General features: G+C 44.2%; 1 protein-coding gene across 1 annotated transcript; it reads left to right on the top strand.

Moving 5' to 3' along the window:
- Positions 1-15,563: 15,563 nt before the first annotated feature.
- On the top strand, positions 15,564-44,476 carry LOC126267275 (uncharacterized). The gene is made up of 4 exons (XM_049972343.1): positions 15,564-15,771; positions 30,581-30,786; positions 40,254-40,400; positions 44,030-44,476. The coding sequence occupies exons 1-4, from the start codon at positions 15,765-15,767 to the stop codon at positions 44,117-44,119; spliced, it is 450 nt and encodes a 149-aa protein (XP_049828300.1). The 5' UTR covers positions 15,564-15,764; the 3' UTR covers positions 44,120-44,476.
- Positions 44,477-72,089: the final 27,613 nt, after the last annotated feature.

The raw sequence follows: 72,089 nt of genomic DNA, 5'->3' as shown, positions 1-72,089 counted from the left end.
CCCTTCTTCTGACAAACTATTTCATCTCTCAGAGCTAACCATACGTCTTTCTGTCGTCTTCCTTATCCGCGTTTCAGTCGATAGTTGCCTAACGCTTCTCGGCAATTCTCAGCAACTTCTGGCTCTTCTCTCTTGGAGAAATCCAAGTTTTATGACACTGCAAGTTTCCGTATTAATAATTCAGAATCTAGATTTTCCTTGGCCTTGCCCTCGTCCTTCCAGCCGATACACTTCGGCCGGTCACGTACTCATCTTATTTCTAGTACTGGATGCACACAGTTAATTAAACAGATGAGTACTGCATACGTCATATGTCTATTAATGTGTCAACTGAACTGCGCGCGTGTGTGTCTGTGTGTGTTCTGAACTAAAAATTAATGAATTATGTGGACTGTTCGTCCAGTGCGTTTATGGGGCAGAGGGAGGAGACCAGGCTGCGTGTGTCCTACACGGGGCACGGCGTGAACCAAGCGGCGCGCGGCCAGCACATCAGGGCGATGGGCAGCCGGACGCAACTGCTGTTCGTACACCCTGGATCCTTCACTGCACGACAACATGCAGATCTTTGCCGAACTACACGCGGTATGCCAGGGGCAGTCAACTCGACTACAACGTCGCACTATGCGATTTCTTAACTTTTTCAATGGAGTGACGTTCGATGAATTTTTGAGGGTTTATGAAAGAGCAGGGTAGTGCTGCTGTATCCGAGAACAGTTAATTAGAAGGTGGGAGGAGCAGCACGCAAGGAATAATGAAGGGGGGAACGAAGACTAGAATATGTGCAAAACGGATCATATGCCACGCCGGGTCTAGTCGTTGCGAGGAACGAGAAGGTCAGTATGTTACAGGAGAAGTCTGAGGACAGCACGAACTGGCGACTTGAAAAACAAGAAGTCGAATACTGTAACGATTGCGACAGATGGATTTTTTAACGTTAAATACCTTTATGTTCCTTCCGCGTGCTAGTCGTACAGAGGTTCGATATTTTCAGCACACAGCATCTTCAAAAAATCTGTTTCATATAACTTAATCTGAATCTTCAGTGCTCTTCTTCCTGCAGCTACTTACAGACCCGAATTAATTTCTTCTGTGTAAGCTTGGCTACCTCGTCATCCATACGCCGCTAACCCGTGTGTTCATATGGTAATGGAGTTGGATTAGGTCCAACGCACAGCATTTAGTTTTTGACTGTTATGGTACAGAGCAGTGCTTTTTAATCCCTGGTGTGTTGCTTCCGAAACCTGTAATTCTGAATCGAAGTGTGCGTGACGCATAGTCGTTCTATCTCAATGCTGATTACGGGTTATTATTTCCCCAGCTGCTAAGTATTCCTGAGTGTTTATAACGTTGGCCATTTCAGCATCCAATACGCCAAGACTCGCTCTTATGCAACGATTCGTCCCTTAGTTGCCTGCTGTTCGTTAATTGGTGCACTGTCCGTGTACTCCATTTAATTTCTGACTTTATCATTCAGAATTTATCCAATTCCACTTCTTTACAGGCCTCATTTCCTCCTACATAGTTTTTACGTGTCCATACCACTCTAACACATTTCCTGTTACGTGTCTACAATACCTTCTGTCGTTTTTTGTGGTTCTTTATTGTGTGGCTGTATTTGCTACATACGCCAGCAGAGATTTTCTACAATTTCTTCTCAGTACATTAGTATCCAAATTGCGTTATTTTTTAAACTCTCAACCTCCATCGTTTCTGTGGTACAGAGCGGAGTCCCTTCGCTCACTGTGTGAGATATTTATTTCTTACTGCCTTTCGTGTCGATTTTCTCCACCATACTAAGTTGAGTTGTTGTACAGTCTTCTGTCCGAAGCTCGTTTGGTATTCTACATCTTCTTCGCTAACTGGAGCTTGTCAAAGAGTTATCTGATTCCCATGCTAATAATAGGCCCTACTGAAAATCTCCCAAGAAAAGTGTCCTAGATTCTGACAATATGTTCTCGATGCACCCTTTAACTGTGACATCTTGCATAATTTTTCTGCCTCGATGACAAATTTCGTTGACTGCTTCGACTGTGTCTTCTCTACTTGTGCAGTTTAACGATGTTATCCCTTTGTGCTACGGGAAGGTCTATGTTGCAGTCGCGCTCTTTTGTTGTTAATGTAAAATTTCATTTCGGAATTTGCGTTCGCCGAGCAGTAACGCAGAGCTAGAAATCTTACTTTCTGGCGGATAGCCTTAATGACGTCTGCGTGACTTCCGCGAGAAACCGGAAGCGCCGGCAGCCATTGTGTTTGCTTGACGCTGAGGGCGCCGGCCAGCCGCCCAGTGGCGCCCTGGCGGAGGAGGCCAGCTCCACCTCCCCCCCACCATGCTCCTCACCCGACACCCGGCACTGATCAAATATTCAAGTTAAGACCCTTTTTACGACACTATCATCGCGCATCAGTTCGTACTCCTTGTTCTCTGCCTCTGTGACTGAATTCCGATGTCATCGGCTCATCTTAAAGTTGTTCGTTCTACTCCTCGGGCTTCAATTCCCTTTACAAATTTCTCCTTAATTTGCTTCATTGCCTTCTCAATACACGCTCTCTCACTTCCTTCTCATTTATTATCTTCCTCTGTGTTCGTCGACTCTTTATAATAGAAAGAACGAATTCGAGTCAACATGTCAAAAGTCGTTTCTAAATCTACGAATATTGTAGATGTGGGTTTGTTGTTTCCCCGTACCTTTTGCGATAAGTTATTGTAGTTCCTCCATTTCTCTAGAATCCGGAATGATCCTCCACCAGGTCTCAGCCTTCTAAATAATCAATTGTTCTGTATATAGCGCGTATTAGTATTTACAGCCGTATACACTTAACATATGATTTCATAATACTTACATTCGTCAGCAGCTACCTTCTATATAACTGGAATTACCACATTCCTATAGAATTCTGAGGGTATTCCACCTGGAACTGTTTCTCACGACCGTTCTCCAGAGGAACTGAATGAATTGTGAGGGAGCCTTGTCTACTCCAGGTACCTGAGACCTGTAGTTTTAACAACTACATTTGTACCGCTATCGTTCCAGAATGATTGAAAAATGTTGCGAGAGGTCTGTAGAGTAAGTTTTTGTGTGCTATTGACGGATGCAGTTACAGTACAGGACAGCACGACGATACATGCGAGAGCCGAGGGGCGCGGCACGGACTACGAAAACAGCCTCCCTCCTAACCCTCACCACCTACACATTTCCGTCTCTCTTCACACTGCCTTTCTACATACCCATGTTTCTCCTAACTCAGCCTGCCTACATATTCGTGTCCCTCCTCACACTGATCACCTACATAGCCATGCCCCTCCTGAGAAGGCCTGCTTACATACTCGTGTTCCCCTAACATTTGGCACCCTCCTCACACCACCTCTCTATAAATATTCGGGCCCCACAAACACTGCCTATCTACACAATTGTGTCCGCCCTCACACTCCCTTCCTACATACGCGTGTCCCTGATGACTCTCACTGTCCATATGCAAGAGAGACGATCTTTGGCGTACATGCACGAATAATTTCAGTAAACTGTGGGATTATTGCAACGTTTCCTCTAGAAACACGATTTCAAAAATATTTTCTCCTTGGAGCGTCGACGTGACCGAGAGCGAGTCGTGCAGGTACCTATAATTTAAAAAAAATGCAAGTTGCCCCTTTTAATACTTGTAATGCATCCTGTTTAATTTTTATCAAGGTACATGAACAACAAGTCTAATTATAACGAGTTACAATAACACGCATGGAGAGTGTATACTTAATTATACTCACAAAGATAAACTTCTGTATGATCTATTTAATGTTTGCAGGTGGAACAACATTTGTTATTTACTTTACAGTGACGTAATTATTGATATGGTGAGAAGTTGCAATTCAAAAGTTTTAGTACCTCTGTGTGACCAATACGAATGTAACAATTGTTAAGTCATCCACGTTTGTCGTACTTCGTACTAACCATTTCTGAGGATTATACCCACACAATCAAGTGGCTTTGTAACAAAAAAATGGCAGTGTTTGTGCGTAAACTCTGGAACTGTCTTTCAGTGGTCATTCGCCGCTTCTTCATTCGTACTGACGTCAAATAAACGTCATCTGGAACTAGCCAGTGTGTTGCTCCAACCACTTTTAGAGATACGTCCACGTGAATGTTCTCCAGACGGTAATGGAGCCGCCGCCAGCTGGTCTCCGCCCTGCAGTATAGGTCTCGAGGAGCTGTTTCCCTGGAAGACTACAAATTCGCACCCTCCCGTCGGCATTAAGAAGACGGAACTGGGATTCATTAGACCATGTGACGTCCTACCACGATGGTGACGCGTCCATTCCAGTCGTACTTACCGATGTCGTGATATTGACATTATCACATGCATGCGTCGCCGTCTGTGGAGGCCCACCGTTAAGAATGTTTCGTGCACTGTGTGATCAGACTCTTTTGCACTGCCCAGTATTACAAATGATTCAAATGGCTCTGAGCACAATGTGTTTAACTTCTGAGGTCATCAGACCCCTAGAGCTTACAACTACTTAAACCTAACTAACCTAAGGACATCACACAAATACATGCCCGAGGCATACGACAGTACCGGTCGCGCGGTTCCAGACTGTATCGCCTACAACCGTTCGGCCACTCCGGCCGGCCCCAGTAATACAGTGTCACGTTGGTTTAGCCACAGTTCGCCGCATGTCCTGTCTGTATCAATCTGGCCAGCCTACAATTGCCGACATCTGTAATAAGGGGTTGCTGCCCGCACCCACGACGTCTGGACGTGAATTCATCACGGTTACGCCACGCCTTGAAGACACTCACCCAACTCGTGAAGTGTCCGAAATGCTCGTGCCGAGCCTCCGGGCCATCACAATCTTCTCTCGGTGAAACTCAGATCGCTGGCCTTCTCCATTTTGCACACGGACAGCACGCTGACTGATGCTATGTGCACCGTGCGTGAGTGGCATTAGCAGTCGCTCCAGGCCAGGTGACGCTGCTGTGGCCTGGGCGGGTTTGTGTCGACAGCAGGTCGGTGGTCACAACGTTCTGGCAGGTGACTGTACTTGAAGTGCAGCCTCATGTGGAGACTAAACGTGGACGAGACACGTGCAGCTGTCGAAATGTGGAGCTATACAAGAACTTAATTTCATCCATCAAAAATGATGTAATTCGAATGTCTGCCAATAATGATTTAAATAGTAAGATACCCAAGTACTTTAGTATTTAAATCGTTTCAGAACAATGCTGGCGAGATTGCTCGAATAAGTAATGAAGAGATGCTGATCCGAATTGGGTAAAAAAGGAATTAATGCACTACCTGACTAAAACAAATGATCGTCTGATACGAAACGTTCTGTGGCATCGACTAATCATCAGTTTATACTTTTTTTTGCAAATCAAGCTGCCTTTTCCTGCTGCTAGTTACTTACTAATCCCATACGCGTTTCGCCTTCTCCTTTTCCAAGGCATCACCAGTGGGATCTATAATGATACAATTTTATTAGTTATAGACTATCAAACAGTTCAATTCGCGATTTTTTGTAAAAATGTGATTACTTACGATTTGCTGATCTGCTCTTCGTCACATCTGGTCTGGAGATCGACTATGACTTTTATCACTGTTCTATATTCACATCTTTGTGTATTTTTATGATGCGAATATAGAACAGTGATAAAAGTGGTACTGCGGCCTCCATACCAGATGTGAGGAAACGCGGGTCAGCAAATCGTAAGTAATTACATTTTTACAAAAAATCGCCCAGTGATCTGCATGATAATGTATAACTAACAAAACTGTATCATTATAGATCCCACTGATTATGCCTTAGAAAAGGAGAAGACGAAACGCGTATGGGATTAATAAAATAACTAGCAACAGGAAAAGGCAGTTTGACTTGCAAAAAAAAAGTATTTATATGCTTGCTGCGGAGGATGGCCACACAAACAAACTTGTTAATCATCAGTCTGGTGATGGAGGCGACTGCGGGATGCCACACGGTTGGCTACAGTAAGCAGATTCATCTGGATGTGAGTGCCAATAGTTGTTCACAGGTGAAGAGGCTTGCAGAAGAAGGGCTGCTTCGAACCAGTCTTCGGCCTGAAGAACACAGCAACAGCATCACGCCCTCCAGACTCCTGCTGGGAACGAATAGTGTGAGCGTCCGCGGACGACTAATGGTGGGGTGCTGGTCCAAATGGCAGGTGCTCCCCTGCCATTACGCGTGGTGAGCTGGGCGGCGGCTGTTGCGCCACGGCAGGAAAGCGCGCCGGCGTGTCTCTCGGGCCGCTCTTCCCCCTCCCCTCCCCCTCCCACGCCGCCCCCCTCTCCACCCCCCCCCCCCTGGGCTTTGTCTACTCTTACAATGTTGCGCAAGCGCCGACGCCTCGCCGAGTACGCCTTCACGATATGCGGTAGCATGCCATCTCGGCCGGTTACGTCTGTAGGTACTGGAGCATGGCGATGCGAGAGCTACTGTCAGTGAAACTGAATTTCTGTACCCAGCAGCTCGTCTCAGTTCCGGTTTTCCATGTGCTGGATCCCCACAAGTAATGTCAATCCAGACACGATGTCAAACTGCTCCAGTGCTAGCGCGCTGGCGAAACGTCGCCCAACCTCGTTTGTTTGCCTCACTACAACACGGCGGCGTCTTGGAATCACTAGTATGCGAAAGAACACACTTCCCGTTCCTGCGTACACTACTCTATCACGTCAGATATTCCTGCAGAAGAACAAAACAAACTGTTTGAAACCTAGTGCAAAAAACTAGTCTGATCTGGACACTCACAGACTTTTAAGAAAATCAGTAAAGTATAATGACCATAATCCCATAACCAAACATATTATCGTGGAAATTTTTACCTGTTGTTCTAGACAAAATAAAACGTTCGCACTGATGATGGTGGACCTTCGCAGAAACATGTCGCTGAAAATGAGTAAAATTGTATCTGATCCAGACAGAATAATTGTTCAAAACTTTTCTATTCGAAAACAAATACGGATCGACAGGGAGATTAACCATAAGGTAAGTATTCTACTTTATTACATTTACCCGTACATTCTGTTGTCGAGTATATCAATGCTATGACATGCAGAAGAAATCAGTAAATCACGTACTATATCACACTTCATAAAATCACGTTTCGTAAACAATACAGACGCCTTTTCCGTGAAATTAACATCGTTTGCTCTGACATGTCACTACCGATCATGTAAATTACGAATTACACTGAGGTGAGGAAAGTCGTAGGGTGCCTCCTAATGTGGCGTCGGATCTCCTTTCGTCCGGGTACGGTGCGGCAACTGAACGTAGCGTGGACTCAGAAAGTCGTTGGGAGTCCGCTGCAGAGATATTGAGCCGCGGTACCTCCAACGCCCTCCGTAATTGCGAAAATGTTGCCACTGCAGAACTATTGTGGAGGAACCGATCTCTCAGTTGTGTCCCATAAATGTTAGACAGGACTCGTGTCTGGCGATCTGGGAGGCCAAATCGTTTGGTGGAATTGTCCAGAATGTTCTTCACAACCAATCGCGAACAACTGTGGCCCGGTGACATGGTGTATGGTCATCCTCAGAAATTATATCGCTGTTTGAGAACATGAAGTCCACAAATGGCTGCAAATAGTCTGCAAGTAGCCGGACACAATCTTCCCAATCGACGATCGTTTCAGGTGGTTCAGACGACGCAGTCCACTCCACGTAAAGGCAGCTCACCCCATCATGGAGCCACCGTCAGCTTGCTCAGTGCTCGGGTCGATTTCGTGGGATCGGTGGCACACTCGAAGCCTACCTTCAGCTCTTACCAACTGGAATTGTGACTCACGTGACCAGGCCACGGTTTTCCAGTCGTCCAGAGTCCAGCCGATGAGGCCACGAGTTCAGCAGAGGCGCTGCAGGCGACGTCGCGCTCCCAGCACAGCCACCAGTGTCGGCCGTCTTCTGCCGTAGCCCGTTAACGCCACGCTTGGCTGCGCTCTCCTAACGGATGGATGCGTTCGTCTTAGGTCCCACATTGATTTCTTCAGTTATTTCACGCAGTACTGCTTGTCTCTTAACACTGACAACCTGCACTCGGTCGCTAAGTGAAGCCCGTAGTCCACAACGTTGTCTGTGGCGAGAAGTAATGCCTGCAATTTGGTATTCTCGGCGTACTCATGACACTCGAAATACTGAATTCCCAAACGATTTCCGAAGTGGATTGTCTCGTGCGTCTATCTCCAACAACCATTCCACGTTAAGAGCCTATTAATTCCGGACGTATGCTCGTAGTCACATCGGACAGCTTTTCACGTGCATCGTCTGAGTATAAATAACTGCTCTACGAATGCACTGCCCACCCCTTTATATCCTGGGTACGACTGCCGCCATCTGTATGTGTGCATAGTGTTATCCCATGACTTTCGTTACCTCGGTGTACCTCAGCACTACTAAGTATGAACTGATATGATTGGTGGTGGTGGTGGTGGTTAGTGTTTAACGTCCCGTCGACAACGAGGTCATTAGAGACGGAGCGCAAGCTCGGGTTAGGGAAGGATTGGGAAGGAAATCGGCCGTGCCCTTTCAAAGGAACCATCCCGGCATTTGCCTGAAGCGATTTAGGGAAATCACGGAAAACCTAAATCAGGATGGCCGGAGACGGGATAGAACCGTCGTCCTCCCGAATGCGAGTCCAGTGTGCTAACCACTGCGCCACCTCGCTCGGTGATATAATTCGCAACAGTGCCTGCTTTTCAGTCTAAAGCAATGTCCATTTTCATATGTTTCGTATGTGAAGTGACACAATGCCCATCAACATTTATGTTGCCAATTGTAGGGATATGTACCGCAAACGGCACAGTGTGTTTCTCTCAACAGAACGTTAAATCCCTATTTTTCACGAAGATTCTCTCAAAGTGTGGGTACTATATTGGATCCACTTTGACGACAGAGGTACACGTTCAAGGTGGCACCTAACTTTCTTCAGGAACAGTGCATCAAATGCTTGTCTGTTCAGTGTAGGATATGCGGAAGAAAGGAAGAAAGAATAGACTGATAAACATTTCTCGGCACTAATTCTTTATTTACAATTATCAAGTAGAAATCCAGAATAGAGATTGTAGAATTCGTAGCTCGTGTGACGAAAGTATTTGTTCTAGTTATATGGGCGTCTCCTTACGAAGTACTGATCTGACACTTACTTGTTTCAGACACCTTTACCGTTGATGGGATAAGATTCATAACCAGAAGTAAAAGTAAAGAAGTTGTTAATCACACACAGAGCGATGAAAAAATTTTCCCGGTCCCCAACATGGCGGACGAAGTAGGCGACAAGAGTTACACAGGCACGCTCAAGTTCTGGGGTCAGAGGCAACAGCAACCGTCGCTCCACACCAACGACTGATGCAATCCTAAATCATTATCGCATCCCAAAACCCCAAATATGAAAAAGCAACCGTCTAGAACGAAGTACCGTTCTGTTTTCAATATGTGCGTCTCATTAGGTTATCGCACCGTTGTTCGTTGGCTCCGTGGTAAAGTGTCAGATTATAAGCCTGAAGGTCTCGGGTTCGACGGCCGTAAGTCCTAGGATTTTTACGTGTTACTGGTCACACCTTGTCAACTCTGTCAGTGCTTGTTGACGTGGAAAACGCCGAGTTGCACCAAACTGTGAGTCACCTCAGAGGTCGGAGGGATTCGGCGCCACGACTCGTCCAACAGGACGGTGTTCATAACTGTTTTTGGACTGATGGTTGTTTAGAGAGTTGTCAGACAACTCGCGTAACAAGTGTGACAAGAAACTGTTCGTTGTGTCGTTTGGAATCAATTACAATATGACTAAAAGTGTAAATTTTCCTATGTTGTATATCAGCGCTCATTAATACACAAAAGACCAAGACGCTGAAATGGTCGTTAACTTTTACAACACCGATCTGCAAAATAATATTGGAAGCGTTTCTAAACGGACTCGACATAAACCTCGATTCATAAACGGTTGGATTTCAACGCGGTTTCAGAGAAACAGATACGCGTGCACAGAGCTTACAGCTCAGATCAGTTGTTATTTCCTGTTGTCCGTCGTAGCCAGGATTGCAACACGTACTGTCACCGAAGTATTGCACCACTTGGAGGGAGTGACTGGCCGTCACCTTCACGCACTGCTCCTTGTTATTGGTTTTGTGCATTAGCGACATCCTACCGAGACAGTAAGCAGCATTAAACAGGCCAAAGATATTGACAGATAACAGTTAGTTGATAAGGAATTATTGCTTAATATTTCAAGAGAATTTGGACTAAAACCAGACAACATGAATCACACAGGCATTAACCTTAGAACGCCAAAGTGGGATAAATGTTACAGGGTTACTAAACTATCGTAAATTTACTACTCGATATTTTATTCAAAGGCAATCATAATTTATGGTTTATGTACTAATTATTTACAATTATAAGGCCTCCACTGGTGTGTCAATACAATAAAATAAGTGAAAAACTTCCTGTTTTACGACCTACACTGCCAATATCATATTGACGGGAACCACGAATTGAAGCCAGGTGCAGTCGTAAATTTTACGAGTGTTTAGCAATCTACGGTTAACGAATGATTTGTTAAAGGAGAATTTCAGACTCGAATGTCCAAGAAGATGAGATAGGCTTTCAAAATTCTTCTTTCTTCTTTTTTTCAAAATCGTCGTATAAGAAGACTGAAAGTAATAGACGAGAACCGAATGAATGAAAGCATTGCATAACATCTATCATTATTCAGTGGACATGTAAGAGTTGAGGTAACGGCGCTCAGCAAAATGCGAGTCACAAAACATTCATTGGATAAAGATCATTATCTGTAACGTACTAGTACAGAGAATGAAGGGATTAATTCAGCAGTTAAAGAGTTGGTTGCCTCTGACGTAGTATCTCACTGGTGTACTTGGGCGATGCACAGCGTCGGTTGACGTTGATCACGTCACGCAGACTGATAGACTTGACACTTAAGGAAATATTAACTGGAAAAACTATATTTCTTCCTAGAAACTGCTGCCATTACTTTTATACATATCGATAACGAGGGATAAATTTTAAGCACTGCATTTCTTCTGGTTTTGCTCAGAATGCCATTTGCGGTGGTATCGCATCCCTCCTATCGCTGTAACACTTAGCATGCCACGTCTGTCATTTTCACAGACCGTGGTTTCACCATTTGGTCGTTCTCGTCGTCAATACATTTACGAAGGGAGACAACATCTCTTCATGCCACATTCACTTTCCTTGGCTCTACTGTGAGGTGACATTACGTAACATTTTCAGTTCAAACGCAGCTGTCCGAACGACGTGACATTATCACAAAAAATTCTTATAATGCACTTGAAGATGGTAATAGCTCCTCTTGCGAACGTACTTTATAAAAGTCATCAACAAGGGGGTCTACGTTTTTGTGCCCTATAAGGTGCTAGTAGTTTCAGGCTTAATGTAAACTTCACATTAATCTCGAAAGAAAATGGTGACATATCAAATCTGTTACACGAAAGGAAAAAAAAAAGGAACGTAGCGCTTTGTCGTAATACAGGGTGAAGCGAAATTCGCGTACTCGGGCTTCACAGCTCAACTCCTCTAATGCCAGCGATAAAAAAATGTCTCACAAAATTTCGTCCGGCGAATACATCCGGCAGAATATGGACGTCAGAGTGGCAACCTGGCAACACTGTAACTACATTTGTGGTAAGTGCCTCTGTCAGCACTCAGTCCTTCTGCTGTACACTTGGTGCAGTGGACAGAGTTTTGGGTTAGCATGCAGCAGGTACATGGTTCGATCCTGGTTTGGGGCCTTTAGGGCCTTACGTTACCAATAGGACCACCAATGTGCTTTGCGAATAATGTCCAAACTCGATTACTTTTTGTATGGCTTATCACCATGGTCTCATGCGTCTCAACACTGAGTCTGGTAACAGCTAGCTGTTCAGTATCTATTTCAGTGCATTATTATTATTATTATTAATATTATTATTATTCTATTACCGTTAGGGACAGAGTGTAATTCGAAGCAGAACATTTCACAATTAGCGATGTCGGTATGAATCATGCACAACTATATCTGTCAGAGGGGTAATGCGCATTACATGGAGCAGGCGCATCTTTAGCACCTCGAAACAGATATTGTTTTTTTGTAGTTATTGTGTCCTATGAGATGTCATTTGCTTCAACTGTCTATTTCTTATTTGTCAAACCACGTATTTGTTACGTTCAGTGTTACAAAATGTTGTAAATTTAGGATTCGTTTGACCTAAGAAATGGCGTATATTACAGTATGAAATATCAGAATGAAATTAGCAAATTAAAAAAAAATGAAGGATCGAACCCTAGACCTCTTGCATGCTAACCCAAAACTCTATCCACTGCATCAACTGTGCACCACAGCTATTAGGTGCTGGCAAAGGTAATTACGTGATTACAGTGGTGCCAGATTGCCACTCTTTAACGACCATTTTCTGCTGGATGCACTAGCTGGACGAAATTTTGCGACACACATTTTTCTATCGTTGGCATATGAGGAGTCGCGCTGCGAAGCCCTAGTGCGCGAATTTCGCTTCACTCTGTATAGCGTCGTGAATTGTGGGGCGTGCCATACGCTTGAAATGGAACTTTTACTTCCTGTCGTTACTTAAAATAGTAGCTCTGAAACAGAACTATTTTAGCACTTCATTAATTGTATTTTTTACTTGTTTGACATGGTCGAAGTGCAGGTACGCGATATGTGGTACTAAAGCCGTGGATTTGGCCCTAGGTAGTCAAGATAGCAAATTTTATATTATTTGATTACTAGTTTCGGTTTATATACGAACCATCTTCAGATAGGTTACGCAGAAAATTGCGTCTAAGAGGGACAGACGTTCAAATGGTTAATATAAAAATACCATCAGACGAGACACATCACGTATGTTAATTGCCTCATTCCGCCTGTGTGCGTTACACATGACGAGCTGTTACTGTGGGTAACGGCTGCGGTCTCGGCGTGTATTATCTCGTTAAACAGTTTTGCACTGTAATATTATTGTTACGATTTAAATGTTTTGAGGATAATTTACGTTGTCAGTACATTGCACAACAAACGATCCTGCTCGCACAAATGATGACGATGTGTCCTGCCGTTTGGCAGTTGAACACTAATCGATGTATTTCGGTTTGGTATGTATCGTTTGGTGGTATTAACCATTTGAAATTCTGCACACCTTAGATGAAACAATACAACAGATTTGAAGATGGCTTTTATCTAAGTCGAAACCAGTAAGAAAAAAATTTAATTTGCAAAATAGTGTTCTTCTGAATCCACAGCTTCTATGCTACAGTAACTCAGTAGACTGCTGTGTGTTGTAGTGGCAGCGGATACTGCTAGCAAATCAATACGTCCGTTCTGTACGAAGTGTAGGCCCAAAGCGCTACGATCACGATCTGTTCATTTGTCTCTCTTACTGATAGAGGCAGAAAACATTTGTATATATGACGAGGTATAGAATTCAGATTTCGCACCTCGGTGAAGACAAATTATTGCGGAATTACGTGGCACACGTTCCCGTCACAGACGGGCTCGGAGGAAACGTGACGAGGAGGAAACCTGAAATTATTTTTCGATTTAAAATATTCTTTTACTGGCCGGCTTCATTTTTCTGTATAGCGAGAATGGTGACGATTTAGTATCGTGTTCTGGTTTACGTTCCGTCCACATGTTTACTTTACGGTCATAAGGTTTGTCTTTTTTGCATACAACAGAGTATAATTTGTTGGAATGTTTCTCCGCCACTACTAACAAGTATTCATTAAATTCCCTCATGAGCAGCCTCACAGCTCCCTCCGCTCCGAGATTAACTTGGATGCGAGACACAGCGGGTCCAATGTTGCCCGAGTTTGACCGCTCGCTGATTGTTGAGGTTTCTGGAGTCGTTGTCGCTACATTTAATGTTGCGCTGCTTCGTTCCAAGTTGACAGCATACTGCGTTTTACGTTCCTAATTCTTTCTCATTAAATAAAGTCCGGTGTCAACTTCGAACTAGTCATACCACAAAAAATAAAGCTTCGAGGTTTTCCGTATGATATTGCTCTTCTGACAGACTGCAAAAGACTTCCACGTCAGTTGAATGGAACGGAAAGTGTGTTGGAAGGAAGTTAAGAGATGAATGTCAAAAAGAGCGAAACAAGGGTGATGAGAAGTTGTCGAAGTAAATCAGGCGACGTGAGATAATTAGATTAGGAAATGAGATGCTGCAAGTAGTGGATGAGTTGTGCTATTCGGGCAGAAAAGTAACTGATGATGACAGGTGTGACGTGAAGTCGCGTAAGAAGCGTGTGCTCTTTTTTTTACATAATTTGATGCTTGTATTAGTGCTATTGACGCTATGTAAAATACATGGATGTCTCAGGAACCTGTGACCTCCCTGTATTGCGTGTAGCGTGCACAATTACCTTCAAATAACTGATGACGCACGAGGTAGTCAATGTAAAATGCAGGCTCGCAGTAGCAAGAAAAGCGTTTCATAAGAAGGTGTAAGATTAATTTAAGTGTTAGGAAGTGTTTTCTAAAGGTATTTATCTGTAATGTAGGCTTGTAAAAACAAGAACTGTGGACGATGAGCTGTTCAAACAACAAGACTACAGAAGCTTTCGAGATATGGCACAACAGGAAGGCGGTGAGGAACAGATGAGAAGGAGAGAAATTTATAGCTCAACCTGTCTAAAATAAGGGATCGGTTAAGAGGATATTCTGAGGCATGACCAGATAGTTTGGTAATGGAGAGAAGTGTATGTGTTTTGTGCGGGTGCGTGCAGGTAAAATTGTAGACGGATACCTAGGCATGAACAGACCAGGTAGGATCGAGTGAACGTAGCTGGCAATAGTTACGCAGCTTGCATGGCTTACGTGGATTGCACAGGAGGGAGTAGTATCAAAGCAATCTTCTAAGTGAAGAGCGCAACAACAATAGTTTTACAATGGCCTTTCTGTCATCCCGCGCCTCGTCTTCAGTAAACTGTCATGGATTTTGGATAAATAACTCGATCATCATTACCATACTTTTCTGTTTAGTACTCCTCTTATTGTATTATGTTATGTATCAATGCGAAAGCTATGAATTTTAAAATAAGTGCATATGAAAATGACATTGACTAACGTGCTTAGTCGTTCTGTCGCACCATTGTGAAGTACGCAAGCATTCCTTTATTTGATGGTACAAATTTTCATCTCTTCTCGTAGTCGTTCATGCTCAAAACATATGAAGAGGGAGGAGGAAGTCATTCCTGGACACAAAATGATGGAACAATAATCTATGAAGTGTCCGAGACGCTGTTACATCAGGCGAAGTAACTTCTTACGGAGCCGCACGGGACTTGTGACAGCGTGGGCAGGTGTAGCGCTGAGGGCAAGCGATCGCTATCGATCGGTCGATAGCGCCTGCCTGGCGGGCCAGGGCATCGGGCGTCTTCTTCTGGGAAGCGGCCTAGCCCGTCTTGTGGCTCGCGGTTGCTGCGTCGTTTCGCAACTGCGTGACGTCACCGCCCCCCCCCCCCCCTTCAACCGCGACCCGCCAGCTGGCCGCCGCTGCTGCTCGGATCGCACGCAACGTCCGCGACTCCCCGCCGCCCCGCCGGCCTTGCACCTGACAGCCGCTCTCTATAAGAGGGCGACCTCGCACGTGGAGGCAGCCAAACACGCAGCGGCCGCTCCGCGCTGCGGCCGGCGCAGCACGCACCCGCCAACGCACTACAGCACAACACGACACAGCGCGGCAGCCGGCAGGTTCGAGGTCATCAGGCGGGTCCAGGCCGGACGCGCCATGGTTGGTGAGTACTCAGCCGGCAGCTCAGAGCCGTTATACTGCACGTGCTTTTCATGCCCGTGCGCTACTCGCTAGACCTTAATTCTTGAGACACGGCGCGCTCGAAGACTTCAATACACCGCTCGAAGGCACCAATGCATCAACGGGCGATTACTTTTTTTAAAAAAAATTTCCTCGCGGCATTCACCTTGAGCCTATTTGACACGAATAATTTTGTCTTAGACGCTCATTACGAACACTGATTGGGCATTTCCCGTACGACAAGTATTTATGTGAACAACTCGGATCACACTGAGTGACGTAAGTGCACGGAAAACTAACATTTTGTTTTAACGACCTTTCGCGGACAACTGCTAAGCAGCACGTCACCTCTATGAGGACTAACTACCTGCTTTCTCCGTACTCTACGCTACGCATGATTGAAATAAAGAAAAAGACTGACAGTCGAGGTTTGGAAAAAGTGTCTGAGAATAGAGAAATTAAAATATTTTGGAGACTGAGGTTCATGAAAGAGTATAGGAAGACCCAGTCACGTGGAACTAGCGAAAAAGGTAACAAAAAACAGGTACAGCACGGAACTGAGAATAACTGAATGGAAATTTGGAATAAAAAGACAGCTTGGCGAAAAGCAGTTATCTAAGTGTTTTGATCTGAAGTGTGAAATCAATCGTTTAAAGTGCAATGTTCATTGTATCCCCCCCCTAAAATGATGTCACCACAGTGCCAGAGATTAGTTGCACATATTGCGTAATATAAAGGAAATCCGATAGTGAGGCCACAGTTGCGCAAGTGTCAGATGAGGCTATAGAAAGATAAGAGAGGCCGTAAATCAACTGGCAGCAGGTATGACACGTAGCACCCACCAATTTTAGCTTGTTACGAGACAACATCGATTTCGATTAAGTTTGCATGATGACCTTTTTGAGTAGGAAACAGTTGTTAATGACTGACTGACATGCTGATAGTGCCACGCACTAAATAATCCTCTGTTGCTCAACATGCTACGTAAAAACAAAAGGACGAATATGACCGTTTAATATTTTATCCGTAATGGTCACGCCAATATAATGCAAAGGTCACCTCTAAATAAATATCAAATATTCTACTCCCTGTTTTCTGGGCAATATACCCTGTAAGGCTGATAACTTGTTTCACCAGAATACGAAAACAGGTTTCTGAATTGACAACCAACTTCAAAGTACTCTTAACAACATCGTTCTAAATCAAGAGTACACTAATTATTCTGAAGTCATTCTACATCACATTATTTATAACTAATGGAATGACGATTCCAAACGAGATTAACAATACTACTGTTGTATTTGGGTGCAATAATTCGTCCCCAAACTTGAGTAAAGACGTTGCAATCGAAAATAACTTCCATATTATGCATTACGTTGAAATAACATAAAACGGGATCTCAATCAAGAAACAGAAATCTTTACGCATACTAACCAGGAGTCGCAGGATATTTATAAAATGTCATACTGAATCGACAAATACATGTTTCGTGTAAAATTTAATCGGTACAATACCCTCCAGTGAACGACGTTTAACGTAATATTAGGTGCTTAAAACAGTATCATTGTCGCTTGACATAAAATTCCTATATGACTTTTTATACGTGAATAATTACTCTGAATGAACAGCCTTTGATGTTTAAGGGGATGTCCGTACATAATTTTGCCAACTGACACTAATGTTAGATGACTTGTAACAACGAACATTGTTTTGACTCCGGATAGGAACGTCAGCTGATTAAATGCAGTAGTGCAAGTGTCAAACAGTGTTTGAAGGCTATGTGAATCGGTATTTCGTAATATTTCCATAATTCGCAACGTTCAATTCCTCAAGCATTAACATTATTTTAAAGCTCTTCGTTTCCAAATTCGTATCTCGCAATAGGCCAAGGAATCACGCAGCAGTTTGGAGACAGTTCTCTATTGGCGACAGAGAAATAGCTATAAAAGCTGAATAATGCTGTGGTGTTACTGACTACATAAGTAGATGGTAAAATAACGATTGTTGCTACTAGCCTTATGGATAACCGGTTTGTTCCTTTGATGATGAGCAACAGCAGACTGGAAAGCAAATGGATTTTACCTGCATTGAAATCCTACACCATTTCGAAGGACTTTGCTAACGTCTATAAGGAAGCTTAGCTAACAGGCAACAGATGATGGCAGGGGCTGGCAGCGAATTGCGTAACCCATTTTATTCGACACGGAAATAAGTGTTAACAAGGAACCTACGATAGTTATTAAACACAGGAAATGGTGGACGCCACAGAATGTTACCAGGAACCAGAACCGGGAAGCAGTCGAACTGGCGCCGGCGCTTCGGTTCCGCGCAAGCAGCGAAGCGGCCTACTGTGCCGCCATTGCAGTTACGCAGCAGAAGCAGGCGTGTGAGCCGCCGGCCTCGCAGCCGGTGACGTCACGGCGCGCACTTCCCGCCTGCGCGGGCCAGGCTTCCTCCCGTCGCGGCAGCCCGAAGGAGCGCGGCGCTTGCCGACGATTGCACAACGCGTCCGCCACTGCTCGTCTCCTCTCTACGGGAGCGTGCTAAAAACTAAAGCCACCGAATTCCTTATTTTGTTCTCAATATAGACTGCGGACATGGAAGAGCAGTTGAACGGAATGGACAGTGTCATGAAAGGAGGATGTAAGATGGACATTAAGAAAAGCAAAACTAGGATAATGGAATGTAGTCGAATTAAGTAGGGTGATGCTGAGGGAATTAGATTAGGAAATAAGACACTTAAAGTAGTAAAGGAGTTTTGCTATTTGGGAAGCAAAATAACTGATGATGGTCGAAGTAGAGAGGGTATAAAATGTAGACTGGCAATGGCAAGGAAAGCGTTTCTGAAGAAGAGAAATTTGTTAACATCGAGTATAGATTTGTGTCAGGAAGTTTCTGAAAGTATTTGTATGGAGTGTACCATGTATGGAAGTGAAATATGGACAGTAAATAGTTTAGACAAGAAGAGAATAGAAGCTTTCGAAATGTGGTGCTACAGAAGAATGTTGAAGATTAGGTGGGTAGATCACGTAACTAATGAGGAGGTATTGAATAGGATTGGGGAGAAGAGAAGTTTGTGGCACAACTTGACCAGAAGAAGGAATCGGTTGGTAGGAGATGTTCTGAGGCATCAAGGGATCGCAAATTTAGCATTGGAGGGCAGCGTGGAGGGTAAGAATCGTAGAGGGAGACCAAGAGATGAATACACTAAGCAGACTCAGAAGGATGTAGGTTGCAGTCGGTACTGGGAGATGGAGAGGCTTGCACAGGATAGAGAAGCATGGAGAGCTGCATCAAACCAGTCTCAGGACTGAAGACCACAACAACAACAACATCGGTTGCGGTATTACGTGTCACTGTGGTGCTTCGCTCACACAAATTGCAACCCTCTGCCGCCATGTGGCTCCGAATTCTTGACTGTGACACGGCGGTGTGCAACATAACCAAGTTGGCGTACTGAGAGAACCCCAGAAAACTGAAAGCACGAATTCCAAAAGTTGGTTTGCACACTGAGCACTGTCTCCTCTAGCATTACAATGCCACACGAGCGCTGCGACATCCGCAACAGTCCCACGCTTTGAGTTCACCGCAATTCATCACCCTCCATACAGTCTCGACTTGGCCGCATCCGATTTTCATCTGTTCCCAAAACTTAACAACGCCTTCCAGCAGCTCACTTGGCTAGTAATGACGCGTTGATAGTAGACTTACGGTGTGGCTCCGTCAACAAAGTCAGTGACGGTAACAACAAACCACTCTGTCGCTGACAGACACGTGTTTCTCCCAGGGTTAGTCATGAGAACAACCGAGTGATTCTGTTAGTCGTTGTAAAACAATCGACTCATTCGATTGTAACTTTATGTATCGGCATTATTTTGAGGCACACCAGTCTTTGACAGCAAAAGAATGAAAATAATAGTGAGTCAGTTGCAGTATTACATATCAGTGGTATTTTTATTCATTTATTTCTTTCGCTTGAAACCAGTCTCCGGGAGCAGCCGTATGAAAACAGTTGACCCACAGTCCAGTCCTGAGTTATTCATTGCTTCCTTTTCAAGTGAAAGCAGTCCTTAGTTTTTCTGTCAATTGAATCTTGTATTGAACTCGTTCGTTCAGTTCAGAGCACTGTTTAGTGGTTTTGCTGACCGATGGTGGTGGTGGTTAGTGTTTAACGTCCCGTCGACAACGAGGTCATTAGAGACGGAGCGCAAGCTCGGGTTAGGGAAGGATTGGGAAGGAAATCGGCCGTGCCCTTTCAAAGGAACCATCCCGGCATTTGCCTGAAGCGATTTAGGGAAATCACGGAAAACCTAAATCAGGATGGCCGGAGTCGGGATTGAACCGTCGTCCTCCCGAATGCGAGTCCAGTGTGCTAACCACTGCGCCACCTCGCTCGGTTTGCTGACCGAGTTCTCCACTTATTCTTCTGAGTGAAATCAGTCTGTAGTACTTTCACTAGGCGGAGCAAAGCAGCAGGATACGAGATGTGTTCAAAAACGTGAGCAATTTTGTCCACAAAATTTTTCTACGCTCTCGTTTTACTTATTGCCCATGGTCAACATCAAAATACTCTCCTCCAGAGTTGATACACCGCTCCCAATGCCGTTTAGACTTCCGGAAGCAGTCTTGGCACGCCTCTTGCTGAATATCGTCTAACGTTGCAAATCTTTCGCATGGGCCACGTATGGAGAGCACGGAGGAGGAGGCAGCACAGTGATTTCGTTTCTTGTACAATAGTCACTCACCAACAGGGATATATGTGCGTGTGCGTTATCGTGATGCAAGAGCCGTGAATTGTCTCGGCAAATTTCAGACCGTTTCCTTTCCACATTTTCTCGCAGGCGTCGCAACCCGTCCCGATCGTACCATCGTCCCTGTGGCACGAATGCAGGGTGAGCTAATCATTCAAAGTGGCAGAAAATTGTCAGCTTGCCTTTGACATTTGGCCTCTCCTGACGAGCTTCTTTTCGTCTTGGAGAACCTTTCCCGACCCATTGTGAAGACTGAAAGACGGTCTCAGCACCATTAACACCAGACTCACGCCTCATCACAAGTCACGATTCCCTTCGCGACGAACTTGGCGGTAACACGATGCATTCCAAGATGCTGTGTCAAGATTTATTTAATTATTTTTTATTTACTCAAGTTCCGTAGGACCAAATTGAGGTGCATATCTCCAAGGTCATGGAACGTGTCTGTACATGGAATTACAACATAAAAGTAATAACAGATAAAAATAAATGTTCATGAACCTTAAAAAAGTCAGTATATAAATTTAAGTAAACGCCATCAGTAATACAATAAAAATCAGTTCAATTTTTCAAGGAACTCCTCGACAGACTAGGAGGAGTCACCCATGAGGAAACTCTTCAGTTTCGATTTGAAAGCGCATGGATTACTGCTAAGATTTTTGAATTCGAGTGGCAGCCTATTGAAAATGGATGCAACAGTATACTACACACCTTTCTGCGCAAGAGTTAAGGAAGTCCGATCCAGATGCAGGTTTCATTTCTGTCGAGTATTAACCGAGTAAAAGCTACTTATTCTTGGGAATAAACTAATATAGGTAACAAGAAACGACAATAAGGAATATACGTATTGAGAGGCCAATGTCAAAATACCCGGACTCGTGAACAGAAGTCGCAAAGAGGTTCGTGAACGAACACCACTTATAGCCCGATCGCCCGTTTCTGAGACAAAAATATCCTTTTAGAATGAGAAGAGTTACTCCAAAATATAATACCATACGACAATAGCGAATGAAAATAAGCAAAGTAAACTAATTTTCGTGTCGAACGATCACTCACTTCTGATATCGTTCAAATAGTGAAAATGGCAGTATTAAGTCTTCGAACAAGATCCTGAACGTATGCTTTCCACGACAGCGTACTATCTACCTGAACACATAAATTTGAACTGTTCAGTTTCATTAATCATATGCCCATTCTGTGAAATTAAAACGTCAGATTTTGTTCAATTGTGTGTTAGGAACTGTAAAAACAAAGTCTTACTGTGATTTAGCATTAGTTTATTTTCTACAAGCCATGAACTTTCATGACATGATTCAACTAAAATGTTACATACTTCTGCAATCTTTCGAACAGTCAGTCTTCGATTGGCACGCACAGTTTCGTTGAAGTCTGAAGTACCTGACACGAACATCGTCGGTGGATGTCGAAGGGCGTCCCGAATGAAGATCATCTTTAACTTCCGTCCGGCCATTTTTAAACATTTGGTGTGTCTCCGTAAAGGTTTTCTTGAGTTTCTCGCAAATTTAATGCAGACGCGATCCTCCTCTTACTCAGCTACCTCGAAACTCGTGTGTGGTGGTGCGCGCAAACCGGCTGCCACAGGAGGCTACGGCGGTGACGTCACGCGGAGGCCACCCCAAAAACCCCACGGAAAAAGGTGAAGAGTGTGTGTTAGCAAAAATCACTCAGACCCAGAGACTAAGTGAAAACATTCACACAACGGCCGCAACCGACAGAAACTTCAGTTAGTCTGTTCTCTCGCAATAAATGAAACCACTCAAACCTGGTCCGTGAGTGAAAACATTCATTCATATAACGGACGCAACCTAATGAGACTTGTTTCAAAAATTTCTCAAATGACTCTGAGCACTATGAGACTTAACTTCTGAGGTCACCAGTCCCTTAGAACTACTTAAACCTGATTAACCTAAGGACATCACACACATCCATACCCGAGTCAGGATTCGAACCTGCGACCGTAGCGGTCGCGCGGTTCCAGACTGTAGCGCCTAGAACCGCTCGGCCACTACGGCCGGTGAGACTTGTTTCAGTCGGTTGCCTCGCATTGAGTGAAACCACTCAGCACAGTGGATGAGTGAAAACAGTAATGTAGCTGACACGGCTGCAGAGACTAGTTTTCCTCCGTTGTTCCACTCGATTTTGGTAAACATTTTTGGAATACAGTGATCAATAGATTATTATATTTTGACTTAAGTTCAGTCTTGATCACACCATTTAGATCAGTTGACTTCGTAGCAGCTGAGGAGAGCTCCGCCTACCATCTTAAGGAAGCCATGGGTCTGATGATGGTTAAGATATAGAATGGTTCAAATGGCTGTGAGCACTATGGGACTTAACATATGAGGTCATCGGTCCCATAGAACTTAGAACTACTTAAGCCTAACTAACCTGAGGACATCACATACATCCATGCCCAAGCAAGGAGTCGAACCTGCGACCGTAGCGTCGCGCTGTTCCAGACTGAAGGGCCTAGAAGCTCGCGGCCACATCCGCCGGCAGATATAAAAGGATTGTCATTTGCGTTCAGGTAATACATCTGAAAAGGTATCTGACGTCATTACGGATGTACGACGAGAATTAATAGATTTTGAATGTGAAATGGTAGTTGCAGCTGCATCCTTTGGTCATTTCGTTTCGAAAATCTTTAGGGAATTCAGTATTCCGAGTGTGCCGAGAAAACCAAATTTTAGGCATTACCTCTCATGTATTGAAGTGAAACATGGACAATAAAAAGTTTAGACAAGAAGAGAATAGAAACTTTAGAAATGTGGTGCTACAGAAGAATGCTGAAGGTTAGATGGGTAGATCACATAACTAATGAGGTACTGAATAGAATTGGGGAGAAGAGGAGTTTGTGGCACAACTTGACAAGAAGAAGGGATCGGTTGGTAGGACATGTTCTGAGGCATCAAGGGATGACCAATTTAGTATTGGAGGGAAGCGTCGAGGGTAAAAATCGTTGAGGGAGACCAAGAGATGAATACGCGAAGCAGATTCAGAAGGATGTAGGTTGCAGAAGTTACTCAGAGATGAATAAGCTTGCACAGGATAGAGTAGCATGGAGAGCTGCATCAAACCAGTCTCAGGACTGAAGACAACAACAACAACAACAACAACAACCTCTGACCACCGGCAACTCAGTGACCGACCGCCTTCACTTAGTGACCGTGAGCTGAGGCGTTTGCGTAGAGTTATCAGTGCTAACAGCAAGCAACACTGTGTAAAATAACCACAGAAAGTAATGTGGGCCGTATGACGACGTATCTATTAGGACAGTGCAGCGAAATTTGGCATTAATGGGTGATGGCAGCGGACGACCGAAGCGAGTGCCTTTGCTGACAGCACGGCTTCCTCTGCAGAGCCTCTCTTGGGCTCGTGACCATATTGGTTGTACCCTAGACGAATGTAAAATGGTGGCCTGGTCTGATGAGTTCCGATTTCAGTTGGTCAGGGTTCGAGAGTGACACAGAGCCCGCGAAGCCATAGAGCCAGGTGGTCATCAAGGCACGGTGCAAGCTGATGGTGGCTCCATAACGGTGTGGCCTGTGTTTAACGGAATAGACTGGGTCCTCTGGTCCATTGACTGGAAATGATTATGTATGGCTACTTGCAGCCATTCATGGACTTCTTGTCCCCAAACAGTGATGCAATTCTTATGGAAGACACAGTTGTTCGGGATTAGGTAGAAGAACATTCTTGACTGTTCGAGCGAGTGATGTGGCTACCCGATCGCGTGACATGAATTCCAGTGAACACATGTGGGACATAATGGAGAGGTCAGTTCATGCACAGAATCCGGCACCGCAACTGCCGGCAGCTGTAGAGGCAGCATGGCTCAATATTTCTGTAAAAATGATTCAAATGGCTCTGAGCACTATCAGTCCCCTAGAAGTTAGAACTACTTAAACCTAACTAACCTAAGGACAACACACAACACCCAGCCATCACGAGGCAGAGAAAATCCCTGACCCCCCTGGGAATCGAACCCGGGCGCGGGAAGCGAGAACGCTACCGCACGACCACGAGATGCAGGCCTGTAATTAGAAGTAAGAAAACGTGCGTTTTTCATTACGAAATAGCAGATATGTGTTAATTAGCACATATTTGATGATTTTATATCTCAATAACGTAGGTATTCGATGTGAACGAAAAAACTGAAAAGAAAGACCGGAATGAGACTCGATCTAGCGATTAAACGTGTCTTACGCAGACGGTTTTTCTCATTTTTTATGGAAATGTTTGCCAAGCATTCCTCTTTCTGTAAAAAATTGTAGCGGCCAGAAATCAAGCTCAGTCCACCAAAGTGACAGATGAGCGTTCCACTATTGAGCCACGTGGCCCGAGGAAAGTTATTTCTTGTTTCAGTGATTTAAAGGTATTTAGTTATCGCAGATGTTAGGCGATTATTTTACTACATAGCCATGTGGACCGCTGAAAAATCACTTCAGCTATAGTGAACTGCAGCTGCTAGGAAAACTTTAAAGTCAGTTGTCTCGTGAATGTTTAAGAATTTTATCGAACTACTTTGGGTTATTGATATTTGATTTCTGAACTTCGCTTATCATAAATATAAATAATTACAAGAATCCAGTGGTCGTGTTACATCTTGTGAGTTAGTGCCCAAATTTACTTCTCTGAACATTTGAAGCAAGCTGCCATTCTGCATACCACTTTGTAGTCTTATAAGGATAAGTGCATATTCAGACAGTATTTCATTACTCTTAAATGCATCATCTGTCTGAAGTTGCTGTTAATATTTTCTGTCTGGTGATCAATATACGACGTTAACCGAAAGGGTCCCAAACCGTACACCTGGGGGATGCATGATATGTCCTTCCTATCAAGAAATCCTGAATGTGCTCACAAATTTTGTTTTATGCACATGTTGTTGTTGTTGTCTTCAGTCCTGAGACTGGTTTGATGCAGCTCTCCATGCTAGTCTATCCTGTGCAAGCTGCTTCATCCCCCAGTACCTACTGCAACCTACATCCTTCTGAATCTGCTTAGTGTACTCATCTCTCGGTCTCCCTCTACGATTTTTACCCTCCACGCTGCCCTCCAATGCTAAATTTGTGATCCCTTGATGCCTCAAAACATGTCCTACCAACCGATCCCTTCTTCTAGTCAAGCTGTGCCACAAACTTCTCTTCTCCCCAATCCTATTCAATACCTCCTCATTAGTTACGTGATCTATCCACCTTATCTTCAGTATTCTTCTGTAGCACCACATTTCGAAAGCTTCTATTCTCTTCTTGTCCAAACTAGTTATCGTCCATGTTTCACTTCCATACATGGCTACACTCCAAACAAATACTTTCAGAAACGACTTCCTGATACATAAATCTATATTCGATGTTAACAAATTTCTCTTCTTCAGAAACGCTTTCCTTGCCATTGCCAGTTTACATTTTATATCCTCTCTACTTCGACCATCATCAGTTATTTTACTTCCTAAATAGCAAAACTCCTTTACTACTTTAAGTGTCTCATTTCCTAATCTAATTCCCTCAGCATCACCCGATTTAATTTGACTACATTCCATTATCCGCGTTTTGCTTTTGTTAATGTTCATCTTATATCCTCCTTTCAAGACACTGTCCATTCCGTTCAACTGCTCTTCCAAGTCCTTTGCCGTCTCTGACAGAATTACAATGTCATCGGCGAACCTCAAGGTTTTTACTTCGTCTCCATGAATTTTAATACCTACTCCAAATTTTTCTTTTGTTTCCTTTACTGCTTGCTCAATATACAGATTGAATAACATCGGGGAGAGGCTACAACCCTGTCTCACTCCTTTCCCAACCACTGCTTCCCTTTCATGCCCCTCGACTCTTATTACTGCCATCTGGTTTCTGTACAAATTATAAATAGCCTTTCGCTCCCTGTATTTTACCCCTGCCACCTTTAGAATTTGAAAAAGAGTACTCCAGTCAACATTGTCAAAAGCTTTCTCTAAGTCTACAAATGCTAGAAACGTAGGTTTGCCTTTTCTTAATCTTTCTTCTAAGATAAGTCGTAAGGTCAGTATTGCCTCACGTGTTCCAACATTTCGACGGAATCCAAACTGATCCTCCCCGAGGTCTGCATCTACCAGTTTTTCCATTCGTCTGTAAAGTATTCGCGTTAGTATTTTGCAGCCGTGGCTTATTAAACTGATAGTTCGGTAATTTTCACATCTGTCAGCACCTGCTTTCTTTGGGATTGGAATTATTATATTCTTCTTGAAGTCTGAGGGTATTTCGCCTGTCTCATACATCTTGCTCACCAGCTGGTAGAGTTTTGTCATGACTGGCTCTCCCAAGGCCGTCAGTAGTTCTAATGGAATGTTGTCTACTCCGGGGGCCTTGTTTCGACTCAGGTCTTTCAGTGCTCTGTCAAACTCTTCACGCAGTATCGTATCTCCCATTTCGTCTTCATCTACATCCTCTTCTATTTCCATAATATTGTCCTCAAGTACATCGCCCTTGTATAAACCTTCTATATACTCCTTCCACCTTTCTGCCTTCCCTTCTTTGCTTAGAACTGGGCTGCCATCTGAGCTCTTGATATTCATACACGTGGTTCTCTTCTCTCCAAAGGTCTCTTTAATTTTCCTGTAGGCAGTATCTATCTTACCCCTAGTGAGATAAGCTTCTACATCCTTACATTTGTCCTCTAGCCATCCCTGTTTAGCCATTTTGCACTTCCTGTCGATCTCATTTTTGAGACGTTTGTATTCCTTTTTGCCTGCTTCATTTACTGCATTTTTATATTTTCTCCTTTCATCAATTAAATTCAATATTTCTTCTGTTACCCAAGGATTTCTAGCAGCCCTCGTCTTTGTACCTACTTTATCCTCTGCTGCCTTCACTACTACATCCCTCAGAGCTACCCATTCTTCTTCTACTGTATTTCTTTCCCCTATTCCTGTCAATTGTTCCCTTATGCTCTCTCTGAAACTCTGTACAACTTCTGGTTCTTTCAGTTTATCCAGGTCCCATCTCCTTAATTTCCCACATTTTTGCAGTTTCTTCAGTTTTAATCTACAGGTCATAACCAATAGATTGTGGTCAGAGTCCACATCTGCCCCTGGAAATGTCTTACAACTTAAAACCTGGTTCCTAAATCTCTGTCTTACCATTATATAATCTATCTGATACCTTTTAGTATCTCCAGGGTTCTTCCACGTATACAACCTTCTTTCATGATTCTTAAACCAAGTGTTAGCTATGATTAAGTTGTGCTCTGTGCAAAATTCTATTAGGCGGCTTCCTCTTTCATTTCTTAGCCCCAATCCATATTCACCTACTATGTTTCCTTCTCTCCCTTTTCCTACACTCGAATTCCAGTCACCCATTACTATTAAATTTTCGTCTCCCTTCACTATCTGAATAATTTCTTTTATTTCATCGTACATTTCTTCAATTTCTTCATCATCTGCAGAGCTAGTTGGCATATAAACTTGTACTACTGTAGTAGGTGTGGGCTTCGTATCTATCTTGGCCACAATAATGCGTTCACTATGCTGTTTGTAGTAGCTTACCCGCATTCCTATTTTCCTATTCATTATTAAACCTACTCCTGCATTACCCCTATTTGATTTTGTGTTTATAACCCTGTAGTCACCTGACCAGAAGTCTTGTTCCTCCTGCCACCGAACTTCACTAATTCCCACTATATCTAACTTTAACCTATCCATTTCCCTTTTTAAATTTTCTAACCTACCTGCCCGATTAAGGGATCTGACATTCCACGCTCCGATCCGTAGAACGCCAGTTTTCTTTCTCCTGATAACGACATCCTCCTGAGTAGTCCCCGCCCGGAGATCCGAATGGGGGACTATTTTACCTCCGGAATATTTTACCCAAGAGGATGCCATCATCATTTAATCATACAGTAAAGCTGCATGTCCTCGGGAAAAATTACGGCTGTAGTTTCCCCTTGCTTTCAGCCGTTCGCAGTACCAGCACAGCAAGGCCGTTTTGGTTAATGTTGCAAGGCCAGATCAGTCAATCATCCAGAGTGTTGCCCCTGCAACTACTGAAAAGGCTGCTGCCCCTCTTCAGGAACCACACGTTTGTCTGGCCTCTCAACAGATACCCCTCCGTTGTGGTTGTACCTACGGTACGGCCATCTGTATCGCTGAGGCACGCAAGCCTCCCCACCAACGGCAAGGTCCATGGTTCATGGGGGGTTTATGCACATAGGATGGTACTTTTGTTGCCTTGGTGCGGCAATGAGTCAGATGCTGTATACGTTTCAGTAAGTAATGCGACACATATTTTTTCGCGGCCAGTTTCGTTTGAAAAAATGCTGAGTTTGTTGTGAGACATCGTGGAATATTCCCACTTCAGACTCTATAGTTTCATCAAGTTCAGATAGGTGGCGGCGCTGTACGTAGTCTTCAAAATGGCGTCTGTAATGGAGTTACGTTCCAAGCTGAGGGATGTCATTGAGTTTCTTTTGGCGGAAAACCAGCGTGTCACAGATATACGTAGTTTCTTGCAGAATGTCTACGGAGACCTGGTAGTGAACAAAAGCATGACGAGTCGTTGGGCGAGGCGTCTGTCATTTCCGCAACAAGGTCGCGCAACCTGTCGGACCTCCCTCGCGGCGCCTGGCCGTGCTTCTGCAGTGCTGGAACGTGCAGACACTCTCATTCGAGGTGATCGGTAGGTCACAATCAAACATCCGCTGCACAACTCGACGCCTCTGTTGATAGTGCTCCTGCCGTCCACCAGCTAGAGTACTAAAAAGTGTGTGCCCACTATGTTCGCCGACGCCTAGAGAACAACAAAGGAACATCTGTGCGGAATTTATTACGTGTTACGAGCCTGATCGTGGCAATTTTTTATCGAACATCGTCACAGGCGATGAAACGTGGGTACATCATTTAGAACCGGAAACGAAACAGCAATCCGTGGAGTCTCGCAACGCTACCTCTCCTCCGAAGTTCAAAGTTTCTGGGACCCTGAAGGGGTTATTCTGTTTGATGCCCTTCCTGATGGTGCACCGATCAACTGTGGAGTATAGTGTGCTATCCTCAGGAAAGTGAAGAAACGACTTCAGCGTGTTCTTCACCACGAAAATGCGAACGAACTTCTCCTGCCGGCCCGATTGGCCGAGCGGTTCTAGGCGCTACAGTCTGGAACCGCGCGACCGCTACGGTCGCAGGTTCGGATCCTGCCTCGGGCATGGATGTGTGTGATGTCCTTAGCTTAGTTAGGTTTACGTAGTTCTCAGTTCTAGGGGACTGATGACCACTGAAAAGTCCCATAGTGCTCAGGGCCATTTGAGCCATTTTTTGAACTTCTCCATGACAACGCGAGGCCTCGCACAGGTCAGCTCAGAACATCTTCCTGCACTCCGCAGGACGCAATACCTGGATGACGGGTGGTGAGTGGTTACCTATGCAGGCAGACGATCGCTCCGATGTCGAGCAGTAGAGTGGAATTATGCGGACATACAGGAAATGTCACTAACGTGCCGTAAGGCCGTCGAACTGAAATCAAATGGTTCAAATGGCTCAGAGCAGTATGGGACGTAACTTCTGAGGTCATCAGTCCCCTAGAACTTAGAACTACTTAAACCTAACTAACCTAAGGACATCACACACATCCATGCCCGAGGCAGGATTCGAACCTGCGACCATAGCGGTCACGCGGCTCCAGACTGTAGCGACTACTAGAAACGCACGGCCACTCCGGCCGGCACGTCGGTGTATACTTTCAATGTTTACATTGCTCTGGTTCGTCCCTTACCTTACTCTGTATGCCGCGTCGATGTCGGTGATGCACAAGCAGGCTCGGGTGCCGTCAGCTCACACTGTAAACAGAAATGCATCTACTACCAATCCTACAAATATCGATCTCTTAGAAATTGAAAAATAAAGAAGTGATACAAAGGCATTTCATTAGACTTTTGTTTACAGCGCACCGAGATGTACCTCCTGTATAATTTTGACAGCTTGTACCGTGTCACTACGCTAAGGCCGGGATCAATCTGCAGCACTGACGCAGGACCTGTGTGCTCGTGTCGCAGAGGGCAAGCACTACCTGTGGGTGGAGCAGACGCTGGGCTACGCGGAGGAGGGCGCCGTCGCGGCCGGCGTCGACGCGGCCGGCTGGGAGCTGTATGTGTGCCGCAGCCGGCACGAGGGCGACCTGGTGCCAGGCAGGCTGGCGCCCCGCGACGGCTGCGCCTACGTGCCCTGGGGTGGCGCCGAGCACGTCAAGCTAGAGTACGAGGTGAGCTGCCTGCCGGACAACACTTCTCTACACCTACAGATGCCGTCTCCCTTCGTACCATCTGACAGAGATTCGCCTCTAATCGTCCCGTCACCGTGGGCAACCTCCCAGTCGGCGTCACAGAGTTCTTGCTCGTGGTCAAACTGGCACGGACCCTTAAAGTAGGCAACCAGACTTGCATCGTCACTCCCTGAGGCGGCTGGCCTGTCATAAGGCGCACGAAATGTCTCCTGGGATAGTTTATTCGCTCACAGTGTTGATGAAGACGAACGCGAATGTTATGTCGAAACCAAAAGGTCGAGACTAGATGGCCAACTTAGGAACTGATCTTAGCCAGAATGGATGTGTGAAGTGTGACTCTGTGACGGACTGACCTTTTGAGAGAATACGACGCCAAGGGCGCTCCCACAGCGGCTATAATGGCCACTTCCCATTACAAAGAAAGAGAGCCACGCAAAATTAATTTGATAGTTGTTACCAAAATTTCGAAGTCTTTGTTAATTTTCAGGGACTAGACAGATCTCTAATTAATAAGGCATAAAAATAAATAATATATTTCACATGTCGCACACTGCTGCTACAAGTTTATCTGTTTCCTTGTAAGAAAAAAAAAAATGGTTCAAATGGCTCTGAGCACTATGAGACTTTACTTCTGAGGTCATCAGTCCCCTAGAACTTAGATCTAATTAAACATAACTAACCTAAGGACATCACACATATCCATGCCCGAGGCAGGATTCGAACCTGTGACCGTAGCGATCGCACGGTTCCAGACTGTAGCGCCTAGAACCGCTTGGCCACCCGGTCGGCTCCTTGTAACAGGTATTCGCTGTTACCTTCCAAACCTTTGGAAGGTAGGAGACGAGGTACTGGTGCAATTAAAACTGTGAGGACGAGGCGTCAGGCATGCTAGGGTGGCTCAGGTGGTGGAGCACTTGCCTGCGAAAGGCAGAGGTCCCGAGTTCGGGTCTCGGTCCGGCACACAGTTTTAATCGGCCAGGAAATTTCAATAGTTTCCAGTCCGTATCTTCGAAATTATGTAGCGGGAGCAATACTGTTAAGCACGCTCTATTGCTATGTTCTTGATATCTAGAAATTCTACGAAAATGGTACGATATTATGGCAACCCATGCGAAACTACATGTGTTCTTGTAATCACAGAGTCTGGAGATCAGTGCAGAAACGCCAGCAAGCAGACAGGTCTGGAACAGAAACAGTAACATGTTTGTACCGAGAGGGGAGCGGGGGAGGTGGGAGGAACGAGCCAGTCTTTGCACAACAGTTCTGAGAGTGACTTGAATCCACTGACGGCTTTCTGATGTAAAAGGGATGATTTTGTATGCCGGAGGATATGAATTGTATGTTTACTACACTGACATGTTACGCAGTGATATATTGCACGATTGAAGATCGGTTTCTCACTCTAATATTCAACCTCCTGTAATCAGTGGCATAGCCGTGTTATTGAGTAACAGTCTTTCCGTATTTCACAATGTGCATCGCACTTTCCAAGGTTTAGTTGTCGATGCAATATGACGGTCTGTGTAAAATAGTTTTTGCCACAGAAAGTCACGTCTGTAGAAAGAAAGAAAAGGCAGCGGTGCTTCCCTAGGACTGAGGAGAATCGTGACATATAGCCAGTGTTGATGTAGGCATACCATAATTTTTTTGGATGCTGTACAGATGTAAAAGATAACTGCACTGTATGTGTAAAATGTGTATATATTGCATTATAAAGTTACTGTGGCTTATGTTGTGTAAAAATGTGTATGTATTGCATTGTAAAGTTATTGTGGTTTATGTTGTGGCATGACTAGAGAAGATGACTGTGGGTCCTATCGTGAGGGATGTATAGATTCAGCACATCGATAACCACGAGGATATGAGAGAGACATTTTACACGGAAAATTATGTGTGCTGTATATACTGAGATTCGTTCCAGAAGCACAGCCGTCAAGAGGAGACATTACCTGTACATCGAGCTGTGTCAGACTGTAAAAGCAATCGTAATATTTCATTGTAGTTATATTGGTAAACGTGTTCCTGCTTTCCAATATTCTTGTGAGTCTCGTATGTATTTGATGATCTGTAGACAACTTGGCGAGTTCAACTGTCAATGCAATTTAGCGATCTGTGCATGATAATTTTACTGCTGAAAGTCTCATCTGCTGATGAAAGAAAAGGTGAATGGTGCTTCGATACAGGTGGCATCAATAATTTGGTGGGTAAATTCGATAAGAGCCAATCATTATTTTAGATAGCCATGTGGTTTAAGTATAACACTGAGAACATTGCTAGAGGCACTTGCGATGGTATGTAGCTACGTGCGGTGACCTGTCAGCCACACGTCACAGATGGTCAGTTAGTCACTAGGGAGGGAGCAGCCTGTGCTGTTCTGGAACGGACTTCTGCAGCACCACTTGGCAATTGGCTCTTCACCGGACAGGTGGGGGGAGTGTAGTGGGGAAAACAGGCACGTGTGGCCCGTCATCTGTGCTCTGTAAATTAGTCACGCTCCTGTCTGGTCACGTCATCAACGGCGCCGAGGTGATCACATATTACGAGAGGGATTTCTCAAGTACCAAGTATGAAAGGAATGTTGTGCTGCCTCATGTGTGTGGGTCACTAACGAGCATCTGTGCCTCACTTTGCAGGGTGTATCGGTGAATCCTGACTTCTGGGAGCGTGTGCAGTAGCCTCCTGTGCGGTCCAATGAACAGGTGGGAGGCGGACAGTGTCTTCCTACATTGTTTGTGTGCAGGTCTATAGGCTGTGCCAAGCATTATTTTGACAGTTTACGGGTACTGAACGTGTCCACACATTACTGTGCTGCATTATTTAGGAGGAGTTTGCAGGTCTCTATTGAAATTATTTTAGTAAGATAGGAGTGCCTCAGCGATACAGATAGCCGTACCGTAGGTGCAACCACAACGGAGGGGTATCTGATGAGAGGCCAGACAAACGTGTGGCTCCTGAAGAGTGGCAGCAGCCTTTTCAGTAGTTGCAGGGGCAACAGTCTGGATGGTTGACTGATCTGGCCTTGTGTAACAATAACGAAAACGGCCTTGCTGTGCTGGTACTGCGAACGGCTGAAAGCAAGGGGAAACTACAGCCGTAATTTTTCCCGACGGCATGCAGCTTTACTGTATGGTTAAATGATGATGACGTCCTCTTGGGTAAAATATTCTAGAGGTAAAATGGTCCCCCATTCGGATCTCCGGGAGGGGACTACTCAGGAGCACGTCGTTATAAGGAGAAAGAAAACTGGCGTTCTACGGATCGGAGCGTGGAATGTCAGATCCCTTAATCGAGCAGGTAGGTTAGAAAATTTAAAGAGAGAAATGGATAGGTTAAAGTTAGATATAGTGAGAATTAGTGAAATTCGGTGGCAGGAGGAACAACGTGGTAGGAGGAACAACACATCTGGTCAGGTGACTACAGGGTTATAAATACAAAGTCAAATAGGGCAATGCAGGAGTCGGTTTCATAATGAATAGAAAAATAGGAATGCAGGTAAGCTACTACAAACAGCATAGTGAACGCATTATTGTAGCCAAGATAGACACGAAGCCCACACCTACTACAGTAGTAAAAGTTTATATGCCAACTAGTTCTGCAGATGATGAGATAAAAGAAATTATTCAGATAGTGAAGGGAGGCGAAAATTTAATAGTCATGGGTGACTGGAATTCGGTAGTGGGAAAAGGGAGAGAAGGAAACGCAGTAGGTGCATATGGAATGGGGCTAAGATATGAAAGAGGAAGCCGCCTGATAGAATTTTGCACAGAGCACAACTTAATCACAGCTAACACTTGGTTCAATAATCATGTAAGAAGGTTGTATACATGGAAGAAGGCTGGAGATACTAACAGGTTTCAGATTATATAATGGTAAGACAGAGATTTAGGAACCAGGTTTTAAATTGTAAGACAATTCCAGGTGCAGATGTGGACTCCGGCCACAATCTATTGGATATGAACTGAGGATTAAAACTGGAGAAACTGAAAAAAGGTGGGAATTTAAGGAGATGGGACCTGGATAAAACGACAGAACCAGAGGTTGTAGAGAGTTTCAGGGAGAGCAAAAGGGAACAATTGACAGGAATGGGGGAAAGAAATACAGTAGAAGAAGAATGGGTAGCTTTGAGAGACGAAGTAGTGAAGGCAGCAGAGGATCAAGTAGGTAAAAAGACGAGGGCTAGTAGAAATCCTTGGGTAACAGAAGAAATATTGAATTTAATCGATGAAAGGAGATAGTATAAAAATGCAGTAAATGAAGCAGACAAAAAGGAGTACAATCCTCTCAAAAATGAGATCGACAGGAAGAGCAAAATGGCTAAGCAGGGATGGCTAGAGGACAAATGTAAGGATGTAGAGGTTTATCTCACTAGGGGCAAGATAGATACTGCCTGCAGGAAAATTAGAGATATTTGGAGAAAAGAGAACCACGTCTATAAATATCATGAGTTCAGATGGAAACCCAGTTCTAAGCAGAGAAGGGAAAGCAGAAAGGTGGAAGGAGTATATAGAGGGTCTATACAGGAGCAAAGTTCTTGAGGATACTATTATGGAAATGGAAGAGGATGTAGATGAAGATGAAATGGGAGATACAATAGTGCGTGAATAGTTTGACAGATCTGAGTCGAAACAAGGCCCGGGAGTAGACAACATTCCATTAGAGCTACTGATAGCTTTGGGAGAGCCAGTCCTGACAAAACTCTATCATCTGGTGAGCAAGATGTATGAAACAGGCGAAATATCATCAGACTTCAAGAGGAATATAATAATTCCAATCCCAAAGAAAGCAGGTGTTGACAGATGTGAAAATTACCGAACTATCAATTTCATAAATCACATGCAAAATACTAACGCGAATTCTTTACAGACGAAGTTAAAACCTGGTAGAAGTCGACCTCGGGGAAGATCAGTTTGGATTCCGTAGAAATATTGGAACACGTGAGGCAATACTGACTCTGCGACTTATCTTAGAAGCTAGATTAAGGAAAGGCAAACCTACATTTCTAGCATTTGTAGACTTGGAGAAAGCTTTTGACAATGTAGACTGGAATACTCTCTTTTAAATTCTGAAGTTGGCAGGGTTAAAATACAGGGAGCGAAAGGCTATTTACAATTTGTACAGAAACCAGATGGCAGTTTTAAGAGTCGAGGGGCATGAAAGGGAAGCAGTGGTTGGGAAGGGAGTGAGATAGGGTTGTAGCCTCTCCCCGATGTTATTCAATCTGTATATTGAGCAAGCAGTGAAGGAAACAAAAGAAAAATTCGGAGTAGGTATCAAAATCCATGGAGAAGAAATAAAAACTTTGCGGTTCGCCGATGACATCGTAATTCTGCCAGAGACAGCAAAGGACTTGGAAGAGCAGTTGAACGGAATGGATAGTGTCTTGAAAGGAGGATATAAGATGAACATCAACAAAAGCAAAACGAGGATAATGGAATGTAGTCGAATTAAGTTGGGTGACGCTGAGGGAATTAGATTAGGAAATGAGACACTTAAAGTAGTAAAGGAGTTTTGCTATTTAGGGAGTAAAATAACTGATGATGGTCGAAGTAGAGAGGATATAAAATGTAGAATGGCAATGGCAAGGAAAGCGTTTCTGGAGAAGAGAAATTTGTTAACATTGAGTATAGATTTAAGTGTCAGGAAGTCGTTTCTGAAAGTAATTGCATGGAGTGTAGCCGTGTATGTAAGTGAAACATGGACGATAAATAGTTTGGACAAGAAGAGAATAGAAGCTTTCGAAATGTGGTGCTACAGATGAATATTGAAAATTAGATGGGTAGATCACATATCATCATTGACCTATTCACAGCGAAAATTCAAACTCGGCGGCAGTTCATAGGACGAGGTGGCAGTTGGATGACTTAGGGTAGTGGGGGTAGCCCTATTGAACTATTTTCCTGCCATTTTCTTAAGTTAGTAAGGATGAATGTGGTGTGATGCATTATCCTGTTGGAATTTGAACGTCCTGCCATTTTTATGGGGAAGGGGAGGGGAGGTTGGTTAGGTTAGTGGAGGTTGCCCAATTGACCTATCTTCGCACCAACATCAGCCATCCTGTCATCTTGGATGATGTCATGCACTGTTGCTAAGTTTACACACCGCCATCTTGGATGACGTCTTCTCCGCCAACTTGGATACATCTGGCAACAATTCAGAGTGGCTCCGAAAAGGCTTTGCCCCAATACATTCCCTACTATTTGTGAGCTCCGTCTGCAAAATGTGTTGCAAATACAGTAGTTAGCGAAGAACTGGTACATTAAAAGGTCATGTCTGGTGCCATAGTTTTATCGCATGAGAAAGTATAGTAAGCTATGAGCTTTTTTCCTTTCATTATTTTATGGAAGGGGGCAGGGAGGGGGGAGGGCGGGATGGTGGTATGACAGAACAAAAGTCTCATAAATGTTTGAAAGTACGTGTAAAGTGCGTTTCAGCACTAAGTGCTCTCATTGTCAAATACTGGATGAATGTAATCTGACTGTTTGCACATTGTGAGCTATGGTACCTTTTAACCCCCATCCCGTTGAGAGGTAAGTGGTTCTTACTGACCCAGCGGTTTTTCTGACGTTAAGTAATATAAACATCAAAAAAAGTTTTTCATCATCTCGGTTCCGAGAGTTCCAAAACCTGTACAGAAAATTGGAATAGAGATGAACATAAACATCATTTCCGCCCATTTTATTGGTCATGAAAGCCACACATTGCATCTTGTACCACCATACAGCGAGACCTTCAGAGGTGGTAGTCCAGATTGCTGTACACACTGGTACCTCTAATAACCAGTGAAAATCCTCTTGCATTGACGCATGCTTGTATTCGTTGTGGCATATGATACACAAGTTCATCAGGACACTGTCAGTTCAGATTGTCCCAGCCATCAATGGCGATTTGGCGTAGATCCCTCAGAGTGGTAGGTTGGTCACATCGTCCACAAACAGCCCTTTTGAATCCACCCCAGGCATGTTTGATAGGATTCATGTCTGGCCCCTCTATTCGAGCGATGTTGTTATCCTGAAGGAAATCATTCAAAAGATGTGCACGATGGGGGCGCGAATTTTCGTCCATGAATACGAATGCCTCGTCAACGTGCTTGTCTCCGACGATTGCCTGGTTGAAGGCAGATACGACACTCATCGGTGAAGAGAATGTGATGCCAATCCTGAGCGTTGCATTCAGCATGAAGTTGGGCTCATCTGTACTGCACTTCATGATATTGTGGTTGCAGAGATGGATCTCACCATGGACGTCGGGAGTGAAGCTGCTCATCATGTGCATAGTTTGAGTCATAACAGAACGTCCTGCGTTTGCACAAAAAGAAATATTCAATATGGTTGCGTTGCTGTCAGGGCGCCTCCGAGCCATAATCCGCAGGTAGCGGTCATCCACTGCAGTAGTAGCCCTGGGGCAACCTGAGCAAGGCATGTCATCGACAGCTCCTGTCTCTTTGTATCTCCTTCATGTCCGAACATCTCTTTGGTTCACTCAGAGACACCTGGACACTTCCCTTGTTGAGAGCCCTTCCCAGCACAAAGTGACAATCCAGGCGCGAACGAACTGCGGTACTGACCGTCTAGGCATGGTTGAACTGCAGACAAGATGAGCCGTGTACCTCCTTCCTGGTGGAATCACTGCAACTGATCGGCTGTCGGACCCCCTCCATCTAATAGGCGCTAGTCATGCATGGTTGTTCATATCTTTGGGCGGTTAGTGATATCTCTGAACAGACAAAGGGACTGGGTCTTTGATACAATGTATGTATATGTATCAAGTTAGGTTGAAGTCAATCAAGTGGCTTAGGAACAGATGTGGAACATACATAGATACATTCACTTTCCTAATATCTGCAGGCATTATGCAACTTGTATAATTAGATTCTCTATCAAAGGTATGACCTTATTGTACAAGTGTGGACTGAGAAAGACAAAATCCTAGATCTCCAGGTACAAGTGCTTACTTGATGTAAATGGTTCACTGGTTTTCACCACCTTTCTCAAACGATAATACGTAAGTGGCTACAAACAACTGAAACAAAGAGCTATGTAAATGGCCATGAGACATACACCATAGATTTGATCCATTTTGCTATTTCATTGTACTCAGTCAAACTCTTAGTTGGTTGGCTTGATTGGTAAACAACGAATTTCTTATGGTCTGTGTTAATCTCCCAACTAGTTTCATTGAACGAATTTTATTCTGGTCTGTTGTTGCCTCTACAACACAACGCTTGGCTGACAATGTAGGGTACTACATGCCTGCACCAAATCACTACACTTCGCACTGAAAATCAGAGCTGCCACAAGGCACCATCTTTCCCCAGTGTACTTCTGGATGCAAAGTAGTGGTCTTTTCTGCATGGGGCTCCACGACTGTTCCCTATAAATCCTCGAGTTGAGTGTAACTGAAGAGATCTGTTCAGCGCTCAACCTTCTTATTGATTCAGCTGCCTCTCCTGCTAGCCTCATTGTCCCCCTTGTTATTGGTTCCTGGTATGACCTATCATCCATATTATTTACGTTATAGTCTTCTGAAATTTTCCCGCTGACATCATGCAAAAATCCTCTTCCAGAGCCAGTCTTTTGAAGGTGCTGCATGAGTAACTGTATGAGTGGTCAAAAACTGTTGCCAAGATCCAAACTTGGAGGATACTCCATCTTATACGTTAGCAGTTGTAGCAAAAGAGATGTGTATTGGTTGTGGACAGACTAGAAGCCCATCTCATGCAAACCCAGCTGACACCTGCACAACTCGCCTCTGTACGAAGAATAATATTACACTGCTAATGTCTACAGCATCTTTCTTAAATTTACATAAAATTCCTACAGTGGCTTGTCACACTGTGAATCCTTTTTGTTGAAGTGGCAGGTTGTTTATTATCATTAATATGAATGTTATAATGCAACGCAAACTGTGGACCTGGCCAGTATGCTAACACTGTTGTGGTTATGTATGAGATCAAGGAGGGAGAGGTGGAGGAGACAATAAAAAGCACTGTACACCTCCGTATTCTTATGAGTGGACTATTGTGACACATTAGATCACTATGTGACAAATATCCTACATTGCATACCACTGGCCAGCACTCCTGTTTGACAACACCGCACGTGTTAGGTGTGTGAATCTACATTTTGAGCAGGCCATGGTGGTCTAGCAGTTCTAAGCGCTCAGTCCGGAACCGCGCAACTGCTACGGTCGCAGGTTCGAATCCTGCCTCGGGCATGGATGTTTGTGATGTCCTTAGATTAGTTAGGTTTAAGTAGCTCTAAGTTCTAGGGGACTAATGACCATAGATGTTAAGTCCCATAGTGCTCAGAGCCTAAATGTTTCGAAAAAAATTCAAGTACAATGCACTTTTTGAAACCGTGTCATTTTGTTTGCAGTCATGGGGACTGTTTATTCTGGTTCCACGTTAGATAATTTGGTGTGAGTTTGTGTGCTATCTCTGTCGGCAGGTGCTGGTGGTGGTGGGGGGTGAGGGTCGGTGGGTTGCGACGCGGGGTGGCTGTGTGCCCATTGAGGCACTGGAGGCTGGTGCTGCCGGCAGCGAGCCACTCTTTGTGGGCAGGGCCTGCTTCGACGGCTTGCTGGTGCCTGGCAAGGTGAGTGAACAAGCTTCTGAGCTCTAACATGCCTGTCTCTTGGAGGTCCGACCACCTCGTTCCTAGTACGGAAAACTTTGTCTCATAAAATTACATAGAAAGCCCTCTATCAGTGGTCTCAGGCAGTACAGCTGAATAAAGTCGTCTCAAGCAAGTGGTTATACATCCGTGCTCTTTCATCTGGATGCTTGTCAGCTGTTCTCATGTGGTGACTGACTGCCATGTGGTTTCTGACCTTGTGTAGCCCAAGTACTGGGTGTGACATCAACAATGTTTGTGTGTCACTGTATAGGCAACATTCAACACTCCTGCAATGGAGAGGGCAGCAACTGTCAGCACACGACAGCGCCTGAAGAGCACTCAGCTCAAAGCTCGTAGACTCGTAATCACTTGAGTGGGCTCAGAGCCAGAGTATTTTATATACTTTCTGTCATTATTGGTAACTCCTCTTCCTTTTTAGCTCGTGAATCTGTATGTTTGCACACTGAACAAATGGGTGAATGACTGAGTAGGCTGTGTCTTGCCTGAAAGCAGACAGACTTTTACAGGTCTGACACTTGTTGTCTAGTTGATCATGCATTAGTGTGTTCATTATGTAACTCAGTCTTGCTAGAGACATGACTTCACCAATTTCTGATAGTGTAAACCTGATTGGAAGAGGAATGGGTGAAATTATTGTCAGGTATCTTTGAGTTTCTGGATAAGTCCTTGTGAGTTCCTGTTCAGGTAGTGCTCACTTTCTTATTCTATTCTACTTAGGATCTGATGAGGCTATCATAGGATTTTAGTCACGTTGAGATTCTGTGACCCCTTTTATCCCATATGTCCAAGTGTTTCTTTCCAACAAACCAGATATTTAATGTTTCCATGTAGATTCTTACTTTATTTTTAAGCTTTTTTGTTCTTCAAAAATAATAATAAATATTATTATGTTAAGCTGGAATTCGTAAATAATGGTACCATGGAAAACTGTGAAACATAAGATGTATTTTATGAGCTGTTTTAGCTAACTATGAAATGAGTCACCTAAGTAGATAGCCATAATAATCACCACAAATAAGTCAACACAGTTAAATGATAGTACATGTCCTTTGCATTTAGTAACTGGTGACAAGTTATGGGTTTAAAATTGAATATTGCCCTGAGAAAGATTAGTCCTTGCCAGATCCACCTTATTATTAATCCACAAAACTGCTACTTGTTCATCTTTCCTAATTTTGTAAAAATTTAGAGTTTTTCATAATATGAGCAGTTTACAAAAGGAATAAATCTTGTTTATCATATTACTTGTACAGTGGGTGAATTAATGCCACTCTCCATTCAATTGGGATAGTTTTATTTTACAGACTTCTTTCTAATTAATATTAGATCTTTTATGATTTTTTGTTGAGACAATTTCAAATATTAAGCAGTTATAATGTGTTATCAACAGCTTGATTTCACTGGTAGTAATGATCTGAAGATGGTAGTTTCACTCCACTTTCCAAGCAGCTAGTCAGCAGAAAAGTGAATGGTGAAAGGCTGCCAAGGTCAGTATGATATGCAGTGGCACTGGTTTATAGGTTTTTGGATTTTCTTGGAGCCATCCTTCTGACTGGTTGCATGCAGCCCACCAGGAATTTCTCTCTTGTGCCAACCTACTCATCTCATAGTAGCACTTGCATCCTATGTTCCCAATCATTTGTTGGATGTCTCCCAATCTCTGTCTTCCTCTTCAGTTTTTATGCTCTACATCTTATTCCTTCCATGTAGTCTTTCCACTTATCATCTCCCTAGCATTAGCAGTGGAATTTATGATCATTCTTAATGTTGCCATCCATGCATTTAATTTCACTGAAGGTTGTTTTGACTTTTCAGTATGAATGTAGTCATTTCAATGATATTGTCTTTTTTTAATGGCTTAAATGGCACTGAGCAGTATGGGACTTCATATTTGAGGTCATCAGTCCCCTAGAACTTAAAACTACTTAAACCTAACTGACCTAAGAACATCACACACATCCATGCCTGAGGCAGGATTCGAACCTGTCACCATAGCGGATGCACGGTTCCAGACTGAGGAGCCTAGAACCGATCAGCTGCAACGGACAGCTCTTTTCTGTTTCACCTTGGCTTACCTGCACTTCCTATTTATTTAATTCATAAGTAATTTACAATCTAATATACCTGTATCTGTGAACATTTTTTACTTCCATCTTTCATCTAACATTTAAAGTATATCTTTGTTTATCCAAGGTTTTTTCACAGTTACCTTTGTACACCCATGTTTGTCTTTCCAAGATCTGTGGTTGCTCATTTTAGAGATGTCCACTACTATTTAACTGAAGTGTCTACTGTGATATTCAGTATCACAGTATCCATCTATCTCATTATTCCTTGGTACTTCAGTATCCCACTTCCTTACACACAGATTCTTCCATATGATTCTCTTAAAAATTAGTCTACTTTTCATCATACTATGATTAGAGTATACTTACAATCCAATATTTGATTGCAGAATCTTTGTCTGACCTTGATGTAATTCAACTGCAAGTTTCCCATGTCTCCGTAACTTTTCCATGTATAGGCCCACCTCTTAACCTTGTGATTCTTGAACAGAGTATTCATTATTATGAACTGAAATTTATTGCAGAACTCAATTAGTCTTGTTCCTCTCTCATTCTTTCAACCAATCCTATGTTCTCCCATAAGCCTTTATTGTACATCTTCCCCTAAAAGCACATTTTAATCCCTTAAACCTAATAGTTATTTTGTGTACTGGACTATCCATTCAATATTTTCATATATTTTCACTACCGCTTTATCATCTGTTGGCATGTACACCTGAACTGTTGTTGTTGGTGATGGTTTTCATTTCTGATGAGAACAACCTGTCACTGCATTGTTTGCAGTAACTCATTCTCTGCCCTGCTTCGCATTTCACTTCTCGGTTTTTCTAGCTTCCCTCCCTCATTCAAACTTCTGATATTCCAGGCTCCAACATATAGACTGTTATCCTCTCATCAAGTATTCCATCTGCAGTCTGCTCCCAATTATCCAATTGGGGTACTAATCCAGAATCTTTTGCTGGTGGAGGGATCATCATGACACATTTTCAGTTACAGGCCACATGTCCTGTGGATACACATTATGGTGTCTTTAATGTAGTGGTTTCCTTCCATTGTCTTCTGCATCATCATGCTGTTAAGCATACACTTTTTAGGGTCAGTTTCCCACGCTTAGGGCAAGAGTGCCCTTAACCTCTGTTTACTGCTGCATGCTTTTTCACAAGACCATTGGCAGAACAAGGGTAGCTTCTAATGCTTTTATTGAAACTTTTTGTAGTGGCTAGGTTTGAACCCAGGATGCTTTGGTTAATATTCAAGGACGCTACTCCTAGACCACAAGTTATGTTGTTTGTTTTTGAAATATATGTGGTCTTCCCTCACTAATTCAGATGACTACTAAACATTAAGTCAGCCAGTGCAAAATAGTGTCTACTGAGGGTTTTAAAGTAACTACAACAAAAAGTCATGGAGGATGTATGATTCTGGAAAGCAGAAAGATAAACCTAAAATCTGTAAGCCACATATTTCATCAAGAATGCATGACAGTGTTGCAGGAATTGCATTGTTCACGTTGTTTTGCAGGTACACCCAAGCCACGGTGTCTGCTACATCTCATACGGTGGGGCAGAGATTGCTTGCCCCGAGTACGAGGTTCTCGTCATACACATATAAACAGTGCCTCCTTGTATCAGACTGCTACATCTGAGGAGCATCTCAACATCTCCTCACTCATTACTTCCTTCCATTTTAAGCAAACGAGTGTCACTGTCGATCTCTGAAAATGTCCTGTGATATATAATTTTATGTCTTATTTAATACCAGATGGAGCTTTTATCCATCTGCAATGCCAAACAATGCAACTCCTAATTTTAGTACACATTTTTCAATTTTTATATTTTCTTACTGATTCCAAGCAGCTTAGTGAATCCTATTGATCACTGAGACAAGTGTTTTGAGTGGAATGTATATTAATGTGTTGCACATTACTACTTGTTATAGGAAATAAAGTTCTTTTACAACTTCAGTTAATCCATTGCTTTACTCACATTCTTCCAATAATGACATTATTTCTCTTATAAATAATGACACACAAATATTTGAATAACGTAAGATAAAAGTCTTAGTGTAGGATAAAATGTTCCACTTGGAGGTGAGTGCAGTAATATGAGTAGCAGTTACATACATTCAATGTTCATCCTTGTTAGCAAGTTTGTTGAAGCTTTTTGTAATATATATTTGTTTTGGCAACCATGGTCACTTAGTTCTATGGCAACAAGAAAAAAGAAATTTGTGAATGTAATAAAGGATCTAATCACATTATGTCCATATGTACAAAAATATAAACCTAGTATATGGAAACCAATACAGTGCTAACACATCAAAATGAAATGAACCCTATTTCATTGTAAGTGTTCACAATTGTGCCTTAATTCTGTGTTGAACTGTTCTCTTTTTTGTAAAACTACCGCATATAGCAATATTTCTCTCTAACAGATTGTTTAAATTGTACACAAATTTATTTTCACATCTGAATTTAAGTCCCTAGTTCTGTATTTAAAGAATATGGCATGTGAGCTCTGCACTAATGTGATAAATTTCCATTTCTCTATCTTTGTTATCTAGTCACCTTCCCATTTGGCCTCAGTAATTTTCCCTGTCATTACTGAGACATTTGTTGTACTTGTAACTAGAAGACTATATATAATGAACTAAAAGAAAAAGAAATAACATTCTATTCTGCAAATATCCTGCTTAATATCGGTCCTCTATATTTAATTATGTTTTCGGTTTTCGTAAAATATCTCTGTACGTGTTCGCTTTGATTTTTTCACTGTTAAATGTTATATGTTCCGTCTTTCTCAAAGTGAAACTTTTGCATGGTTATTGGTGTGACGCTACAGAAAAATAATATTCCTGACGTAATATATAACACATAAGGCATCCATTGTGGTATATATATCCTTTCATAAATGTAAATATTTTGCTACTAATTGTTGGAGGATCATCATTGTATTTCTATTTTTGCTTGCACAGATTAAGATGAAATTGGTGAAACGTTATAAGCTGAAATAAATTTGTTATCTAGATTAAACATTGGTATGAAACACTGATGTGGCAACATCCATAATTAATTGGTACATTGAGTTAAATTATTTTGAAACACGCTGTGCTGCTTCTTGCAATTATCGACCTGCATGATGATGCCACGATACATGCACACGTTCAAACATGTACAGGTTTTAAGTGGTGGCACACTGTTAAATCGTGGTTAGCTTATTGGCTGACCGAGGTCATGTATATGATACATTGGAAGCATTGCTTCAGTAGTGGGCAATGGTGGCAAGAGTGACATGCGAGAGATCACCAGCAACGGAGGTGGATGACAACCCAGTCGTAGGGGCTGTGATCATTGCCCTGTGTACAAGGTTGTGAGAGAGCAGAAGGCTGAAGCTGGATGTGGGACTCCAGAAAGCAGGAGCACTAGAGGAAGCTGAATCCCGCAGAGTACCTGCAACCTGGAGTTGCACACCAGTCTGCCTGCCTCAACACCGTACAAGCTGGGATAAATAAATGATTTTATCTCAATGTATCTTTTTATTTATTAAGAAAAGTATAATACTTTTTGTCACCACTGCTTAGCACGTAGGCTGGATTATGCAAATGGAAAATTATTTAGGAATAAAGTACCATACTCAGTAAACATTACTGCAGATTTGTTCCAGGTCCACAGTAATTTTATCCAGGGATATACAGTTAAACTGGTCACTGATTGAGAATTTCACTGCCACCAGTGATGTATTTCCTAGTACTAGTGATATGATTTCGTATGTATAATTTTAAGGAAACGTTTGCTACATCAGTGGAAAACATAGTGACAACAATTGTAAATGTCACAGGCACAAACAGTGCCTACTGTGTACAAATACCCTACTGTCCTTTTCTTAGCACTTGTACACCATCTGTAACCTAAACCTGGAATTATTTGAAATGACACAGAACCTAAATTTAATTGTCACATGGGTAGTTTGATTTGCAAATGTCTTGAATTAATAATGTTGTAATTCATTACGAAAATTTCTGTTCTGTAGAAATTTCTGGTTTCCAATACCTTCGCTTTTAATGTGCAACTGGCTTTCTTCTGTATGTGTGCCAGGCAACTGACAGAGAAGAAAAAGTGCTTTACTTTTTGTTCAGATAGCTTTCTGAACTTATCAATAGCACATTTAGCTTTGGTCCTATTTGCAGGATCCCTACACAGCTGCTAATTCAGTGCTGTATATCTTGATGCTTAGCTGACTATTCAAGCTGTCACACGAATGTAATTGCAGAATAAATGTTCACAGCAGAGGAAGTTAAGCTCGGTGTAATGACAGCACCTACATGCTGTTACATGCAATTTTACACAGTCGGCAGTCCACATGGCAACAATGACTTCTTGATCCGCACTACCTTACATACATAACGAAGAACAGAACAATGTCAGCTTTTGGCTTATTATAGCGTAATATTTGTTGGTACCTATACTGCTGTAGTATGTCAGTGTGTGGGAGGCAGGGTGTCAACTTCCATGTCGTGTGTGCTGCCTCTGATGTTCAGAAGAAAGTGTATTCACCACTTAGATCCACAGAGAAGTGGTGCTGGCGTCGAAATGAAGAAAAAGAAGTGGCTGTCTACACTGAGCACATGTACTTAATGGGATTGTTTTCCATATAATCGATGACAGTGCTTGATTTGGTTTGTTTTGGAGTTTTGAAATAGCAAAATGATATTAATTACTAGAGAGACTGTTAATGGCAGTAGGTTGCATAGAGGCTTCCCTCCTTTATACTGCTGTTACATCAGCTCTCCATCAGGAGATTTTGGCAGTTTTTCACAGTGATGAGATATGACATTGCAGTTCACTATCCTTCCCACAAATCACCTGGTTTGGATGGTTTTCCCAAAGAATTTTATGTTCGGTTTTAGCCTCTAACAAGAGATACAACAACACATATGGTGAATGAAGTAGTGCAAGGAGTCAGAAAAATTATTTTCATTCTGTGGATCAGATCCAACCAGTAACGTTACTCAATTTTGGTTATAAAATAGTAGTCCAGGTGATAAATAGTTATTTGTCAGTTTTGTTTGCTGACATCATTGCACATTATCAGAGCTCTCTCCCAGGATGTTTTCTCCTGACTACCATAGCTGAATGTCGTAATCTCGATTGTTTCCACTGCCATAGCTGAATGTCGTGATCTGATCTTGATTGTTTCCATTGTTCATGTGTCAGGAGCTTCATGCATTGGACAAAGTTAACCTTGATTTCTGTTCTATGTTGATGGCTGTCGGTTTTAAGGATGCTGCATGGTGGATGTTCACCTGTGTAGTTACTGGTATTCAGGCATCTATTTATGTGAATGGTTGTCTTACTGCCCCATAGACGTGTATCAAGGTGTCCTGCAGGGAAGTTATACACGCTATTTTGGTATTCCTTAATGTAGACCCTATTAGTACTGTAGAACTGGGTGGCTGGTCAGCACTGGGAGGTGGTCTTATCGTCTGCACATTTGCCGATGATGCTATTGTACTTCTTTGTAGTTCATACTCATGCCCTATGGGGCTCACAGTTCTTTCGTGAGTTCAGCTGTGGTGCACACAGGGCCCTGAGCATTGCAGCGCATTCTTTCTTCCTGGGCTGCTTTTCCTTCACCAAGCCCCTACCTCGCCATCCTTGTTCTTCCTCGCTGCCCCCCCCCCCCCCCCCACCTTCCCCTCTCTGTGTTTTTATTTATGTCGACCTGGCTATCCACCTGGTTTCCTGTATTCCCTGCGGTTTTGTTCTTCTTACCCATCTCTTTCATTCTTTATTGCCACTTGGTCCCCCCTTGGAGTTCTAACCTTCACTTCCAAATTTTCTGTCTAGTGTGAGCCATTTGGGCAAGAACGCCCTCCCTAGCATCTATGGTGGGGATTCCTTTCCCTTCCCTGCAATAGCCCCCCTCCATCCCACTAGCTCACCAGCACATGTAGCCAGCCCATGTGGTGTGGCTGTTATGTATCATCTGGCTGAGCCCCCTGACAACAAGAGGATCACACTACTGATAACTGAGCTGTTGCCTCCCCATGAATTCCAAGAAGTGGTTGCTTGTCATCCTGGAGCGTTGGAACTCCTGGCAATGGCTGCCATGCCAGAGGGCTTTTGCTGTGGCTGGGTGGTTCCCATGGGGAGAGCCCCTGATTGGAGTGGGTGGTATCAAAGTGGATGCTTGGTGCATGAAGTGTATCAAGCTGCAAAAATCTGGTTGTTCTCAAACATGCATCTCTTTGAGTGGTAATGGATCATTGAATGCTGCTTTGTATGGCCCACCAGCCTTCTGTTCCTTGGCTACACGCTGGGAGACGGGCCACGCTCACCATCTTAGGATGAAACACTTTCTCTGACGCCTGGTCTGTACTAGGACAGACGGAGAAACATTCACCGCCACAAAGCCATTGTTTCTTACAGATAATGCCGAGGACAAGTATGGTTGAGTATCTCAATAAGATGTAGTCAGGCTTTCCATTGATCAAAGCTTCTTCTGTCCCCCCATCCCCACTCCCTCTCACGATTCTGCAGCTCTTCGTGTTTTTAATCGTCTGGGTGGTGTCCCAGTTTCTATTATCCCCCATGAATCTCTGAATATGGTTGAGCAATTGATTTTTCATAGTGACCTCATCCTTCAGACTGATGAGGAACTCCGGGCTACTCTGGAGTGATGCGGTTTTCATTTTGTCTGATGTGTATAGAAAGGCTGTCAAGAGAACTGCACTGATACAGTGCCTTTCTCGCTTTTGAGGAAGATACCCTCCCAGAGATGGTCTAGGTTAATGTGTAGCCGATGTAACGTGAAGGTGTAGGTATGCCTCATATGAGGTGCTTTCAGCACTTGCATTTTGGGCATAAGTCTTACTGCTGTACAGTGGACCCTGTGTGTGGGGGCTGTGGACACCCACTCCATTAGGGTAGCTCCTATGTTCTGTCACCTTTGTTTTTAAGTTGTCATGACCTCCAGACTCTACACTCGCCAGATTGCTCAGCTTACAATAAAGAAAATAAGATACAAGAGTGTACGTACCTGACACTTAGGCTCATTAAAAATATGACTGTCTCCAGCCCATGTCAATATCTTCCACTTTGGCCCCTGTTACATCCTTTCCGCCTCCTACCTGTTCTTTACCCCAGCCCTGTGCCCCTCTCCACTCTCCCCTAACCTGCAGTTTCCATGCCCTCCCCTTCATGTGTTGCTCCAGCTCTCTGGCCAATGCCCTTCTTCAGTGCCTGCTGGTGATGGGGCTCCCTCTCAGGACCCCACCCTCTGGCATCTCTCAAGTCAGAGGCCTGCTACCACAACTCGACCATGTGTTGCACAGTCTGTACGCTCCAAGGTGCCCCACTCTCTTTCAGTTCCAAATCTTCCAGAAGCCTGCTCTCCCTTGTGCCTACCCTCCTAAACGTCTGAAAGGGAGGAAGAAGAAGATGAAGAAGAAAAGTAAGTCTCAGGAGAAACCCTCTTCCCTGGCAGTGCCTCCCCCCTCGAGATCCTTATTTATGGATGTCAGCACATCCTTGTCAGTGAGGATCACTGACCCAGTGACATTACCTCCCCTTGGCTTCTTTATATCTAACCTGGACTCTTGCTACATGATAATCTAGTCGACTTGCAGCAGATACTGCTGTCACTTACTGGAAATACAACAACTTGCTTACTCTTATTATGATTTCTGTCTAGCTCTTCAAGAAACGCACTTCTGTGATGACCACTCTCCAATCTTTCATGGTTATCAGGAGTTCTGTCAGAACTGTGCCAGCCCTGAGGTAACATCTGCAGGGCTCTCCACTTTGCTTTGCACCAATGTCGTTAGTGACTGGTTCCCCCTTTGTACCAAACTGGAAGCAATAATGGTACGAGTGCAGCCGATGCAGCATTCACTGTTTACAATGTTTACCTCCCCCCAGGTAGGCCATTTCGTTATGTTGACTTATATACCTCAATACAATAACTCCTCCCTGGTGACTTCAATGAAGACCACCCTTTGAGGGAGTATCGCTTCAGTAAGTATGGTCTTCTAGTTGACCAACTTTTTATGGACTTTGTTTTGTGTCTTCTACATGCTTCAGTGTTGTTCACGGCACTTTTCTGACATCGATCTCACGATCTCCTTTCCTGCTCTTGGGGCTTCTCTACTCTGGTTACCCCATGATGATCTTTCTTACAGTTAGCACTTTTCGGTGATTCTATCGTTCCCCTGCCGCTGCCAGGCAGACAAGCCCCCAAGTTAGGCATTCCACAGAGATAATTGGTCTTTATATACATCTGCTGTGCACACTCTCTCTCAGACTACATCGATGCAGGCGTCCAAGACTTCTCTGACATTGTTCTTCATGCTGCTGGCACTGCTGTCCCCCTCGCGTCGACCACTGCTGTGGAGGACCAATGTCACATGACTCGCCAATCAGGACAGCCATCAGGTGCTGCAACAGTTTAAACGACACTCTCACAGACTAACCTTATCACTTTTAAGCGTCGATGTGCTAAGGCTCACTCTCTAACTAAACAGAGTAAAAAGGAATCCTGGAATCTACGCCTCTTCATCACAGGGCTGGTCCAAGCTCTGTAGCCTTTTGGCCCATCAGTGACAATTACGTGTCCAGCGTCTTGCCCTACTGGGCGCTCTATGTACTGATCCACTGGTCCTTGCAGAACACCCTATGGCACACTTTGTGATGGTATTGGCATCGTCTTCCTATTCTGTAGCCTCTGGCAGAAACAACGAGCTGAAGAATCCCCTCTATTTCAATCCCCGCCAATCTGATGCCTACAACGGATCGTTTACTGAGTAACAAGTCTTGCAGGGTCTAAAACATTACTAGGCTCCAGGCCCAGATTCCATCCACATCTACATGATGCAACACTTGGACGTTACCCAGAGGCAACATCTACTCAGGGTCTTCAAGCACATTTGTCTCAAGAGTGTCTTCACCTTGCTATGCCGAAACAGTGTAGTTGGCCCAGGGAGAAGCCAACTTCCCTCGACAGCTACCGACTGGTTAGCCTGACCAACTTCTTTTGTAAACTGCTCAAGAGGATGGTTAGTTCTGATTTTGTTGGGTACTCGAATCTCAGGGCCTTTTGTCCCTGTATCAGTGGGTCTTCCAGGAAGACTGATCATTTACTCAGATTGGAAACACCCATGTGACAAGCTTTCAGTAAACTCTGACACCTTGTTGCGGTCTTCTGCGACCTACATAAGACATATGGCTTGGTGCCGTCATATTTTAGTAATCTTCCATTACTGGGGCTTTCGCGGCCTTCTCTCGATTTTATCGGCGAATTTTTATCCCACCAGCTCTTCCGGGTTAGAGTTGGCACTACAATCACCTCTGAAAGCGGTATTACCTTGGCGTATCATAAAATGCCTAAAGGACTAAGCGAAAGGACTAGACCTCAGGGCAGGGCAGCATTCATCTTTTATTGTTCACAATATTTATTAAAGTCAGTCAACAGAAATAACAATTGTCATAAATTTCTAGTGAGAGAACATTTGTACATGAATCCCATCAGTTGGCTTTCAGTACCAAACCAAATGTAACCACTTTTCAAATGAGAAAGATAATACCTTTTCATAAAAAAATAAAATACACTGAGCGCCCAAAGGGCTACAGTAAGTTCACTTACAGTTTTAAAAACACATTCGTTTGGAAAAAAGAGTAACTTTACACATGAACTGTGTATATCTGTATTTTTTATTAGCAAATAGTGAAGAAATAACATTTATAATAATAAACTCCCACTCAGAGAACATTTATACATGCAGTGTATCAGTTACTAACGAATGTATAGCAACTTTTCAAATGTTGGCAAATATCTCTGAGTACTTAACAGCTGAGGTCATCAGTCCCCTAGAACTTAGAACTACTTAAACCTAAGGACATCACACCCATCCACGCCCGAGGCAGGATTCGAACCTTCGACCGTAGTGGTCGCGCGGTTCCAGACTGAAGCGCCTAGAACCGGGCTTTTCAAATGTGATAGGCAATACCTTTCCATAGAAAACACTGCACGCCTAAAGGGCTATCGTAAGTTTACTTTAGTTTTAAAACCTTGCCCAAATATATTCATTTTAGGGAAAGAGTAACCTTACATATGGACTCCCCACTGGACAAACAATAATCTACCAGATGATCAAAGAGTCAGTATAAATTTGAAAACTTAGTAAACCACGGAATAACGTAGATAGAGAAGTAAAAATTGACACACATGCTTGGAATGGCATGAAGTATTATTAGAACGAAAAAAATATTGTTAGACGCGTGAAAGATCTCCTGCGTGCGGCGTTTGGTGGTGATCGTGTGCTCAGCCGCCACTTTCGTCATGCTTGACCTCCCAGGTCCCCATACCTCAGTCCGTGCGATTATTGGCTTTGGAGTTACCTGAAGTCGCAAGTGTACCGTGATCGACCAACATGCTGAAACACAACATCCGCGCCAATGCCTCACCATAACTCCGGACATGCTTTACAGTGCTGTTCACAACATTATTCCTTGACTACAGCTATTGTTGACGAATGATGGTGGACATATTGAGCATTTCCTGTAAAGAACATCATCTTTGCTTGACCTTACTTTGTTATGCTTATTACTCCTACTCTGATCAGATGAAGCACCATTTGTCGGACATTTTTTGAACGTTTGTATTTTCTTGGTTCTAATAAAACCCTATGTCATTCCAAGAATGTGTGTCAACTTGTACCACTCTATCTACATTATGCCGTGATTTATTCAGTTTTCAAATTTATACTGACTTTTTAAACACCCAGTACATTAGACACTTCTCTTACAAATACTCTCATGCACATAAATTAAGAATAATGTTGATACATGGTGAAACAACTCTTTGGTGGGCGGTTTGCGGGTTTAAATCACCTCGGGGTATGACCGTGCGGTGCATCTGATCTGGGGTCGTTGCACGGTAGCGCTGGCAGCAGTCCACATACGCAGAAGTGTGTTGGTGCATGTCAAAGGATGGTGCAGCGAGTAAGTGTACAGACGTTTCCAGGCGAGCTAATGGTGACTGTGTGTTGAAAATGGCTCAAAGAACACACATTGATGACGTTATGAGGGTTAGAATACTAGAGCGACTGGAGGGAGGTCAAACACAGAGGGTCGTACTACAGGCCCTCCGTGTGCCACAAAGTGTGATCTCCAGATTATGGCAACTGTTTTAGCAGACAGGAAACGTTTCAAGGCGCTACAGTACGATACGTCCACAGTGCACAACACCGAAAGAAGACCGATATCTCACCATCAGTGCCCGCAGATGGCCACGGAGTACTGCAGGTAGCCTCGCTTGGGACCTTAACACAGCCACTGGAACAGTTGTCTCCAGAAACACAGTTTGCAGACGACTGAACAGACATGGTTTATTCGCCTGGAGGCCCTGCAAGGTGCATTCCACTAACCCCTGGTCACAGGAGAGCCCGTAAAGCCTGGTGTCAACAACACAGTACATGGTCACTGGAACAGTGGTTCCAGTTTATGTTCATGGACGAGTCCAGGCATAGTCTGAACAGTGATTCCCGCCGGGTTTTCATCTGGCGTGAACCAGGAACCAGATACCAACCACTTAAATGTCCATGAAAGGGTCCTTTATGGAGGTCGTGGTTTGATGGTGTGGGGTGGGATTATGATTGATGCACGTACACCCCTACATGTCTTTGACAGAGGAACTGTAACAGGCCAGGTGTATCGGGACGTCATTTTGCACCAGTATGTTCGCCTTTTCAGGGGTGCTGAAGGTCCCACCTTCCTCCTGATGGATGATAATGCACGGCCCCACCGAGCTGCCATCGCGAAGGAATGTAGAGGGCTGCCTGTTCTCCAGACCTAAACCCCACCGAGAACGTCTGGGACGCTCTCGGTCGACGTATCGCTGCACGTCTTCAAATCGCTAGGACACCTCAGGAGCTATGACAGGCACTGGTGGAAGAATAAGAGGCTATACCCCAGCAGCAGCTCGACCACCCGATTGGCAACGTGTACGTGTGCATGATGATTATATCCCATATTGATATCGGTGTTCATTGGTGGATGCCGACATTCAAACCTCCACACAAGTGTCTCACGGAGTTAGCGTGGTTTGGTATATCATACAGTTCAAGATACACCAGACTGTCCGGAACAAAGTAAACACTCAGTTGTAAAACATTATACACAATAAACCTAGCGGTCTGGATGGTAAGGCAGAATGCCGACGTTAAAACTATCTCCTGTACAATCCTTTTCAAAACACCTCTTCACCCACAGGGTTACCTCCTCTCCTCGTGCAGTCCCGCCGTCTTCTCTCCACTTCCCAACAATAACTCACTCCAGCCGGCCGGGGTGGCCGAGCTGTTCTAGGCGCTTCAGTCCGGAACCGCGCTGCTGCTACGGCCGCAGGTTCGAATCCTGCCTCGGGCATGAATGTGTGTGATGTCCTTAGGTTGGTTAGGTTTAAGAGGTTCTAAGTCCAGGGGACTGAGAACCTCTGGTGTTAAATCCCTTAGTGCTTAGAGCCGTGTGAACCACTTGAACAACTCACTCCCGCTCGCCAGTCCGTCCCCTCACCGCCGCGCCGCCTCGCGACCGACTCATCAGTGCCGAAAAGTTAGCATCTCTGAAGAAATATCGATAGCCGCCAAGCCTAGAATGGTTCGAGCTCTCACCCAGCGTTTTGTGTGAAGTTCCACTCTCTTCTTCGTCACCATCAATGGGCTTGTAACCTCTTTTGCGTCTCTGGTTACACCAGCGTTGTATGTCGACGATTATTATCTGGTGCAACTCCCAGTTGGTAGTGTCTGCTGAACGCCAGCTACAACGCGCAATTCGATGGGATTCTGCGTGGGCCCTTTCTCATAGCTTCGAGTTTTTTCCCTCCAAAATGCGGGTTATGTTTTTTCGCTGTTGACCCTGATGATGATTTAGCCAACCAGCACCTGATTGTTGTAGCACAGTCCAGTTTCACAGGCCCTCTTTTTGACAAAAGCTTACTTTGTTACCCCATATTCGCCACTTGAAGACTACTTGCATGGGGAAGCTTAATACATTGATTGCCATAATGAAATGTGGACTATGCTTTGCTATGCCACACTGAAATCACGAATATTACTTCTGAAGCCAAATTGACTTTTTGCATCAGGTGTCTTCTTTTGGACATGTAGAATTAAGTTACTTGACAAAATGTTAATTTATGACTGATGTGGACGGATAACAGGCGTTAGCCACATACGACTCACGTGGCCCAACAACCACATTTTAACACAATTATAATCTGTGGCCACATGACCCACATGTGATTTAAAACTAAGACTTATATTAGAAGCTAGATTAAGGAAAGGCAAACCTACGTTTCTAGCATTTGTAGACTTAGAGAAAGCTTTTGACAATGTTGACTGGAATACTCTCTTTCAAATTCTGGACATGGCAGGGGTAAAATACAGGGAGCGAAAGACTATTTACCATTTGTAGAGAAACCAGATGACAGTTGCAAGAGTCGTGGGGCACGAAAGGGAAGCAGTGGTTGGGAAGGACGTGAGACAGGGTTGTAGCCTATCCCCGATGTTATTCAATCTGTATATTGAGCAAGCAGTGAAGGAAACAAAAGTAAAGTTCGGAGAAGGTATTAAAATCCATGGAAAAGAAATAAAGACTTTGAGGTTCGCCGATGACATTGTAATTTGTCAGAGACAGCAAAGGACTTGGAAGGGCAGTTGAACGGAATAGACAGTGTCATGAAACATCAACAAAAGCAAAACGAGGATAATGGAATGTAGTCGAATTAAGTCGAGTGATGCTGAGGGAATTAGATTAGGAAATGGGACACTTAAATAAGTAAAGGAGTTTTGCTATTTGGGGAGCAAAATAACTGATGATGGTCGAAGTAGAGAGGATATAAAATGTAGACTGGCAATGGCAATGAAAGCGTTTCTGGAGAAGAGAAATTTGTTAACATCGAGTATAGATTTAAGTGTCAGGAAGTCGTTTCTGAAAGTATTTGTATGGAGCGTAGCCATGTATGGAAGTGAAACATGGACGATAACTAGTTTGGACAAGAAGAGAATAGAAGCCTTCGAAATGTGGTGCTACAGAAGAATGCTGACGATAGGTAGATCATATAACTAATGAGGAGGTATTGAAAAGGATTGGGGAGAAGAGAAGTTTGTGGCACAACTTAACTAGAAGAAGGGGTCGGTTGGTAGGACATGTTCTGCGGCATCAAAGGAGCACCAAGTTAGTATTGGAGGACTATGTGGAGGGTAAAAATCGTAGAGGGAGACCAAGAGATGAATATACTAAACAGATTCAGATGGATGTAGGTTGCAGTGGGTACTGGGAGATGAAGAGGCTTGCTCAGGATAGAGTAGCATGGAGAGCTGCATTAAACCAGTCTCAGTACTGAAGACCACAACAACTACAGTACAAAAAAATCGTTTTTCAATAAATGATTCAAACACTTAGTTTATTTGATTATATTACCTACATATTATATTAATTACAGTTTTTTTATTTGGTGTGACTATTTGATAACTAAAGATCTTAGAATATTCTACTTCTTCAACACAGCATTGTCAACGTCACTAAAACACGCACTGCACATAAAACTGTCACATTTATTGCACTTAGTTCACACCCTTCACTTTTTTAGGAGCATCCTTCCTTTCTTCTATTCTTCACAAGCGTTTACAAAAGCCCGAACATCATCTTTGGCTGCTCTGCTTTGGTCCCTCTACTGTCCCAAGGCGATGGCTGTTATCTTCGTGCAATGGTTGCAATGTTGCTCGTGGTTGTGGATCTTTGGCATTGAACAGCAGTAGAGTCTCGCCCTTAAAGGGATTATTTGTATGCCAGACTTTGATCCTTTGTTTGCCCAGTTGTACAGCAATTGAGCATTTAAAAACATGTTCTAAAAAAGATTTAAAAAACGATCTTTCTGTACCATTTAACCGTACGCCGACGTTAGGAATTACCATGGCTACCAATTGTAACAATACTGAGTGCTACGAAAATGAGAGTGTTCAGTGGAGTCACCACTTTTAAATCCATAATTGAAACGCAGTATGTGTGAGCCCTATGAGGTTCACGAGGCCTCTAAATACAACTCTGCATGTGAGCCACTTATGGTTCACACGGCCCGTAGTACAAGGTATACATGAAACAACATGGCTAACATGGCGTCACAACCCGTGTAATTGTCGCAGTCAATGTGTTAATTCTCTCCACCTATTGACCCACATGCCTTGGGGGGCAAACTGTGCTACGCTTCTCCATCTTTACCCCACTCTGGTTTTGTGCACACTAGATTATGGGTCTTAGGCTTACAGCTCAGTCGCTCCTTTTACTCCGAAACTACTTGATCCTGTTCATCATTACGGGGTGCATTAGACTGTCAGTGCCTTTTGCATTAGTCCCGTCGACAGTGTCCTCGCAGAAGTAGGGACTGCTCCTCTGAAAATATAGTGGGACCAACTCCTGGTTTCTTACGCAATCGTCATTCAACAATTCCCTGAACATCCCATGTACCCTGAATTTGCAAACGAGGGATGTGCCCCTCCTGATACCCGCACTTGAAGGGATTCCTGGTTTCAATACATCTTACTTCCCTCTGTTTGGATCTCCATCTGCACTCACTGGAATGTGCCCTGTATTTCCTCCCACACTTGGATGGTGCCTAGACCACAGTTTAGGACCGACCTGTTCCAGGGTCCTAAGGTCCCTGTAGCACCTACGACATTCTGGAGCCTATATGTTCCATCCTTGAAACGTTCCAGGGTGCTACCATCTTCTACACAGGTGGTTCTAGAACGATAGATGGGGTGGGATACACTTTTACATCTCCCACTGGCACGGAATGCCATTTACTGGTGGCATCATGTCGTGTGTTCACGGCAAAGCTGCTAGCCATTCTGTTACTCAGGCCTCCATTATGTTTGAATATGCACAGACTCAATTAGCAGCCTCTAGGCTATAGACAGATGCTACTGTCATCACCTTTAGTCCCTGCTAGCCGAGACCTTCTGTCTGCCCTTGGAATGCCGCCTGCTAATTTGTCTTTATCTGGGTTCTAAGAAATGTGGGCATCCCAGGGAATGAACTGACTGACCGTTTGGCTAGAAAGGAAGATACTTGCCTTCCATTCTCTTTCATGATTCCAGATGCAGATATGCTGATACACATCAAATCTCCCTTTGACCGAAAGTGTAATGACATCAGATGCACTACTGCTCTCAGTAATAAATTCCCCACAATCAAGGAGACTACTGCAGTCTGGCGCTCTTCCTTCTGTTCCTCTCAGGAGTCTACCATGTTATGCTGTCTATGCATCTGCCATACTAAGCACACCCATTGTATTCTCTTGTGTATCCAGCCACCCCCACAATGTGGCTGTGGGCCAGACTGACGGTATCCTGTATATTGGTGAGATGTTCCCTTATTTTCGCCGTCCGTACTAAATATAGCCTTCCAGATTCCTTGTTGTTAATATACATTAGCAGACAGTTCGCGGATGGTTGAAATGATCCTCAGTTTGCTACATGAAAGTGGTTTTTATTATCAGTTATAAGATTTTGCTTTACTGCTGGAGCAGGGGCAGTGTGGTCGTGCTTCGGGCCTCTCTTCGTGTTTTCTGAGTCCAGGACCCATGACCAATCCCCTTGCCAAGGCCGCTCATTTATCTCTCTGTGTTTTTCCAGTTTTTAGGTTTGGCCTAACGTTTTATCGCTTCCTCGCTTGATAGTTTTACCCCTCTGACTGGATCAGCCGACTTTTAGCAGGCTTCTCTATCTTACACAAGTAACTGTCGAGTCACAGGACTGCTAACCTCGCCGTTTAGTCCCATAACCCTACTCAGTCAATCAGTTCTTCATACTCATAATGACACGCGGTGCTCAAGGACGTTTTGGATGCATTTGTCTTCTTATGTGACCACAGGTTAACGGCGGGAAATGTCGGTTACTCTGTTTGTGGAGATTTGACACGGTTGGAACTCCATGGGCTGTGGTGGTCACTGACCATCCATCGTTCGGTGTTGTTACCGATCGTTGTCCCAGCCCCCCCCCCCCCCCCCACCTGAGGATCGCCACTTTTAGGCGGGTTCGTTACCACAGGGCCCCAGCCTTAGCAGCATTTTTTCCCTTCTGTGTTGCATGTCTATCCTCTAGCCATTCTTTTTCCCTTCCCTTGGGGAACATATCTGGGATGTTATTGGGAATATTCTGCATTGTGTCTGTCGCTGATGTAACAATAGTCTCACCTTTCTTTTTCGATCCTTTTCTTTTCTTTGTTCTCCTCTCGTTGGAGTGCGCCATCGGAGACGCTGGCAATCATGGGGGATTTACTCGCAATAAGACAGTCACCTACCCAATCAACGTCTACAAAACGTAATGAGGTTAATGATTAAAAGACCGTTCCCGCTGCACCACGGTTTCTCGTGGTCTCACGTACTGAAGATGGTCAGTCCTTCACCACAGTCAATCCATTTATTATTTAGACAGGTGTTGACACAGTTGCCGGCCCTGTGAAATCCTGCTCTCCTTTACGGAATGGCACTTTGATTTTAAAGACTACTTCTGATTCTCAGGCACAACAACTGCTCGCTGTCTCGCTTCTCCACAGCTACCTTGTCTGTGCCAAGGCCCATAGAACTTTAAATTCTTCCCGAGGTGTAATTTACACCAGGCTGCTCGACGGTCTAACTGATAATCTTTGATAGAATGGTGCTGCAGTCCAAGATCAAAGCAGGCTCTGAAATTATGACAGTCAGGCTGTACATTCTGAACCTGATGCACTGCTATCAGTTTCAATCACGCTAGAACGTCTTGTCGACACCCAGCAAAATGTGTCACCTGTGGTACGGATGCAAACAAGGGTGATTGTGCGCCTCCTTGTCCCCGCGGTCATGCCGCCTCCTCTCGGGATTGTCCTGTGTATGTTGATGAGCGGGCTGCCCAAAAGGTCTGGGTGAAGGAAAAAGTACCTTACACAGTCGCTCGCAAGTTACTGGCTAGCCGCAAACACTGTGTTCTCCCGTTTGGCACCTGTAGTTCTATTATCGTTACCCCTCGCTCCATGAACGACATGGCCAAGCAGACATGTGACCCTAAATTCAGCTGTGAGGTTGTGAAATCGCCCAGTGTCAAGGTAGCATCACCATCCCCCCCCCCCCCCCCCATCCAGCTGTGCAACAAACCGTCAAACTCAAAGGGCGAAGCCACCAGGTACACAACCAGTAGGCTGGAAAGGACAGAAGGAGTACTCCAATGTAGACTTCTTCTGTCCCTCCAGCCAAACGACACCCGAGTCTTCCTTTAACCAGAAATGCTCGAAGAAGTCAACGAAAGGCAAACAATCTTCTCGTTAGTCAACTTGGACATCCTCTTCGATGGTGTCGTCACGTGGTACCTTAGCCTGGCCGGCCTCCGTATCGCTGGTGCACTGTTTTTTAGCGTTGGACTCCACAGACTGACCAGCCAATGCTTTTGTGGCCACATGGAGCAGGATCATCCTGCTCATGTGCTCTGTAGTAGCGACTCTACACCAGCTATCACTAGGCAGCCAACGAGTTGACATCCCTACATCTCTTCCTCATCATAACTGTCCTCAAATGGAACGTTCTCGGCCTTCGGTCCCACAAAGAGGATTTACAGCCGCTTCTAGCATCGCAGCATCCCCTTGGGTTCTGCTTTCAGGAAACGAAACCGCGCCCTCACGACCGCATTGAGCTTTCACATTACGTACTGAATCGTTTTGACATTTCCCCTGAGGTTGGAATTTCATCTCATGGAGGCGTCATGCTGCTCATATTTGATGACATTCATAGTCAACCTATCCCTCTGACTACCCAAGCTGCCGCAGTTCGCGTTTTCCTTCCCCACCTGAGTTTTTCCCTGTGTACCATTTATGTCCCTCCATCATTCGGTGACACCAGGGAAGGCTTCCTTTAGCTTATTGGGCAGCTACTTCGCCCATTTACTAATCGGTGATTTTAATGCGCATCATCCCCTTTGGGGTTCTCCCAGGACCTGACAGGAGGTGCCTTCTTGGCTGACCTTCTTAACCAACTTAACCTCTTCCGCCTTAACACTGGAGCACGCACTTTTCTTTCCGACTCCTTGCACACCTATTCCCATTTGGACCTGTCACTTTGCACAGCCAAGGTTGCCCATCGTCTTGAGTGGTCCATTCTTTCTGACACCTACTCTAGAAACCATTTCCGAAGTGGCATCTGTCTGCTGACTCCTACACCACCCACACGCACGCCCAAATGGCAGCTTACTAAGGCTCACTAGCAGCTTTACTCCTCCCTGTCGTCCTTCGAAGAAGAAGATTTCCCCAGTTGCGATGACCAGGTGGAATATCTCACAAACGTTATCCTTACTGCTGCAGAAAGTTGCATTCCTCGCACTTCCCCTTTACCATTTTGTGTCACAGTGGGCTGAGGCGTGCCACGACGCAATTTGCGCAGAGAGACGTACTCTCCGCGTCATGGGCAAACTGCATTATTATAAACAGACGCAAGTAAAGTGTCGTCACGTTCTTCAGGATAACAAAAGAGCTAGTTGGATTTCATTCACTAGTTATTTTAACAGTTCCACCCGTTCTGTCGTATGGGCCAGCCTCCGACGGCTGTCTGGGACTAAGATCCATCCTCCAATTTTGGGCTTGACAGTAGCAGGCGATGTTATCGTGGACCCTATTGCTGTCTCCAACACTTTGGGACACCATTTTGCGGAAGTTTCGAGCTCTTACCACTATCAACCTGCTTTCCACCATCGGAAACGAGCGGAGGAGTCTCAGGTGAGACCCTTCTCTTCTTCAAATCGTGAGTGCTACAATGTTGCCTTTTCTATGAGGGAGCTAGATCGTACTCTCAGTTCATCCCGATCCTCCACCCTAGGTCCAGACGCCATCTGCATTCAGATGTTACAGCACCTTTCTCTTGCAGGCAAGCACTTTCTGCTTAACGTGTAAAACCACGTCTGGGCAGAGGGCACATTTCCAGGACGCTGGCGTGAAGCCACTGTCATGCCCATACCTAAGGCCAGTAAGGGCTAACACCTTCCTACTGGCAAACGCCCAAACTCTCTTACCTGCTGCGTTTGCAAGAAGATGGAAAGTATGATTCATACCCGGCTGCTATGGTGGCTCGAGTCTCACAATTTACTAACGAATGCACAGTGTGGATTTCTAGCGCGGCGTTCTGCAGTTGACCATCTCGTTACTTTGTCCACCCATGTCATGAATGGATTTCTGTGGAATTCCCAGACTGTGGCCGTGTTTTTCGATTTGGAGAAGTCCTATGATACCTGCTGGAGAACTCGTATCCTCTGTACTCTTCACACTTGGGGCTCCCATGGACGCCTGCCATGTTTCCTTCAGGCATTTTTAAAAGATCGACTTTTCAAGGTGCGTGTGGGTTCTGCCTTGTCAGACTAGGAAAATGGTGCGCCTCAGGGTTAAGTCCTGAGCGTCGTCCTCTTTGTTATCGCCACTAACCGTATAAGGGCGTGTCTCCCACTGGGCATCTCTAGCTCCCTTTTTGTTGACGATTTTGCGGCCTATTGCAGTTCTCCACGGACCTGTCTCACTGAGCGGCGTCTTTAGCAATGTCTTAATCGTATTTACTCTCGGAGCATAGCAGTGACTTTCGCTTTTCCACTGACAAAACCGTCTGTATGAATTTCTGGCAACGCCTGTTGCCTTTTCGTTTGTCGAAACTACGAAATTCGTAGGGCTCATACTCGATAGGTAACTCTCTTGGTCCTCCCATGTGTCTTACCTTGTAGCCCGCTGTATGCAGTCCCTCAATGACCTACATGTAATCAATGGTACTTCTGGGGTGCCGATCGAACCAATTTCCTCCGTTTGTACTGGTCTCTTGTCCATTCGAAACGCGACTATGAGTGCTTTGTTTATGCATCTGCACGACCGCCCCTCTTTCGCCGCCTCTACACTGTGCACCATTGTGGCATCTGTTTGGCCATGGGCATCTTTTTGACTAGCCCAGTTGAGAGTCTGTATGCTGAAGCTGCTGAAATACCACTGTCCTACCCCTGTGACTTTCTTCTCAGCAGGTATGCGTACAGTTTGTGTGCTATGGGTGGCCACCCTTCCTATGCCTCCTTCTTTGATGATTCCAGTGATCGTCAATATGGGGCGCGTCCCTCTTCTCTGTTACCTGCTGGACTCCGCTTTTAGCATTGCTGCGGCGACTTTTCTTCACACTACCTGCAACTTTCCCGGTGGGTGCGAACCTTTACCACCTTGTCTTCGTGAAGCGGCCCATTTTATCCTTGGTCTTCATTCACTTCCTAAGAACACTATTCCAGCCTCGGTCTGTCACCTTCAGTTTCACGACATTCGTATGGAACTTCACGGTAGTACATTTGTATACGCTGATGGCTCTCAGACTGACTGTGGGGTCGGGTGTGCCTCCGTCATTGGCACCCGTGTCTTTCGATATCAGCTTCTGGCATACTGCTCAGTACTCACAGCCGAGATCTTCGCCTTGTACCAGGCCACAGAATACATTCGGCGGCACAGTCTTTTCAATTGTGTCATCTGCTCAGGCTCACTCAGCGCCCTTCAAAGTCTTTGCGCGTTGTACACCGCCCATCACTTAGTGCAGCGGGTCCACGAAAACTGTCACCTGCTCACTCTTAGTGGAGCCAGTGTGATGTTTCTGTGGATTCCTGGTCATGTCAGTCTGCCAGGAACGAGGCTGTTGACGCTGCTGCCAAGACTGCAGTCCTCATGCCTCAGCCCACGAGTACCTATATTCCCTGCGATGATCTTGCTGTCTGTGAGGAGGTGGCGTCCATTTAGCATTGCCAATGATCCTTCCTTCACGGAGAAAGCTCCGGCTTATTAAGCCTCTTCCAGCGGCTTGGACAACCTCCTGTCGGCCTCGCCGGGAGGAGGTCATTTTAACTAGGCTGCGTATTGAGCACTGTCTTTTTAGCCATCGTCATTTGCTAAGTGGTGCTACCCCACCACTTTGTACACATTGCTCCCAAGTTTTAACTCTCAGCCACTTTTTTTAACCGTTCACGTTCACGCTTGGGTATGCCGTCTGATTTATCGCCCGTTTTAGCAAATGACGCGCGGGCTGTCGTCAGTGTTTTACATGTTACCCGCCAAAGCAATATGGCGAAAGCCATTTAACTTTTAGTTTTGGATCTCCGCTTCTGTATGGTGCCTTTTTTAGCCCTTGTTTTTAGCTGTCTTCTATTATGTCTATTGGGACTGCCGTATACTCGTTTTTTTTTTTTTTTTTTTTTTAACTCCTCTCTGTCTTTGTGTTATATAGTTTTGACTTGGCCGCGTATGACCCCAGTTGTTTTTAGCGCCCTAAAGGAAAACAAAACAATCGATCGCTGTCCATGGAAGATAGCTGGGTTAAACTGGAAGTCCATCACGGATAGGATTTAAGGACCGATCCTTGAATACGAGTGTCGCTTCGACTCGTTGCATCATAAGCTACGGATCTTGCAGACTTAACGTGTTGAGTAAAGCCTATTTTGTTGCACAAATTTTCCCCTTCCTGCGATAATGTCCCAAAAGTTACAACGAATAACGGAAGTTTACATGGCGAAATAGTATTTTTCGGATGGCGAGACCCCAGTTAATGTTAGGTTTGGCTCAAAATTGCTCTGAGCACTATGCGACTTAACTTCTTAGGTCATCAGTCGCCTAGAACAAAGAACTACCCTAACTAACCTAAGGACATCACACATATCCATGTCCGAGGCAGGATTCGAACCTGCGACCGTAGCGGTCGCTAGGCTCCAGACTGTAGCGCCTGGAACTGCACGGCCACTTCGGCCGGCTGTTAAGTTTGGACCTTCCTGATGTTCAGATCAAGGCTCCTGGGGACCCATATTTTCACGTGTCTTCGCGTCCCGCAATCACTTACAGCTCTCCTTTTTGCCCGACTCCAACCTGCGGGCGGACTCCCTCCAGTAGGCGTTGGTAGCATAAATAATGAATAAAGACATATTCGCGAATTTTTTATTCATGTCAGTTATTTGGGGTTTCCGTTCTTTCCCATTCACATCTTTCTGTAAAGTGCTATTATGTCGCTGGGCGTTTCCAAATCGTGCTTCCTCTGAGGAGTATCTATTGCCAGAGGCAGATTGCAAAGTTATCTGGTCCGACGTCAACCTATCTCTTTTTCCGATGGAAGCGGCGTCCTCATGTACCAAGTGATCCATAACCTTGTCCCCAGCAACGTTCGACTTTTTCGCATTGGCCTTAGTTAGACAGATCGATGCAGCTGTTGCGTGAAACGGATATTTTATGTCATCGGTTGCCCTCCTGCGAACACAGACGTTGGAGTTGGCTCCGCCGACAACTGGCATTTCTTGCCGTTGGGATTCTCCTGATTTCCACTTGAACCTTCTTTCCCAGAGCGAAGAAAAATAAGCTTGGTTTGTCGCGTATTATGTTCATTACTTGCTTACGGCCCACTGGACATGGCAAAAGATGCCACGCTATCATGCGCTTTTTGCGAATATACTGTATACTATGTTTAACCGTTGAGCTGGATTATGTGTAAAACCCGTTTTCTGTTTGTTTCATGCCTGTTGCCTTTCTTTTGGTAAAACTGACATAAAAAAAGAGGTGAGTTAAGCGGTCTTCATGGTACTTTCGTGCCGGCCGCGGTGGTCTCGCGGTTCTAGGTGCGCAGTCCGGAACCGTGCGACTGCTACGGTCGCAGGTTCGAATCCTGCCTCGGGCATGGATGTGTGTGATGTCCTTAGGTTAGTTAGGTTTAAGTAGTTCTAAGTTCTAGGGGACTGATGACCACAGCAGTTGAGTCCCATAGTGCTCAGAGCCATTTGAACCATTTTTTGGTACTTTCGTGATGGTCTGTTTCAGGTGTATTGTTATACACTTTATTTCATCTAGCGTTGCTACCTCTGGATCACGGGGTACGGGGTTCGATTCCCGGTCGGGTTGGAGATTTTTTTCTGCCCGGGGACTGGGTGTCTGTCTTGTCCTCATCATTTCATTATCATTCTTGACAGTGGCAAGATTGGATTGTGTAAAAATTGGGATTTTTGTATGGGCCTTGTGGCCGCGCAGTTGAACGCTCGACAAACCAAACGCTATCATACACTTTATTTTATTTTTGTTACCTTTTTTGTCTTGTTTATTTAATTATTAACGAAAATTAAATAAAAATGGTTCAGGCAACAACTAGCAAAGATTTTTTTAAGTGATAGAAGACAAGTGGGATTAACGCCGATATTTTTCTTCCTTTTTCGAGTCACAAGTTTAAAAAAGAAATAACAACAGTAAGAAAGGTCAGTATGATGTGAGAGAGTAGTGCAGTGAGAGGTGGAGGGCGCCCGGGCCAGGGCGCGGGGTTCGGCTCCTGCCCGTCTTGTCTGCAGGCAGCCTCAAGCTGACTGTGTCCGCTCATTTCTGCCGCAAAGCAACGAGTAGTGTTATAGGAGAAGAATTTGATCGATGGCCGGGAGTTGTAGTCCGAGGAAGTTCGGCCGCCGAGTTGCAAGTCTTATTTCAGGTGACGCCACATTGGGCGACTTGCATTTCGGTGGGGATGAAATGATGACGAAGACGACATGACACCCAGTCCACGAGTGGAGAGAATTTCCAACACGGCCGAGAATCGAACCTGGACACGCTGCGCGGTAGGCAGACACATTACTACTCAGTTAAACAGGCGGAAAGCGTTACACAATAACGTGAAGAATAAAATGACGTGTAGCTGGTTCACATCTCACTAGATCCAAACATCTTTTTAGTAAGAAAATAAAAAAAGTTCAGGAATGCACAGTTTGTGGAGCCTTTGAAAGCGCAAATTGTGAATAGTTAAACACTAATTTACGGCCAAACTACGGTTCTTAGAAATTATAATGAAACATGTTTTTGAAGTAGAATTTTAGCACGCAGCTAATGGCGCAATCGGAATTTCAATTAAATTTAAGTACACAAAGTTGTAAATTTATGCTTGTGGTCACACACTCGACCAGCTGCCTCGTGGCCTGTGTTGCCATCCGCCGCAGCCTGGTTGTCGGCCTGTCCGGTTCCTGAGGTCCGTGGCTCGGTACGAGCGGTGCTCCAGCCGCAGCTTTTGTGCCGTTTTCGATGTAGCACAGTCGCAGCTCTAAGCATTATTCAGGCTCACTTTGGACTCTGATAGTTTTGAAGTGTGCAACTGCAGTTAGTGCAAACGTTATTTTAATTCCATATCTAATCGAACTATGGGACAATTAAAGTTGTCGCTTTTTTGTGAAGATATTGTGTCTTAGTTTTTAGCTGTGAACTCAGATTGTTGTTTCTCCAACTAGTCTATTAGTTTATTACATTTAAGGTCCGTTGTTATCCACCACTGAGAGTTTGAGTCATTGTCATTTATTGCTGCACAATAGCTTCTGTTGATCACCAGAAACAATAATGTGTGTTGATGGTATTATATGTTTGATTTGTGGAAACTCCAGTAGCTAGTAGTGGTTGCGTTAATGATTTAAAAACTGCACCAATGATTCAGCCTGGTAGTTAGTGGAATTCTGACCAGCTGTCAGCAACCATTCTACAGTATCACTGTAAATTAAAGTGACGCATTTTACGTAAATAAACCTGCTCAGAGATGAACAGAAGCAGAGCCCAATTTTATCAACAACAAAAAATGGCTCTGAGCATTATGGGACTTAACTTCAAAGGTCATCAGTCTCCTAGAACTTAGAACCATTTAAACCTAACTAACCTAAGGACAGCACACACATCCATGCCCTAGGCAGGATTCGAACCTGCGACCGTAGCGGTCGTGCGGCTCCAGACCTAGAACCGCTCGGCCACTCCGGCCGGGCCAATTTTATCACTAAATTTTAATTTAACTCCTGTAGCGTGGCGATATCTCTAACAGTAAACTGTTTCTTAAATTAGCATTGCGTTATTTAGATGTTTTGTTTTGTATGAGATGAACAAAAATTTTAGCCGAGGGGCCAACTACAATTTTTTCGTGCTTGGAGACCTCATTCTGAAGTACGAAATAATATTGTGTCTCGTGAGTTAAATTTACGACCTCATCCTGCCCTAATTTCTGGTGTTTAAGCCATTGTTGCCTTATGAGTTCAACTGTTTTATTGGTAGGTTCATATAGAGAGTGATCCTTCCCACTGTTTACAAAAACTCTAGGGATTCATCAATGAGAGGGTACGGAACAAAGGAGTTCTAATTATGTACGGAAATGAATGGTTTCCATGCTACACAGCATTCATTTAGTCATACGTTGTCACAGAGACTGCGGTCCAACACCCGCTCTTCCATGCAGTCTCAGTTACAGTATGCATGGTTTCCTCCTAGAGGATAGTAGACCCAACTGTTCCTCTTACGCCACGCCCTAGCTCTCTCTCCTGCCATTGTAGTTGGTAATGTTGTGTCCGATTCACTTCTCTTGCTGACTCACCTTTTAATGGATGTGATACAGCGTTGTATGCAGTGGTTCCGTATTCGAGTTGAGAGCTTGCCGATATGTTGGTTACTGACGGAAAGGCAAATAGCAACGGGCGGAGAGCAGTAAGGTTGTATCAGGAAACCTATCCCCAGCCGGCCAGGGTGGCCGAGCGGTTCTACGCGCTACAGTCTGGAACCACACGACCGCTGCGGTCTCAGGCTCGAATTCGGTATCGGACATGGATATGTGTGATGTCCTTAGATTAGTTAGGTTTAAGTAGTTCTAACTTCTAGGGGACTGATGACCTCAGAAGTTAAGTCCCATATTGCTCAGAGTCATTTGAAACCTATCCCCGCCGATAACAACGAAAGCATTCAATGTTTGCAACAGTGTTCCGCCGCTTGTCTGAGGCAGAGTCGTTCCAGGAAGCAGGAAATGACGATGTCCGTACCCGAAATGTTCGGACACCAGACTTGGAGGAAAATCTGATTAACACTGTGGAAGGCGACAGCCGTGTCAGTACCAGCCAGTTGGCGCACCAGCACAGGGTCAGCCAAACGACCGTGGGAAACATTCTTCATGACAACTGTTACTACCCTTATCGCCTACAGCGTGCGCATGGCTTACTACCGGTAGACTTTCCACATTGGGATGGTTTTTTACCAGGCAACCATTATTCCCGGATTTGTGTCATCCATCCTATTTACAAATGAGGCCACATAAAACTTTCGTAACACTCAGCTGTGCGATAGTATGCAGAGCTCAGGATCATAAGCATCGGTGCAGGCTAAATGTGTGGGCCGGCATAACTGGCGACCGTGTTTTGGGACCATCATCAGTTATTTTGCTCCCCAAATAGCAAAACTCCTTTACTGCTTTAAGTGTCTCATTTCCTAATCTAATTCCCGCAGCATTACCCCACTTAATTCGACTACATTCCATTATCCTCGTTTTGCTTTTCTTAATGTCCATCTTACATCCTCTTTTCAAGACACTGTCCATTCCGTTCAACTGCTCTTCCAAGTCCTTTGCTGTCTCTGACAGAATTACAATGTCACCTGCGAACCTCAAAGTTTTTATTTCTTCTCCACGGATGTTAATACCTACTCCGAACTTTTATTTCGTTTCCTTTACTGCTTGCCCAATATACAGATTGAATAGCATCGGGGAGAGGCTGCAACCCTGTCTCTCCCCCTTCCTAACCACTGCTTCCCTTTGATGTCCCTCCACTCTTATTTCTGTACAAATTGTAAATAGTCTTTCGCTCCCTGTATTTTACCCCTGTCACCTTCAGAATTTGAAAGAGAGTATTGCAGTCAATATTGTCAAAAGCTTTCTCTAAGTCTACAAATCCTAGAAATGTAGGTTTGCATTTCCTTAATGTTTCTTCTAAGAAGAGAAATTTGTTAACATCGAGTATAGATTTAAGTGTCAGGAAGTTTCTGAAAGTATTTGTATGGAGTGTAGCCATGTATGGAAGTGAAACGTGGACTATAACTAGTTTAGACAAGAAGAGAATAGAAGCTTTCGAAATGTGGTGCTACAGAAGAATGCTGAAGATTAGATGGGTAGGTCACATAACTAATGAGGAGGTATTGAACAGAATTGGGGAGAAAAGGAGTTTGTGACACAACTAGACAAGAAGAAGGGATCGGTTGGTAGGACGTGTTCTGAGGCATCAAGGGATCATCAATTTAGTACTGGAGGGCAGCGTGGAGGGTAAAAATCGTAGAGGGATACCAAGAGATGAATACACTAAGCAGATTCAGAAGGATGTAGGTTGCAATAGGTACTGGGAAATGAAGAAGCTTGCACAGGACAGAGTAGCATGGAGAGCTGCATCAAACCAGTCTTAGGACTGAAGACCGCAACAACAACAATATTTTGGGACCAGTCTTCCACGTCGCCCAGCAGGCAGGAGCTATCGGCGGTTTTTGGGGGTAACTTTGCCTCCCCTACTGGAAGAAGCGACACTGATGATTCGAAGGGTTATGAGGCTGCTACATAATGGTGCTCAAGCCCACTCCGCCGTTGACGTCTGGAAGGATGTCAATCGCGTCTTCTTTGGTCGATAAATCACACGAGGAGGTCCTGTTGCATGGCCTCCTGTCCACCGGACCTCAACCCGTGCTATTTCTGGTTATGGGGCCATCTCAAAAGTATCGTGTATACAGAGCCCATTGCAAATATGGAGACACTGGGGCAGCGTATTCACGCCGCCTGTGACTCTCTTCGGATGCAACCAGACCAGTGTGAACTTCGTGGACAGAACACGCTACGGTTCTACACGCATCCATTGAGGCACGTGGAAACCGTTTCAACACATACTGTAACTGTGACTCTATGCTACAGTGCGTATTACATCGCAGTCTCTGTAACCATGTATGATTGAATAAATGGTCTCTATCATGGAAACCATGCATTTTCGTACATATGTTCATTAGATCTGTTTTGTTCCGTATCCTATGGTCGATCAGTACGTTGTGTTTGTACACGATGGAAAAAATCACTCTGTGTAAATATATTAAGGACATCAAGTGAAAAGAACTTTACTCCCTTGGCTATCGTCATGTTTTCAGTTAGTTTCACTAGCTCAGCGAATTTTTTTGATCAGGTATTTGTGTGAAGATGTAGTGCTGATTGATTATCTTAGTTAACTCTTGGGTAAGTAGATATCCAGGACTTACACTATAATTTTTTGTCCGGTTCATTGGGATGTTGTTGTGTATTTGTGGCACCTGAATCCATTACAATACATTTCCTTCCTCTTTCTCTCACTCTGTCTTTGAAAACAAAACGTTGTTGTCCTTGACTACGTTTACAATAATTGAAATTTATTGGTTGAATGTTTGTTGAGCATATAATACTGTTTTCATGAAGAAAAATGTTGTTTCTTTGCGGTATTTATTTTCGCAAATGGTAGAGAACGCATAGCTCTTACCTGCACTAATAGCAATAGCCTTGTGAGACATTAATTAATAATAAACTATTGATTAATAACAAACTAGTCTGAATATATTTTATATTTATACCTATTTTTATGTGTTTGGCAATTTTATTAAATTTTGGATTTTTAAATATATATTAAGTTCCTATGGGACCAAACTGCTAAGGTCATCGGTCCCTAAGCTTACTCACTACTTAAACTTAACTAACCCATTCTC

Source organism: Schistocerca gregaria, chromosome 4, assembly GCF_023897955.1.
Source record: "Schistocerca gregaria isolate iqSchGreg1 chromosome 4, iqSchGreg1.2, whole genome shotgun sequence".
NCBI classification, from domain to species: Eukaryota; Metazoa; Arthropoda; class Insecta; order Orthoptera; family Acrididae; genus Schistocerca; species Schistocerca gregaria.
The sequence above is the reverse complement of the archived record's forward strand: the minus strand, read 5'-3'. Positions and strand labels throughout refer to the sequence as shown.

Bases quoted from the DNA above. Each gene is read 5' to 3' on its own strand.
- LOC126267275 (XM_049972343.1), top strand. The intron at 30,787-40,253 runs GTGAGCTGCCTG...CTCTGTCGGCAG, and splicing joins ACGTCAAGCTAGAGTACGAG to GTGCTGGTGGTGGTGGGGGG. The intron at 40,401-44,029 runs GTGAGTGAACAA...GTTGTTTTGCAG, and splicing joins GCTTGCTGGTGCCTGGCAAG to GTACACCCAAGCCACGGTGT.